A 71,025-nucleotide genomic window follows, 5' to 3' on the forward strand; every position below is an offset into this window, starting at 1 on the left:
AAAGCATCTGCCAAGCCCCATATTCCATTCTCATCATCGCCATCAATAATCATCACCATTCATAATCATCACCATCACCCCCATCATCATCACCCCCCCACCATCATCATCACCACCATCATCATCATGAAGAGGAAGAGGGAGGGAGATAGAGTGAGTTCTTGGCTTTTTTTTTCCTAAACTATGGCTCTCTGTGCAAATATGTCTAAACTGAAATGGGTCTTTATCACTGAAGTATGAAGTATTTCTTAACACGACATCACGGTTACAAACTTGGTTATGATGTCTCGGATGTTAAAAGGAGATTCCTCTGACTAGCTTGTAAAGGAGACAGGAGGAATTAACTGGTCAGAAATGATGTTCGGCCTGCCCAACAGGGAACTGCTGTTCCTATAAAGATTCCAGAGAGAACGAATTTCTTTGGAAAGCCATGTGAGACTCATTACCAGCCTTGCTATCTGAAATAAACTCTTACCCTCAGGAGAGGCTCTGACAAGTGGCCTAGAGTGCTCTATCTCAGTACTGCTCCTGCCTTTATTGGAAGTGCAGCCGAGGTTCTGTTTGAGGCCCAGGACCTCTAAATGTCAGCCTAATAGAAGGGTGTCCCAGATACCACCACCACCCCTGATGACATCAGTGATAGACCCCTGGACACCATCCCATGAACAGCTATCAGACCCCATAGCAGGTAAAGGTGTTTGCTGCCAAGGCTGACCACCTGAGTTCCATCTTGGAACCCATGCGCTGGATGGAGAGCGCCAACTCCTATGTGCTGTGGTACCTGTGCACATTTGTGAGCATGTGCACCATCTCTCCAAATACATACATGTAAAAGAGAAGAAAAGAAGGTAGGGATCTCTTAGCACATGATACAGACCTCAAAGAAAAGAATGGATTTAGGCAGATTAACTGATGGTGGTAAAATGTGGAGAAAATTTCTTGGGTTTAGGGCCATAACCCAGAACAGAGGAACAAATAATTCAGGCTTCAGAAGCCGTGTGATATATCCTGAAGACTGATGAGCAGAAACCCATTGTTTTGACCTTAAATCTTAAGTCATGGAAAGCTCTAGATTTATGGGAGAAACGTGAGGCTTGCAAGTGGTGAGCCAGACCAACCCAAGCCTTTCTCAGAGGCCCCAACGAAAGGACAAGGGGAACCTTAGTTCTGTGTCCTTGTCCAGAAGTGGACTTGGCAAGGCTGGTGTAGAGCTGGTCTCAGAGGAGTCAAGGTTGAGGTTTCTGAGGATCTGACTTTTCCCTCTGAGCTGTGGTTATCAGCACTAGGGCAGCTGTATCTGAGGTAGTCCGTGTTCTCTTGGCTAACATTCTCTGACTTAACTCTGTACTGACCTTGGCTATTTTCATCCCTAAAAATAGTATATATGATGCTGTACTTAATAAACCTGCTTGGCATAAGTCATTGGTTCGTGTAACTTATTCCTGCTGGTTTGGGTCATTCATATAGTTAAATCACTGTGTGAATGTAGACAGTCAGGCCGAGAGGGTCAGTGAGATGGCTCAGCAAACAAGGGCATTTATTGCCAAGCCTGAGAGTCTGAGTTCAATCCTCAGAACCTACACGATGGGAGGAGAGATTCCCATGTGTTATCCTGAGCTCCACACATTCCCCATATGTGCTCACCCACAGGAACGTAACAAAACCAGCCTCGTGATGAAGAATGTTTACAAAGGAGGAACGTTCTTTCAATGCTCAGAAGGGAAGAGGCCACCCAGAGGCACGCACAGTGAGATCTCTGGGCCAGTCGCCTTTGTCCTTGAATGAGAAACTCTGTGGACATGCTAAGCAGCCTCTAACTCGATGCTGATGTACGTACAATAGTCTGACAGCCCTCAATCTAGGGGAGCTGCTTTGCTGAGTTCAGTTTATTACCAAGTAATAAGGTGCCAGACCTAATGACTTCTCGCTGGTTATCTGGTTGATTTCTGTAAGTGGAAGGGTTGTGGTAAATTGTGGGAAGTGCTAAGAACCTTGTGCTCACAGACAAGAACTAGGGGCACCTGGAATGTTAAGTGCACAGGGTTGTTTCCTCAGAGGAAGGGATGCATAACAAGTTACCCACCCAGAAGGGTGGGAAGAGATGTGGTTAATTTTGCACTGGTAACATTTTGCATTACCTATCTTCTTTTCCAGACCTGTATGTGAGCTTGTCCATTTTACTTACAGAAGGTGTTACACGTAGCCTGTCTATAGAACCCATCTTTATGGAAGATGTTGCATGTACTTTACAAAGAGTTTGAAGTCACTTCTTAAGCTTTATTGTGCACATGGATTGAATTATCACCAGGAAAGTTTTCAACAGATTGTGCTGTGCTTAGATATGCCTAAAATAAACTACTTGGGATCAGGTTCTCAAAGTTTGAACCAGCACTGGCTACTTAGTCCTGCTAAACTGAAGTACCTTCTTGCCTCTTGAGAATTGCTGCTCTGCTGATCAAGGTGACTGCAGAGATGCCCTGCAGTGTGTGGCCCCACCGGATGCAGAGACCCCACCCCACCCTGCAGTGTGTGGGTCCGTCAGACAAAACCCGTTTGCACTAACTCAGTAATTTCACCTAATATTACCTATAACATAGCTTTTAAAAATTCTATGTGTATGAGTATTTATCTGCATGCCTGTATGGGCACCACATGCAAGCAGAAGAGATCGCTAGATCCCCTAACACTGGAGTTACAGGTTAGTGAGCTGCCATGTAGGTGCTCTGCGAAGGCAGCCAGTGCTCAACCACGGAGGCGTCTTCCCTGCTTCCTTTAGATATTTCTTCTATTACCCAGATGGAGCTTATATGATGTACAGCTGATATCATAGCCATTCTTCAGATGGATTTACCTCAACCAAGTCTCACGGTCCCTCAAGTCACTTTCCAGTCCATGGTTCCCTCTTCTGGATTTTAGTAAAAGGCAAGTTAATGGCATTCCTCTAGTAGGGGTAAAAAGCATCTCACTTCTCTTTTATGACTTCCCTTCTCAAACATACTTGTAAGAGAAAAATATTCTAGATGTACTTCTAGAGATGACATCAATAAATCTTTGTTGATCTAGTTGCAGAACAGAAACGTTAAACTGAAAATCCTGAAGACATCTGTGACAAGCATATAATCAAAGAGCTAGAATGCAGACAGACAGAAAGGTACTTTATTTAAACATGATTTTGTAAACCATCACACTGAGTACTCTTTAATTCAACAAGAACATTACTTTCCCCACAGACTTACAGTGAGTCCTGTGAAAGTCAAAGTTAATACAGGAGTGGAGAGAAACAAGATGGAGTTTTCTTAAAGTGTCGTTGTGATACTTGATACAAAACACTCAACCACCTGTACCATAAAAGGTTACGTGCCAGAAAACATTAATTAATAATCTTAATATATAGTAAGACACATTTATTTAAAAAATCAGGATTAATTTTATTATAAACAAGTGAATTATCCAGAGGAATATGTATTAAAACTCACTAAAAACCAGCAAATATTGCAACTGAGATAAAAATTTACACTCAAACAGAACTATAAAAATTTACACGTAAACAGAACTATCACTGAGGACCCAGGGTGAGAAGGGCGGGCAGCCTTTTCTGAGGAGTCGTCACTCCTTGATGTTCTGAAGCAGCTTCAGCAGGTGTGACTCAATGACCTGTTGAACTACAAGGACAGGTCACCAAGGTCACATCAGAGACACAAAACCAAGCAAACAAAAACCAGTCCATAAATCCAACTGAGCCTGAGGTTTTGTACAGTGAAGTTACTGCCATTAGGACCGATTGTCATCTGAGGACAAGGTGCAGCAGTCATTCTTAAAATTAAGGCTGATCCTAGTTCGGCAACTGCCCAGCCTTCTGAGTTTTCTGCCCCGAGGTTTTATTACAGAGTACAATGCTGTTACATAATTTTTTTTATGAAAACATTTTTGAAATAAATCTTGCAAATACTGCCACTTGTCTTCTAGTAACCATGTGCGTTTATGAGAAAGTACAATGAGTGAAGTCACTCCTTAGCTTTACGGGATCTCTCTACTTGGCCCTTCATTAAAGCATATGTCTGGAGTTAGAATGACAGTGTTTATGCATGGAAGGGAAGAAGGTTTGGAGCACTGGCATTGCAATATATGAAGCTTTTCTAAAATGGCCCGAGAGTTCTAAGACACTTACCACTTCTGTAGCCCAGAGCTACAGCCAAGTCCATAGAATTATAGCCAGAGTCTGTTTCAATTGTTGGGTCAGCTCCATTTTCTGTAACAAAATAGCAAAACCTATATAAATAAAATGAAAATGTGAATGTCTGCCTGTCTATCCTTGGCTCATATGTGAATGACTGAACAGGGCTTCAGCCAACATGATCCTACAAAGTACTGTGTACATGGGATCCAGAGTTCATGTTCACAGGCTGAAGGGGAGGTACCCAACATCCCCAGAGTAGCTGACCAGACACAACTCACGCATGAAGACACTGTGTACAAAGAACACAAGAGTGGGGTCAAAGGTGACCCCAGAAGTGAGCGGGAAGGGCAAACGCTTGTGGTAACGGAAACCACAGGCAAACGCCAGCAGAGTGATGCAACCTACAATATGTATGCTCCCCCTAACAGGGGCAACTTAAAACGCTCACAGCACTTCTTCCAAACAACGTTCATCTGCTTACCCAACAGCATCTTCACGCACTTCCCGTGGTTCCCGTGGACAGCATAAAGCAAAGGGGTACCTCCGTTCTGCAGAGGAGAGTCAGCAGTTGCCAGCATTTTCAGAGAGTAGTCATTCAAATGCCATGGAAAACTAGTTTAAAACAGTATTAATATTTTGTGGGAAACTTTTTGAATCACAAGAGATAACTGGATTATGACACTAACTTGCTCAGTCTAAGTAAGTGCATTTTCTTCCGACACCTAATAAAGCTCATATTTCCCTGACATCAATTAAATCCTTAAAGTGACAATAATCGTATTTATTTATGTACTTAATTTTTTTTTTGAGGCAGAGTTTTAAGTAGTCCTGTGGCCTTGAAATAGCCAAGAAGCCCAAGATGAGCTTAAATTCAATCCCCTGTGTCCACCTCATGAGACTGTTACACACCATGTGATATATGACACTGTGGATTGAGCACAGAGCCTACGTATGCCAGCACCTTACACCTGCGGTTTAGCCCATTACAGAAGTTTCCATTCAGTGTGTGAACTCACCCAGTCGTACTCATTTACGTCAACTCCACAGTCTAGCAGCATTTTGACAATATCTGTGTAGCCCTTACTGCAGGCCAACGACAGGGCACTTTCTCGACCTTTTCCTAAGAGCTGGGGATCTGCACCCTGTCACGGAAGTGAAAAGAAAGGACTTTCAATTGATTGAGACAGAACGCTGTCTCTGTGAATACAATCACAGTCTAACATTGAGGTCAGGCCATGTTCCAGAATTAATAATAACACAAGCATGACGAATGTGCTTGTTACCAAAGCCTGACTTCCTCCCTCCAGCTGCCTCAGTCCTAATCCTCCTTCACTCTGGAAAAGTCCCAGCTCCTCCAAGAAGCCTTCTCACCAGGACCTGTGACAATACTGCTGCCCCGCTCCACTCAGAGAGGGGTTGGACATAACTGCTTCCCGATGTTCCGTGTGGATTACATTGTTTCCCAGCTAGACCCAGGTTCCACGGGAACAGCAGACAGCCGTCTCTCTTGTGCCCTCCATCACGTCTAGTGGGCTGTAGATGTAAATCTGCACTAAAGACGCCAGTGAATGTAAGACACTATACATGTACGTTTTCTGAGCATTTTCCTTACGTTCTGAAGGAGGAATTCTACCACAGCTATTTGCCCGTGTGCCGCAGCCCACATCAGGGGAGTAAATCCTTCTTCATCCGTGTGATTGATAACATTTTCTATTTAAAAGAAAAGCAATTTTTGTGATCTAAGTTACCGACCACGTATTAACATCACTCTGAATACACTTGTTCTAAAACCTTATGACTCAATGCAGTTCAAGGCTGAGCTTTGTTTGCTGAGGTCTGCAGGTACTGCTGTGACTTTCAGTCTGTGCATGTTAAAATGGGTCTCGCTACTCGCTGGGTTCATGGAGCACACTCCTCAAAGCATAAATAGCACACACAGTGATGTGTTAGGTCAACAGCGGTCTCAGGGACAGAAGCCCTGAGAATCCTGGCTCTCTCATTTTCTAGTGGCTTGGTGCTGGGCACGTGACTTGACTTCTGCTACACACAGATTAGTGCAATGTCATGTCAACACACAGATGGGAAGATCACAGCGACACAAGCTACGATGGCCCTTGGCATCACCTGAATATACTTAACAACTTCTGCATCACCTTCACAAGGCCACCCTCCGCCCCAGCTAGCACTGCTGCCGTGAGTCTCCATCACTCACGCAGTTCTGAGTATAATGTGAAGACTGGATAATCTGAAAGTGTCACACATCCTGCCTCATTTTATTCCCTAAATGCAGCCTAACAGTTACAAACTGTACAGCTTCCCTTCCACACGGACTTGGTAGGTTGAACATAAAGTTTCTACTTTTTAAAACATTATTTATACTTTGTAAATTATGTATCTGTTGGGGGGTATGAGTGAACATGAGTGCAGGGGCTGTCGAAACACGAGGCATCAGATACCCCTGGAGTTATGCCTGGGTGTAAGCCACCTAATGTGGATACTGGACATTGACCCAGGTCCTCTGCAAGAGCAGCCTCAGATCTTAGGTTCTGAATCATCTCTCTGCCCCCAATCTTTACATATACAGACAGAACTACACTAAGTCTCACAATAGCAAGACTCTGGATCACGCTCCCTGTGATCAACAAACACGGTGCCACCTAACTTTAGATAAGAGTAACAGCCTTCTCACTTTTATTATACTAAAAATATATCACATGCATCAAAGACTATAAAGAAGAAAATCATGTAAGTCTAGAATAAGAATGGGTGATTTCTCAATAATCCTAGAGTGGAGAATCTTTTCTAAGCAGGATGTAAAACTCCCAAGTCACAAAGAACAAAAAGTCATGATTAAAAATCTGAAGAGGTCATACAAAAAGAAAAAGTGTGGTAAACTACATGTGTGAAACAACAGAGGTCAGCTTCCTTCATTCTGGAGTTCATATGACATAAATATACTGTAGGTATACTGTAGGTAGTTCAGACAAAAGGAAACGGAAAGGGATCAGAACCTAAACATATCAACAAAATCACTCTGAGGTACCATTTTAACCCACAGATTAGTAAGAATTTAAGTCTCATTGTGTCTACTGGGGAGGCCAGTCATCTGGTTAAAATGTAATAACAAGCCAGTTGCACAGGCGTAGCTCTGTGTATTGGCCTGGCTAGCATAGGTGAAGAGCTGATTAGAGCCTCCTTCAGCACGACAAAGTCATCTAGTTTGTGACCTGGATATCTACTGGTGCAAATTTACTCAATGGATATGTTTATAAAGGATGCTAAGATGATCAGCAAACATTTGTAATCAGCGAGATGCATAGTTAAAAAAACAAATAGAAATCATAGTACATAGTATGCGTTATAGTGGAAAGGTATAAACTAGCTGGGTTGTAGAGATATACACTTGTAATCCCAGAACTTAGAAGGTTAAGACAGGACAACTGCAGGTTTGAGGCCAACTTGGATAACACAGTGAGACAGGCAGAACATGCATACATATAAAAGTTGTATGGGTGTTGTACCTGTGTGTATGTATGCATACTACATATGTACTTGGTACCCTGGGAGGCTAGAAAGAGGGTATCAGATCTCCTAGATGTGGAGTTACAGTCTTGTGCTGTCATGTGGGTGCTGGGAACTAGACTTGGGTCCTTTGGAGGACTAGCCAGTGTTCCTAATCTCAGAGCCATCTTAAAGCCCCACATTTTATACTTTATACTACTTAAAAATTCCCTTTTCTGCTATGCATTGGGTTATGAATTTGGTGAGACTATATAACCTCTTTTGCCCTTATAGTTCCCTGTACAATATTCTAATATTCGAATGAATATTCAAAATATAATACTTAAAGCTAGGGTATTACCTTGTTCAATACGAGTAGCCAGGTAGAGCATCTCTCCCTGAGCTGCCAGCTGGTGAACAGACAGAGCTGAAACAATACGGTAAAGTTCTTCAAGTGCATCTTGTGGGTGACACAGACATCATCTCATGGTGAAGCCAGTTTTTTCCAAAACAAACTCCACCATCTTATCATTTAAGCCTAACAAAGTATCCTAATATCACAAGTCCTATTCTCTGAGAGCTGACTCATGATAATATGACTCCTGCAAATTATTATTTTGGGGCAAAATTTATCCTAAAGAGTGATTTAGTTACACTTTTTAAAAAGCTATCTCCGATTCCAGACTTATGAAGAAGGTCCAGAACGACAAAGCAGCATTGCTTTTGCCTTCTCAGTGGCTCCTCTGAAGAAGGTCTCACCGTGATGCCAGCCCGAGGTTTAACAGGGAGGTTCCAGCAGTCCTCCTTCCTCAACTTTCTTCTGAGTAGCTGAAGCTACAGGGACACACCATCGTTCCCAGCCTTTTCAACTTTAAAATATTTTTTAAAATTTATGCCAAGTGAGTATTTTGCCTGCAGTGCCCACAGAGGCCAAAAGAGGGGTGGTGGTGTCATTGACAGCCACCATGTAAGTGCTGAGAATTCAACCCTTGTCTTCCAGAAAAGCAGCCAGAGCTCTTAACCACTGAGTTATTTCTCCAGTCCCCTAGATATTTTTATTTTGAGGTTGGAGGGGGGCGCAAACATTATGAATGAGTTCATAAACAGAAAACTGGCCTTGCCAGATCCTTTTTGAGGGGTGAGTCTCATTATGTAGGCTGGACAGGCTCAAGCTCCTTATCGCTTGCCTCGGTGTCCTGGGTGTGGCTACCTGGGCTGGTGAGAGTAAATGCATGACTAGGTCAGCTGAGGCCAGTGAGCATGTGAACGCTGGCTGGCTAAGCGTATTTATTTGTACCATGGGGAACAGTCTCTAGCTTTGTATTTTGTTTTCAGCAGAGAAGTTCTAGGTTGGAATATCATAGAATAATCTCTGTGAGCTGCACTGTTAACTAACACTGCCTTCAGTGTTATGCTGGGTTATAACACTTCATTTAAACTAGAAATGGCCTGTAGGTAGAATCAGAATGCTTTCTGGCTCCACTGCTACTGTATGCAATCTGAGATCTGGAGGGATTTAAGATCTCCAAAGTAGAGACTGAGATTTCACCAGGCTTTAGAAGACAGAGGCACTCACATTACAGTTTCAAACGCAGTTACTGTCATCTAACTGTTAGTTGGTTAGCTTCCATTCAATACTCATGCTTCACTGAATAGCTGTTAGCTTAGGCAGAGGAACCTTATATCCTATACAATGACTTTACAGTCAAAGTTCTTTAAAGGGTGGTTTCGTGCTTATATGTTTCAGTAGGAATTACTTATTTTTTATTACTAAATCATTTCTTGATCTTGAACTAATATGTAAGTCGATATTTACAATTATGTTCCTATATAAGTAAAACATTAAACCTTAAGAACACAAAAGCACTGATACCTTAGTTTGTAAAAAAAAAAAATCACAGTAACTCATTCTTTTGGTAAAACTATAAATGTTTTAATAATATTTTAAACTGTATTCTCATAGAGATTTAACAAGAACCTTTCAAACATAGAAAAACACATGAAAAAGTTTCAACTTATTAAAACGATTATCACTTAAGCTTTCAAAGCTAGAATATTTATTTACTGAAACTAATATTTCAAGTATAAACTCCTAATCTGAAATAGCGTTAGTTATTTGCACAAGTGTTCCGAAGCATTCTAAGTGTGTACTTACAATTTGCTAACAGAGGTGTGGTGGAGACCTCGTTTCCCCTGTGCTTGTTGGTTAAAGTAGTTGACTGTTTTATGGGTGAGAAATGTTTAGTTGTAGAGGGTGTGTAGACGTGCCTTACTTGAATTCCAGGAGAAGGAGAGGTATGGATATTGCATTCAGCTAAATAAAACAAATTAAAATAGTATTTTAATGACAGAGCAGTATAATAAATGTATTAAAGTTCACATGAAAAATGTATGATGTTAGCTTCAGTTCACAAGTGTTTATCAGGTGATATTAACTTATTAATTATAGTAGTGTAAGCACTACAAAGAAAATTATTTATCTTGATCTACTATTAGTTTTAACATTCAATAGATCATTACAAAGTAACTACAGCATGCTGACAGATCATTGAATTACAGTATTAGAAGCTGATGTAAATTAGTCATGAAACAGAAAATATTTGACCAATTTTGAAAAAGAAAAGGAATACTTTTCTACCATTTAAAAAGATGCAACTAAGAAAAACCCAATTAGGGAAGTTGTACATAGGATCAAATGAGGGTCTCGCTGAGTAGCTCAGGCTGGCCTGGAACTCACCGTCTTTGCCACGGTACTAACTAAAGGCATGCACCACTACACCTGGCTTAGACAAGGACTATTTTAAGACACCAACAGATACTTAATGTGGTTTTCTGTGAGATTCTAGAGAACCCCTTTAAAAGATGATGTTCAAGCTTTCCCTCAACTCTGAATCTCATGATTCAAAGAGAACAGAATGGAATCAGGCAGATGAGAGCGAATGGAAGGAGTTATACCATAACTTTCAACCTTTAAATAAGACAGACGCCACCTCCAGGTCAGAGTTAACTTGATCTTGAATATTTTTACTATCCTCTTCGTTTAAGGACTTCACAAACCGAGAGCACACGTTCATATCAAATCGGTTTGGCAGTATGAACTTCATCCCCATGGCGACTCCCTGAGCTGACCCTTCATCTGAGTTTGGGTCTGGCTGGTGCTCTATTTTGATGTCTGGCATCCCAGAGAGGCCATAGCTGCTGGGACACTCTTCCACGACCAGTTGGGCCCCAATGTCCAGATTTGCAGATGTAGCCATGGTTTTAATAATTAAAACATTTCTTCATGATTTCTTTTTCTTTTTTTTCCAAGGGTGTTATCCAGTATTTTACTGGAATTGAGATAGTAAAGTATCTGAAAGGAAAAAAATTAGAAAATTTAAGGTAGTATATTAATTTATGTAAATGTATATACACAAACATTTTAACTACACATCTAAACAGTGCTCCTGTAAGCCTCCTTACACAATAGAAAGCCCATGATATCAGAGGTAGGAATCTGCCTATAAACCAAGGCTTTGCCGTTTATTAGCTGTGTGATGAGTACTGAGAAAGTCTCACTTGTAAAACAGATGTTCATGGATGGGGCCCTGGGAAGGGATGAACACTGTCCCCACAAGTCTCACTTAGCTTCCCCCTTCTATGGCTGATGAGTGCCAAATGTTTAAAGATCAGGCTACCAAAGAAAACTAACTTTTATGTTAAGGCAGTAAGTCATTATTTGAGATTCCTTTTTTAAAGTGCCATTTCTGTAAGAGTTCTTAATTTGAGCTGAGATATAACCAACTTGTAGCCAGGTTGACTAGCACTGTTTTCTATAGTACCCATGATTGGGACAGTTAGGTACTTACAGACTTTATTTTAAAATTAGTTATTACACTTATTTGTTTGCACATGTGTGGGACCACATGGGCCACAGCATGTACATAGAAGTCAAGAGGACAAATTTCAGGAAGTGGGTTTTCTCATCAATTATGTGTGTCTCAGGAACTGAACTCAAGTCATCAGGCTTGGCAGCAAGTGACTTTACTGAGCCACCTCCCTGGCCCTACAAAGTTTACTTTTTAAGAATTAAAAGTATATTCATCAGCTTTTGTTCAGAGTAAGCATAAGCAACTTGATGTAAGTTTTAATGAGAAATATGTAGATTATGGATTGGTATCATATGTGATAATACCAAACACACAGTCACTTGAAACAGGAAGAACTGAAGACCTAGTTAATCTTTGCCATTTGACAGCAGATTGCTCCCTGGACATTCTAAAAGGGACCTGAGTGTGTGATGATCACAGTTACCTGGAATTAAGAGGGAAATGAATCGGCACCACATGACCACTGTTCGGCATTTTAAAACCATTTCAACAGACTGATCCTGCTAAGTGTGGTGGCGCACTAGAGAGCAGGAGAAATAGTCTTACCCGGAAAGGAGCACACCAACTGGTTACGCATTACTAAGCAGTAACGTCCTGAAAACATTCACATGAGAGTGACATTATACAAGCCAGGTGTGGTGTCACACACCTTTAATCTGAGGTCAGCCTGGTCAACACAGTAAGGGCTAGGACAATTAGAGCTACTTATCTCAAAAACTTCCTTAAAAAAAAAAAAAAAAAAAAAAGACTGATCCTTATCTCGATCTTCTGAGTAGCATGGATGGGTAATATTCATCTCAATGGAAAAAGAAAGCTCCTGAATCCCAAGAAACCTGGGTTGCTCTACCAACTCCATCACTGAGGTCAGTAAACAAGCAGCAACACAAAATTCTCAGGGGAGAGGCGAAGACAGTACAGTCCCACAAAGAATCGCATAACAAAGTCGTTACATTTTGTCAGAAGGCAACAGGAATACAAAGTTCACTGCTCAATGGGAACTGTTTCCAAGGAAGGAACAATTTCTTCCAGGAATCTCTGGATTGAGCACAACTCCATTCCATCCCTCCCCCGGCACATGTGGTGTGTCTCTTTTAACACTGTTATTTTTCCTTTCAAGCTCCCATTAAGGGAAAAAATTGCCAGATGGTGAACTTTTTTTCTCTCAAGACAAGGTCTCACTTTGTAGCCTCGCATTTGCCTCCCGAGTGCTCGGTTTAAAAGTGTGTCCCACCTCCCTCACCAGGTTTTAAGATCACTCTCAGGAACCATCGCAAACAAAACCTACCTAGTGCCCCAGAGGTATTTTCTGATCTTAATTTGAACAATTTTTTACATTTTCTTCCTATTTTCTAATTGGGTTTGGTAATTTAGTCTTAACACCAAATATTAGATGTGCTAGACACGCAAATCATGAGTTTCCCAAGGCTCAATCATTTGTAAAATGGGGTTAAAACAGTCACCTCTAATGTTCTTTGCGGCCCCTGTAGAACAATAGGTTTCAATAGACAGAATTACCAGTCTTTGATGGGAGAACAGGAAATGAAGAGGGTATCTAGACTAGATTAGAGAGAAGCAAAGACTGTTGATACGCCCAAACTTGAAGCACAGGGGAGGGGAAAAAAATGACAGAGATGATGAGAGTTAAGAAAGGGTGGGTAGCCTTGCCAGCCAGACTCCCAGGAAAAGTGTATGTATAATGCAAGCAGTGGGCACAGTCCCCAATGGAAGCTAATCGCAGGGGCTCCTGGTTCTTCCTAATTCTTGAAATTGTCCTACGAGGGGGAAAAGGTGCTATAAAAAACGAAAGGCGTCTCACAAGCGACAGGTGTCCCGGCGGGCGTTCCCGCTCTATGGCCGCGGGGTGACACCCGCTCCCGCACGGTGAACGGTTCCGGGGACAGGGGCCGGTCCGGCGGGTGATATGACTACCCAGAGCGCAGCGGGAGAGCGGCTCGGGCCTGGCCAGGGCCAGCAGTGGATTGGTCCCGAGCTCGGTCGGCTTCGGGCCCAGACGTCACTTCCTATTTTTTATCTCTTCTGGAAAAAAACTAGAGCGTTCAGTGAAGGCGAGACGACTACAAGTGATCTCTTCTGGTTTCCCTAGCGCTCCGCAGCCCATCCTCTCGCAGAACTAAAGGTCGCCTCAGTTCCGGGTCACTAGAGAACGGCCGGGGCTCCGCCCCACGGCTCCGCCTACCAGGACCCTTTCTTGTAGTTCTTGGGTCCGTACGGCTCCTGCGCGTGCGCCGTTGCGTCATCTTCCCGCGACGCGCTTCTGCGCCTCTGCGTTTCCGGCTCTTGGAGTGTCCGCGTGATTTTGAGCGAGTGCTTCTGAGTGGTCTGCTGTAGGGAGCTGGCGAAGTCTGGGGAGTCGTCCTGGGGATCGGGGTGCCTCGGCGGACCCTCGGTGCCCCGCGGAGGTAGGCGATGACAGCTCCGGATGGCGGCTCAGGCTCTGCTCAGGCCTCACTGTGATCTCTGACATGCTGGACATTCTGCTCTGGGGCTTCCCAGGCTTCTTAGGAGATCACTGAACTTACCTGCCTCCGTGATTTAATTCTGACCCAGGTTTTGCTCCTCTGTAAGTCGCTCACTTACCCACCGCTGTCAGTCCCTGGAGCAATCTGCTCTTCTCCAAGGCCAAGGACAGAATTCTGTTTTAGTGATTTGAGAATGGCCGGGTATTCGTCTCTCTCCGCACTATACGCTCTACTCCTTTTGTGCCCATCGTGTCACGTTATGCTTAAGAGAGCCCGCTGAAGTGACATTATTTCCAGGTAGAATTAAACATCTTCCACTTCCATGTTCTTAGTACTCTAATTACAAGGTTTATTTGATCACACCTTGTGTTGTTGTAATGCAGGTTATTCAGTGAATCCCAGTTTCTTAGGGTCTGACTTGGTCCAATGATTTTCCTTCCATTTGTTTTCATAGCATCTCGCTGTTTGCATTGTGTTCCCTCGCATGTCCCCGCCAAGGCTGTTCTTCATTTGTGTAACCTATTAAGCCACCGCTACCTCGCACTTCTTTCCTCGAAAACTATTCTTGAAAAATACACTTAAGAGGTACTCTTCATGTATCAGATCTGTTTTGGTGTCTGCTTTTCTTATTTAGTGAGCTAAGAATGGTTTTTGCAGATAAACATACTGTCTTATGTACAGTGATTTGGCTTGGAATTAAATGAAATAGCCCTGGACCTCAAAGATTTCTATTTTCTTTCAATAACAACAACAAATGTGTTTGTGATTATTGGGGAACCCTCGTGTCAAAACTGAAATTTTTTTTTCTTGCTCTGTCATTAACTATAGAATATCTTCTGTTTTGTCCGTTAGTTGGCCAAATCTAAAGTATTTACTATCTGGCTCTTGATGGGAAGTGTTTGGGAACACTTGTTGGAAGGTAGAAAGGGATTTCTGAGGAATTTCCTGTGGTGACCTTAAGTAGGAAATACATAGAGAAAGAGCATTCCAGATATTTTGAAGCAAAAATGAGTGTGAAGTGTTCAGTGAACTGTAAAACAAGCAGTTGGTAATAGCAAGAGGTGAAGCTTAAAGGGCCAGAGCAAAAGGAACCTTATGTGCTCTGGTAGTGTTGGGTTTTGAGCAACACTGGTAACTATTTGGAAGATGGATGAGGGAGTCTAGGAGACTTTCAAAAAAAAAAAAAAGACACACAAGTGCAATTGAACTAGGGTTAAGTGGACTTAAAGTTTAGAAATATTTGAGAGATTAAGGGATGGGGAGATGTCTTAGTGGATAAGTGGGGAGGGGTAATCCCCAGCACCCAGATAAAAAGGAGAGCTTGGGCAAGTGTGCCTATAATCCAGTGCTAGGAGGCAGAGACTGGAGGACCCCCCAGGGTTGCTAGTCAGCCCGACTAGCTAAGCAGTATTGTCAGTTGGTGAGTTTCTGAGAGACTTTATCCTGACTCAGAAAATGAGATGCAGCACCATAGAGAAAGACTCTCTGGCTCCTACATTCAAACACACACTTGCCCACAAAGGAATATTTGAGAGATGAAATCTTGATACTTTTTCGAGCCTTAGGGATGAGGAGGAAAGCTGAGTAGATTCCTAGTAGACACAATCACTTTGAGCATTTGAAGGTGTAGATTATATCTGTATATTGCCTTTGTATTCCCACCAGTGCTTTGAATACTGTCTTGTACATTGTAGGTGGAAGTGAATAGCAAGGCTTCCCCCCTGAAGTCTGCTTTGCTTCATCAAAATAGCAATCAGAGTAAGTCATTCTGATTGCCTTGGTGCTGCTGATGTCGTCTTTGCAGACTTCAGAACAGATGGAGAGTGTCATCCTTGGAATCGTCCATCTGATGGTCTTGACTCTCCTCAGTTGAATGCTTCCCATGTTAAGAACTTAGATTCTTTCTTTTACCTCATTCTGTCACTTTTGAGTTTCCTCTATTTCGGTTTTCTTTCCTACAGTTTGAACCTTTCAAATCTTTGAGTGTTTAATTTCATGTCTTGTGCCAGCACATTCTCTAATTTCATCTTAAGCTTCTAGACCAAAACATTAATCTTTTTGCCATCTTTTGTTTTTTAGGAAGTCAAGTCTGTAGAGATAATGTTGTATTTCTAGTTCTGTATTATTTCCTCTGACAAGAAAGTGAATGTTCTAGGCCTGCATGCTTTTCCAGTTCACTTACTGGAAGGTCGAGTCATGTTTATTCTCAAGCATTACAGTCTGGTCTGGGAGGTTTAAGGATATACACATACAGCCTATATGTATGGATGGTGCAATATGGACCCCAGATCTCTGTGCTTCAAGTGTCTTCCATGGTTTCAGTGAAATGGTTTATTGGTCATTAGTCTATAAAGTTCCACACAGCCTTGGGAAAGGAAGTGGAACAAAAATCCTCCTTGCATAGGAGAGTTTGTAAACAGTATGTGCTTTAAGATTTGTTCTGTGTTTCAGACCCAGAGCAGAATCACTGCAGTTCTTTAGCTCCAGACTACTGACTCCCGTCCAAAAGTGCACTTGCATGAAACCATGGCCGGTTATAAACCTGTAGTGATTCAGACATATCCTGTACTTGGTGAGAAAATCACCCAAGACACTCTGTACTGGAACAACTATAAGGTAAAGTTTGAGAGGAAATGAGGGAGGGGATTTGGACCATTCTTATCCATTTATGTCAGTGTCTCCAGCCCGTGCTGGCAGAACTGTTAACTGAAACGAATAGTTTGGTGGGTAATTTGTTATCTACTTTTTCTTAGAGTTTCACGTCAAAGTCCGTACCACTTAATTATTTTGACCACGCAGATGCTTAACACAGTAAATGGCAAATAAAACTGTAAAACTCAAATCTGAAGTGCAAGGGACTTTCTTGCCTTTCTTACTCTGAACTTAGCAGCTCTGTGCCTGCTAACAATGCTTACAATGACTAAATTGGGATTAGAAAGTTTGTGGAAATGATATTTAATCAGACAATAAAAATATAAGAAGAGACTGAGTTTACTTACCAATTAAAACAGACGCAGCTCAATTGGTAGAGTGCATGAGGCCTGGAGTTCAGTTTCTGGCCCTGCACAAACCTGTCTGGTGGTCTGTGCCTGTAACACCCCACACTTGGGAGGTAGAGGCAGGGTGTTCAGGGTTCAGGGTCATCCTTGGTTACTCGGGAGTTTGAGTTTAGGGTACTTTCAACCACATCAAATTAAGATACTTGATGCTCTGCAGAGGACCTGGGTTCAGTTTGCCGCACCCACATTGGGCAGCTTCCAGTTGCCTTTTACTTCAGTTCCACAGGATCCGGTACCTTTTTGGCCTTAGCAGGCAGCTCACACCTGTGCATGTTTAGACAAACGTGTAGCATAAAACAAAATAAGGGTTACAGTGGCATAAATGAGAGAAATTGAGGGAGGGAAATGACAGTAGCTGTCAACGGTTTTTTAAAGCATGTTGCTTTTGGCTTTGTACTCACAGCTTGAAACGAAACATACTTTCAGGGATTTGCTAAGACATACAAGTGTTTATTGAAGTATTCAATGTAATATTGGAATTCTTAAAAAAAATATGTCCATTAGGTGTGAATTGGCTCAATTAAGTTATAATGCATCTTTATAAAAATGGATGGTAAATCTATTGCTTATATGCAGCGATAAAGTGGGTTGGTTGCTGTAAGCATGGTGTAGACCTGGTTACATGGTCTGACCATCTCTTACTAACAGAGTCATAGCTGGATGATGCTGGTGTAGGCTCAGCTCACTCTTGTTGGGATTCAGAGTAAAGTCAGCCGCTGAAGAGTCATTGGCTTTCCAGCTGCTGACTCCCTGGATTGTCACAGGGGTCGTCTAGGGAGTGAGCGTGCTTCACTCTTTTCTTCCCCTCACATTTCTGTGTAATTACAACCTACGAACCATTCCCAAGGACTAAAGGAACTGCTCTGTAGGAAATGGCATAATACTTAAGTACGACTTGCCCTTTAACTCTGTCAATACTCTCTTGTTTTTCATGAAGACCCCTGTTCAGATTAAGGAATTTGGTGCAGTGTCCAAAGTAGACTTTTCTCCTCAGCCTCCATATAACTATGCCGTCACAGCTTCTTCAAGGGTAAGTACAGAGGTTAGCATCTTTGGTCTTGTTACAAGATTTTCTGCTGAGCCATCTTGTGAGCTACTGGTTTTTGTCTTACAGATCCACATTTATGGCCGGTACTCTCAAGAGCCTGTAAAAACCTTTTCCCGCTTTAAGGACACAGCATACTGTGCTACTTTTCGCCAGGATGGTCAGTTGCTTGTCGCTGGCAGTGAAGATGGCGTGGTTCAACTTTTTGATATAAGTGGGAGGGCTCCCCTCAGGCAATTTGAAGGCCACACAAAGTAAGCACCAGTGTGATTGTTTTTGTTGTCATCTGTTGTTTTTCTGCTGCGAGCCTTGTCTGCATGCTTTTTATAAACACACATTAGTTGTGTGAAGATTCTGTCTGTATGTTCTTTTTTTTTTTTTTTTTTTTCTTTTTTTCGGGGCTGGGGATTGAACCCAGGACCTTGCGCTTCCTAGACAAGTGCTCTACCACTGAGCCAAATCCCCAACCCCCTGTATGTTCTTTAATTGTTTTGTTGTTCTCAAAGAACTTGACCCGAGTTCTGCCATCCAGTTCCCAGTGCCTGTGCCGTCTCTAAAATTGTGTGTTTTGATTTGTGGTCTGTCCCCCCGGATGAATTCAGCTAACTTTAGTTTCAGGGCTACTAAAGTCATTGCTGAGACTGCTACTGACTTGAAGTATCGAAGTGGTTTGTTTTATTTATTTTGTTTTATACTTTTATTGCAAAGTGTCAGCATGTTTGTACATCATTGAAACCCTCAGAACAGAAACTCTCTTAATGAGGTTCCACTCTATGGCAAGTCTTTCGAAAGAGCTCTTTGTTTATGTTTTGTAAAAAGTACCTTTGCAGAGCTGGAGAGATGGCTCAGTGATTACGTGCAAAAGGTGCAGTTCCCAGCACTCACGGGATGTTCACAGCCATCTGTAAGCCCAGGCGTGAGGGCACCAGGCATGCACGTGTACCCAGACACACATGCACATCAAACACCATACCCATAAGATAAGTGAATAAAAACTGGAAAATTACCTTTGTTATAGCACTCAGAACTTAATTTCATCAATTACTAGCATTCTAGAAAATATAATGTAAGGCTGTTACTTAATATTCTTGCTAACCTAATAGTAACATAGTATTACATTTCAGAGTTTGCCTTAAGGACAGACGTCTATTTTAAAGATTTTTCCATTTCTCTTACTTTCTCTTGCATAGACACTTTCTGTTTTCTGAAGTTGAATATTTATTTACTTCTCATATGTGTGTATTTGGGTGTGTACATGCTGTGGCATGCATGTGGAGATGAGAGGACCACATTCTGGAGTTGGTTCTTTCCTTTCACCACTGAGGTCCCAGAGATGAAACTCACTTTACCCAGTGAGTCATCTCGCTGGCCCGAACCTCAGAGATCTTTTCAAACCATCTGTGAAGGAACATTTTTCGTTAGAAGATGTCAACAGTAGTTTGCCCCTTGGTTTGTAATCTGTCGACTTTTGCTCTTTCAGAGCGGTTCATACAGTAGATTTTACAGCTGACAAATATCACGTGGTCTCTGGAGCCGATGACTATACTGTTAAATTATGGGATATTCCGAACTCCAAAGAAATTCTGACATTCAAAGAACATTCTGACTATGTGAGGTGTGGCTGTGCTAGCAAACTGAACCCAGACCTTTTTGTAACAGGTTGGTGATCTGTTTCTCCTTCACTGCTCTGGCTTCTCTTGGGGCGGAGGGGTTTAAATGGGTGTGCATCAGCCTAGCGTGTATAGGAACCAGCTCTAGCCTAGAACGTATGCATTCTTAGCCTCATAAATAATACAACAATAAGGTTTTGAATAAGTCTGCTATTTTTTATTTTCTTTTCCTTCACTTGAGAGTGGGTTGTGTGGGAATAGCTTCAGGGTGTCTTTAAAGCATCGTAGATGACATGTTGCAGTGGGCTCATGGTACCCTGCTTATCAGAGGCAGCTGTAGCAGCCACAGCACTGAGCTGTGTGGTAGGCACAGCTCAGTCTGTGTCGGTGCCTGTCAAGATTCTCAGGCGGTGCCATGGTGACAGGAGCCTGAAGGTCAGAGATGTTCTACGTAGTATTATACAGTGCTGCAGAAACAGTCGTAGCCGACAGCTTGGAAGTACTAACATTGTGTCATGTGTGTGTTTTCAAAAAATCTCATGGAATGTGTTTCTCCTTTTAGTCTTAATGTGTGGATAGACAAACTTTTTATTGTTTTAAAGAACAAAATTTACATAATACAAACATTGGCATTTCAGGATCCTATGATCATACCGTGAAGATGTTTGATGCCCGGACAAATAAAAATGTTCTCTGTGTCGAGCATGGGCAGCCTGTGGAGAGTGTCCTCCTTTTCCCCTCTGGAGGGCTTCTGGTGTCTGCAGGTATTGCTTTTCAAAATAGCTTTCACCACTATTGTTGGTTTCAAATAGTTTAGATTTTCTTTATCAGTTGCCATTTGGTGTTCAACTGAGCTACATACGTGAGGCCACTTCGTTGGTAGGTGGGTTGGGCCAGTAGTTGTCACTTACTGTGTGTGGCTCACACGGACACTATGCTATTGCTCACATGTCATCTCCATGCTCTAGACAGTCCTCCAGCGGTTAGCATTCTGTTTTACACTTAGTGTATAAATGTCCAAGGCAACACTGAGTGGCAGGCCTGAAGGCCTGGAATGTGAGAACCTGACAGATTAGATATGTGTGCCATCTGGCCCAGAAGTCCACTTCTGTTTCTGTAGCTTTGGTAGCCTTCCCCCAGTGTGCTCCTCCATGCTGGTCTCCTTTCCTGTGTCTCTTGACAAGTTCCTGTCCAGTAAGCAGCACATTGCTGGAGAACATGTGATGTAGAACTAACCAGGCCTCAGGACACGTCCATGAAGCTGCAGTCAGGATGGCTTGGCTGTGTTTACCAACATGAACCTTATAGTTTTGATTTTTCATTTGTCACTAACCAAAACTGTTGGATGTGTTCACCTGGCACTATATAGCTTTACATTTCTCCTTTTTAAAAAGAAATCTTTTGGGGTTGGGGATTTAGCTCAGTGGTAGAGCGCTTGCCTAGCAAGTGCAAGGCCCTAGGTTCGGTCCCCAGCTCCGAAAAAAAAAGAAAAGGAAAAGAAAAAAAAAAAAAAGAAATCTTTTATACATTTTCTGGTACCTGTTTATCTTAAAAAAAAATTATGTCATTGTCAGACATAACTCTTTTTCTTGTGGAAAAGAAGTGGAAATGAAAGTCGAATGGGGAAGACTGAGGTCTGTATGCTGCCCTCCTCTGTCACCAGCTATTTATGTGACCTTGGGCAGCCCCTTAACACCTGTGTCCTGAGGAGGAGGAATTGTATTAGACCAGCAGCTGCAAATTGATCCTTCTCATAAGCGCCACATTCGAACAGGATGGTGGACATTGTGAGCTGAGTGTCAGCCCACAGGGCCTCAGACTTGGCAGATGAGAGCCCCTTCTCCCCACGCATGCCTTTTCTGTCTTTCCTATTCTGCATCCACTTGGTGTTTTCTTGAAAATGTTTACAATGTATTATAGGCGGTCTGCCTGCTTGTATGTCTGTGTGCCGCATCATTCAGTGCCCTCGTAGGTCAGAAGAGGGTGTCAGACTCCCTGGAACTGGATTGTGGGTGGCTATGAGTTACCATACAAATGCTGGGAACAAAACCCAGGTCCTGTGCAAGATCAGCCAGTGCTCTTAACTGCTGAGCCATCTCTCCAGCTCCTAAGAATGTGTTCTTTGAATCATAGGATTAAATTACCTAGTAAGGATCTTTCTGATTCTAAGAGTAAAATTACTGGGAAGTCTTCCCTTTGTGGAGGTTCATAATGTGTTTAGGAACATGATTTCCACAGCTGTACAGTATTCCTTAAGTTTGTTTTTGTTAATCTTTTTTTTTTTTTTTTAATGTGTACATGGATGGAGTTCAAAGGGTAACTTTCAGGAGTCAGTTGTCTCCTACCATGTGGATCTCAGGGATCAAACTCAGGTCCGCAGGCTTGGTGGGAAACGCCTTGACCTGTAAGATGGTATTCCTGCAGGCTCAGCAAACTTGTTATACTCGTCCTTAAAAACATTTTCAGTTTCCCATTTGTTTTGCCATGCTTAACAGCACTGGTAGCATTTCTGTGAGTTGGGGCTCCTAAGCCCCCGCACACAGTGCTGGCTGCTTGGTGCCCACCCCAGGGAGCCCCAGAGAGAAGTGCTTCCTCGAGCCTCATCGTTCTGAGCAGATAGGCAAAATAGCAACCTACTGGCTATTTCTCTCCACAGGAGGCCGCTACGTTAAAGTCTGGGACATGTTAAAAGGCGGGCAGCTGCTTGTTTCTTTGAAAAATCATCACAAGACGGTGACGTGTTTGTGTCTGAGCAGCTCTGGACAGAGGTTACTCTCCGGCTCACTGGACAGGTAGCATGTTAGACCTTGTATCAAGAACAAAAACTAAACATAGTACCAGCTCATTTGAATATTTCCTGCATTAAGTGTGCAAGTACTGTGAGTTTAAGATTAGAGCACTGAGGCCGTAGCTCAGTGGCCAGAGCGCCCACCTGCGTGTTCAAGGCCCTGAGCACCATCCTCAGCAGGAAATAGTCAGGTTCAGGAGTCTGCTTTTGATGTTCTAGAACTGTGTCGTCGACTCAGCCCATGGCACAGGCTTCATGAGTGATTTTAAATGCTTTAGCAGCCACAGTAAAAGAGTAAAAACCCAAAAACTGCTTTCAGTAATGTATTTCATGTTCTCCATTATCTAACATAAGAGTAAAATTGTTATTTTGGATTCAGGATTATTTTGAATAACCGTGGATTGTTATTTCAACATGTAATCCGACTATTTAATAAGATACCAGAAGTGAATACTGTTTCTAAAATGTATGCCGTAATATAATATTTTATAGAGGTTTCTATAGTTTTATGTACCCCGTTTTCTTTAGCTCAATAGCTACATGTAGCTAGTATCTACAGGGTTGGCTGTAGGACTTACTTCATTAGTGGTAAATCGTCTCCAAGCTGCCATTTTTTCCCTGCCTTTAAGAAAAGACTTGCAGTTCTATTCCGTGCAGAGCATGGAGGCCAGGGGTGCTGCCTCTGTACCCAAGTGGGGGCTGTGCTGGGGACCCTGCTCTGGGCTCACTGTGTCTGCTCCCTGAGCCTCTGTCTGATCTTCAGAGGACAACGGGGTCAGTGTCGTTTAGGTTTATAAATGTGTAGTCAGTCTTAGTGCTCAAAACCAGTTTTCAGGGAACTTGGTGATGAAGTACTTTGTAATTAATATCATGTCAGTGTTTTTAATCTACATTATAAAATATAATATTCACATAGTTTGCTAACATCAGAGACTCTGTATTTTATGTGCATTTCTGAGGTGACTTCCGGGCTTTCTTTCTCACAGGAAAGTCAAAATCTACAGCACCACTTCCTACAAAGTCGTCCACAGCTTTGACTATGCAGCCTCAATCTTGAGTCTGGCGCTTTCTGTAAGTGATTTTCAAGTTGTTACAAGCCTTGCCTATGCAGTGAGAGTAAAACGAATTTAAGGAAAGCAGTTAGCGTGTTTGCCTCAAGACAGATGCTGGGGCGTGCTGTTTCTTGGTAACTGAGATGGTCGTACAGCTTGGTAGCACCTTGGCTGGGCTAGGAAGCTGTAGTCCTTCTTCAGCAAATGCAGGGCACTGCAGCACCTGAGAGGCAGGCTGGCTTCAGGGGGAGCTGCAGAGCAAGCACTGTGCTTCCTGGAGTCTTCACTGGTGGGCTTCACAGGAGGCACATTTGGGTACCAGGATATTTGAATGTGTTATAAGGAAAAGTAAAGAGAAGACGTGGGAGCCAGCTTACGAAAGTGCCATCGTAGGGTCCTTTCCAGAGAAAATAGAAAATCCCTTCGAACCTTGTCAAGATGCCATTAGCATCTTCTTAGCATGGGCAGCCATCATCACAGTTCTCATCACACACCGCGCTGGCTTTGCCGTGAGGATGAGGAGGTCTCTCCGTAAAGTGGTGCCTGGAAGAAAGAGTAGTTTTGCTCTAACAGTTTGGATAGCTCATTGTTAGGAGTGCGTTCGCAGTGAGTGGAGCTGTGGGTATAGGCACGCAGCAGGCCGGATGTAGATACTGTTTGGAGTTGAAGGTAATAGAAGATGTTGGTTAAAGTAGATTGATTTTTCTGATCACCATCAGCATCAAGATGAGACGGTTGTTGTAGGAATGACCAACGGAATACTGAGCGTTAAACACCGGAAGTCTGAAGCAAAGAAGGAGTCTCTTCCCAGGAGAAGGAGGCCTGCATATCGAACCTTTATTAAAGGAAAAATTTACACGAAGCAACGGGTGATTATGTGTTTTTTAAAAATCATTTTTAAATGTGACATTTCTTAGAAGGGTCAATTCCACCTGTTCCTGGAATTTACTGTAAAGTCTGATTCACCTGATACCTACGTTCACTTTCCTTCTTGCCCCTCAAAGTTGGTTCCAGGTGGCTGGACATTATTGAAGAATAACGGGGAGCAGGGACTTAGTACTTAATACCTTGAATCATGCAATAATAAAGTGCTTTCTCACCTTCAATATCGTACCTCTCACCACTGTGTGCTTTGGTCTTCTGAGTGGCATGAAGCTGTGATGTCTCCCTGGTGTCACGGGAGGCCGAGCCGTAAAGTTTCACTGACCCAGGAGTTCAGTAGGTGTGAAGATGAGATCTTGCTCTCTCCAGCTTGTTTTTACTTCTCTCTATATGCAGTCATACTGCCTGCCTTATTTATCTGTCTGTCTGTCCTACTTATTTCTTTTAGTAATTTTGCCCAGAATAGAGCCCCTTGGATATATGTAAGCTAAAACTCATAAGTATAGCCATATGAACATGGCAAAGCGTATCACTTAGCTTGTGGTGCAGTGTAAGAGTGTCCTGACTTTACGTATATCACTTTATTATGTAAACATTTATTTCTAGTGGAGCTGTGTAGACACTAACTTTTCTTCCTCTATAAATCTTGCTTTCCTTCAGGATGACATTGTGATCAATAGGCCAGCAAAGAAGCACCTAGAGTGGTACGACAGGGATCTGAAAAGTTTTCGGATCTCAAAGGCCCTTGACAGAGTCCTCGAGGTGAGTGAGAAGTGGTTGTCACTTAAGTTTTAAATCGTGTTTTCAGCGCGCATGAATTCTTCGTTTGCTTTCTGTTGATGCGCGAAGATCACGACTAGAGCGACTTGGGGACAAAAGGCGTCTCAGCTTACAGCTTAGACAGTTTTCTATGTATTTATTGTTATATATTCTTAGTTATATAATTATATATAATTTATACCTAGTTGTATATATTATACATAAATATATAATACTTATATTGTAAGTATTATACTTTATATATTATAATTTTTAATCCATCATGAAATTGGAAGTCAGGGCAGGAGCTCAAGGCAGAAAACTGGAAGCAGGAACTGAATGAAGTAGAAAGAAACGAACGCTGTTTACTGGCTTCCTACCACTGGCTTGCTCAGCTTGCTTTCGTGTACAACCCAGAGCTACCTGCCAGGGGTGGCACCACCCATGTGGACTGGGTCCCTACATCAAGGAATACCCCATAGACTTGTCCACAGGCCCACGGTAAAATGGGGTAGTTTTCAACTGAAGTTCCCTCTTTGTAAATGAACCCTGCTATGATAAAAAATATTCACAATAGGGGTCTGTTACTGAACTGGGAGCTCACCAGGTAGCTGGATTGGCTGGCCGTGAGCTTGACTTGGGATTGTGAAGAAGAGCTTGACAGTTTACTGCAGAGAGCGGTCTTTTTCTGTCTGTCCTTTCGGATGTACTGACTCTGAACATTTTTCTAGCCTAACTGTGTGATAAAGACCCCTGAGGTTACAGTTTCCATCATAAAGGAACTGAATCGGAGAGGCGTCCTTGCCAACGCTCTGGCAGGTCGGGATGAGAAGGAGATTACCCGGGTCCTTAACTTTTTGATAAGGTATGTTGCCTAGTGAGAGACACTTGTCTTTAGTTTGCTCTTCTGGTGGAAAGTGTTTGTTTTAGGGACTTTTTTCCTTTTTTTGAGGCTTACAAGATTGATTAAAAAGAAGTTTTGCTTTGCAGGAATCTGTCTCAGCCGAGATTTGCCCCCGTTTTGATTAACGCTGCTGAAATAATCATTGGTGAGTAGCTGTGAGCCGCAGACATTCACATGCGTGTAAAGGTTGGGGAGTCAGAGCTGCAGAGCTCAGGGGTGAGCATTTGTCCAGCGTGTCTAGGTCCCTGAGTTTGAGCTTCAGTACCTTAAAAAGAGAAGCGGGGGACCTGAAACCCAAAACCTAGAGGTGTAGGTGCAATTCAAATGTTGTAAAAGGATATGGTGGCAGACTTGAATTGACGGGATTAGGACAATTATACTTTAATCAGGAAAGTTTTCCCATGCACATCTCTAGGAGTGGATATGTCTGCTGAGTTTGTATAGAGGCCTTTGCTTGAAGTCTGTGCCTGCTGCCCACAGGATAGAAAGCAGCCTCCAGAAAGACTGAAAGCCCAACTGATGTTTACATAAAGCAAAAAAAAAAAACAAAACACCAAAAACAAACCCAACCCCACCTGAAAAACCACGCCCCCAGAAAAACTAGGAGGGTAAGGATGGAGGGTGGGCATAGGGTAAGCTAGGAATTTAAATGAGTAAAGGTAAGAAATAGTAAGTAAGGGAAGGGGGTTAGCTCAGTGGTAGAGCGCTTGCCTAGCAAGCTCAAGGCCCTGGGTTCGGTCCTCAGCTCCGGGGGAAAAAAAAGTAAGGGAAGCTATCGAGGGAAGAGGAACAAGCAGAGAGAAAGAGAGAGAGAGAGAGAGAGAGAGAGAGAGAGAGAGAGAGAGAGAGAGAGAGAGAGAGTGTGTGCTTAGGATGAAAGCTGGAAATAGGAGGAACAGAGTATGGTACAGCCAGGGCCACCTTGTCACCCGCTGGCATGGGGTGCTGTTGCCCGTGCACTTTTGTATGCAGTGTCTATCCTCAGGCTGCATGGTGAGCCAGAGGACCACCGTGCTGGACGGCACTTTACACGAGAGGTACTCTGCCAGTTCCAGTGTGGGTGTGGGAAACACCAAGTGGTTGGATTTCTGTCAAAAGTCTCTGGGGCTCTGAGAGTGTAGAGGGAGGTCAGTCAGGCCAAATGGACGTGTACTGCATCTGCACTGCCGGGGCGTCCCGGTGCTCTGGCCAGGTGGGCCTGCCGCAGCCCCTCACCATCAGATTCCCGTGCACTTGGTCTCTTACTTTCCCACTGAGGTAAAGGGGAGCCCACAGGGCTCCTCTGACCCAGTAGAGTGCAGAGGCCTCTGGGGCTTGGAAGTAAGACGCAGGCGCTCCGGCCTCCCTGACTGGAAGAGATCAGTAACACAAGGCGGTTCCTCCCCAGAACAAGCTAAGACATGCAGGGCCCAGTCTCCACCCTCTGCTTGCTGGTGAATCTCGGCTTTCCTTTTTTTTTCTAGAGTGCCCTGTTATGTAACTGCAGCTCACTGAGGCCATCCTTTTTTTCTCTTCCTTAAAGCCACAAGGAAGGGAATCGCCCAGTCTGCTTCTGAGGATGTGGGATAGGGTCCGACATTTCACTTATAATCTGAAGTTCAGTGTTTGGGTCGCGCTTGGTCCTGCCTGCAGTTTGCTGTCGTGTCCGTGGGGCGTCCTTCCTGCAGCCAGCACTGGATACTTTGTTTCCGGCTTGCTGGAGGTGGACCTCGGCGTCTGCCCTAATCTCTTTCCGTCTGTGTTCTGTAGACCCGCAGTTCTCTCCTTACCTGAAGGTCACCATTGAGCTCAGCTAGTGGTCTTGGGGCTGGGGTGCAGTTGTCTGCCAGGTCTCAGTGTATTTTTCTTTTATTTTACGGGTGCTGGGAATCAAGTTCAGATGTCACTGCTTGCAAAGCAAGCACTTTACCCACAGTCATCTCCTCAGCCCTCAGTTACCTAATTTTTAGCATGAAAATAAGACTCCCTGCCATTTATTTTGTATAATTATGTCTTTTCTTTTTTTAAATATTTGGAGACATTTGTTCTTTTAGTATTTAGAAAGTATACTGTTAGATACATGTACATATGATTTCTTATTTATTTTTATAGGATAGTTTAGGTATTTACATTTCAAATGTTATCCCCTTTCCCAGTTGCCCCCTCTCTCATACCCCCTCCCCCTTGTACTATGAGGATGCTCCCCCTCCTACCCACTCATTCCCACCTCAACACTCTGGCATCCCCTATACTGGGAAAACGAGCCTTCACAGGACCTAGGGCTTCTCCTATTGATGTCAGACAGTGCCATCCTCTGTTACATATTCAACTGGAGTCATGGGTCCCTCTATGTGCACTCATTGGTTGATGGTTTAGTCCCTGGGAACTCTGGGGGTATCTGGTTGGTTGACAGTGTTCTTCCTATGGGGTTGCAAGCCCCTTCAGCTCCTTCAATCCTTTCTCTAACTCCTCCATTGGGGTCCCATGCTCAGTCTGATGGTTAGCTGCAAGCATCCTCATCTGTATCAGTAGGGCTCTGGCAGAGCCTCTCAGGGGACATCCATATCAGGCTCCTGTCAGCAAACACTTCTTGGCATCAGCAATAGTGACTGGGTTTGGTGCTGCATATGGGATGGATCCCCAGGTGGGGCAGTCTCTGGATTTCCTCCAGTCTCTGCTCCACTCCTTGTCCCTGTATTTCCTCCTGTGAGTATTTTGTTTCCCCTTCTAAGAAGGACTGAAGCATCCACATTTCAAATGCATTTGATCAGGTGTATTGTTATGTTCCCCGTAAGTCACAAATTAATTATTAAAAGTACTGGTATTCAGTGTCTTAATATACTTTCTCTAAATACTGATTTCACTTGCAGAAAATGTTTCTAGTTAATATATTTCCTGTCCCCCTTTAGATATATATTTACCTGTGATTGGCCAGTCATCAGTAGTCGATAAAAAGTTTATAGTACTTCAAGGACTCGTAGAAAAAGAAATCGATTACCAAAGAGAACTCCTAGAAACCTTGGGGATGATGGACATGCTGTTTGCTACCATGACACGGAATGGCAGCGCCCCTGTGTCGGAGCACGTGCCTGCTGAACTCCCAGAGGAGAAGACAGAGTCGCCGAGGCAGCCCAGTGACACAGACAAGAACTCCTAACGGAAATTGTGTGACTGTGAATTACCAGGAAGAGGGCGGCTTCAGTACATTCAAAAGGATGATTGACAGAAGTTTGATGGAAGAGACTGGATTAACTAAAATTGGGGCATAAGTATCTGTTTCAAGATGTGGTTTTCCATGTATTGATTTCTTTTATTTTGTGTCGAAGACCTTAATTGTCTCGGTCACAGTGTCTGTTGACCTTGGATGAGTTGATACTGACCTTAATGGAGCCAAAACCTCAGCTGCTGTGGGGCCTTGTGGCCCTCTGGAGAGGGTTCCAAGCGGAGTCCTGCCAAGAGAACAACCTTGGTTTTGTGCTTTCTGCTTTTAGCCCGGGAAATATCAAGAACAGCAACAAGGAAACATCCTTCTCTGCCCTCCCTGCCCCAGGGAGCCTCCCCCTACCCCCTTGCTGGTGTCTTCGAAGTCTTGAGTCAAGTGCTTTCATCAGCTGCTTGTGGGACTGTCTTGTAAGTGTGGCACAACACTGGATATTGCCCCTGGAAGTGTGTTTAGGGTGTGATGAGTCTGTTTTGTCACCCCCAAATTGTGCCCACCACCAGTGTTTTCTTTAGCCTGGCCTATCCAGAGAGAACTGACTGAACCAGTTCCCGCCCCTCAGCCTGCTGCCTCCCTTCCGTCTTCACGGTGCTTCAACTGTCCTCTCCTCTATTGTGAAGGCCTTTTAGCCTGCACCTGTGTCTTAGAGTGTATCTGTATGTGTAACCCTTTGTAACGATTCTCTTTCTCTGCTTAACACTTCTCTCTTCTTCATTTTGTAGGTCAGATCAAACAGCAGCGAGTTTGTTTTGAAAATTTGTTTTTGAAAGTTCATTGTAAATTATATTTTTTTATAAAGACATTCTGCTCTTCTTGACTTTCTGGGGTGTATCAATTCCTGGTGGACAGTCAGTGGCGTTGACCAGTATCCTGACTGCATAGCCATCCCTTCCCTGCCTTCCTTCAGTGCCCCACTTAGGTTAATAATGTATCTGGTCATGGCATCTTGAGCTGAAGCAATCCTTAGGGGAAGATTTGTAATAATTCTGCTGCATAATCTCAGTTTTGTAATTTTAGGGTCCCTGCCCCCCGTTTGTTTTTTAGAATTTCTCTTTATAGGTTTGGCTGTCTTGGAAGTCGCTCTGTGACCAAGTTGGCTTTGAACTCAGAGATCCGTCTGCCTTTACCTCCCAAGCACAGGAATTAAAGGTGTGTGCCACCACCCGACTGAATTTAGGCTTTCTTAAAGCAAAAAGGGGATACATTTAAAATGTTCTGGTGTGGACACATGCTCAACAATAAGGGGTACAATGTCCTTTAGTGGGCTGAAGCGATTCCGAGATACGGTGGCTTGTGAGGAACCTGAGTTTGCTTCTTTGAGCAGTTCCAACATTAGTCAAAAACGAGAGGCTGTGCTTTTAGTTGAGAAGGCTGATTTACTTAAGTGAATCCTTTTAAATAACTCATCCGGTGTGCGGAGAGTTTGCACGAGCAGTTGTGAGTCTCCTGTGGGCCTGTGCAGCAGTTCTTGGTCCTCAGATCGTTTCATTCTGGCCACAGCTATCCAAGGGTTGAATCGTTCTCTCAGAACATTGAATTTAGTCATTCCATCCCCAAGCTACTGCCCTGGGCGGTTCCTGTGAGAGCCCTAACTACTCATTCCCTTTGTCAGACTTGAGAGTGCTGTGCTCCTGTAAAATTTATAGCAATTACAAGTCCTTATGTAACCCTGGCTGTCCTGGAACTCACTATGTAGACCAGTCTGGCTTCGAACTAACAGAGATCCACCTGCCTCCGAGCCTTCCAGGTGCTGGGAGTTAAAGGTGTGTACCACCACAGCTCAGGGCTTGTTTTTATATTCATTGAAACTTACTTGCTGTGTGAAGTGTTTTAACATAATGACATATTTCACTATGTAACGTTGGCCTTAAGAGTCAAATGCCTAATCAATTTTTAGACCTGTGGTTTTAACTTGGGAAGTATTTTCTATTTTACTATTGATGCAGAAATAATGAATTGTTGCTGAGAACTTAGTCATTTATGTTTAATTTATTATGTTAATTCAGATTTCAACATATGGAAAGGGTTGCTTGTTTCCAGTCAGATTTCCTACATGTCTGTGCTATTAACTTGCTGAAACAACTGATGTCAAATGGGGCCATTAGAAACTCTGTTGATTGAACGGAAATGAATTCTGTCAAATGCTAATTAAAGTCTCCCTTGAACATGATTATTAAAATGAAGTAGTTTCTCAGTGGGATACTTCCAAGGTAAATTTTTTTTTTAAAGTTTGAATATATCTTTAACAAATGACCATGAATAGTTTTTACCTTTGAGCAAAGCACCTCTGAGAAGCAGAAAAATATTTGCCAGCAGGTGGTGTCAAATGAATTTCTGTTCCTGTGGCCACAGTCGTCTGGGCCAGGGGTGGTCTACCTGACTCAGGCTATGTGTAGAAATCTGAATCTACAGTGAAACTCCTCATCGAGGACAGCAACTCTGGGTCTTAACCCCTCTAGCAAACCTCTGTCTCCAAAAACATTTACGTTACAGTTCATAACGTTAGCAAAATTGCAGTTATAAAGCAGCGATGAGAATAATTTTATGGTCGGGTCACCACGACATGAGCTGTGTTCATGGATAGAGCATTGGAAAGGGTGAGCACCTCTGCTCTAGGGAGGCTGGGATGCAAGGTTGGGGTTTTCAGCAGAGAAAGCTGCTGGTTTCCAGAATGCATCTTGGTATACAGAAAAAAATAAAGCCAGTGATGGTCATGCCTCACCAAATGGAAAATGGACTTAGATCCTGCCGATTCTCGACACCATCTTGTCTGTACTCCTCATTCATTTTACACACACACACACACACACACACACACACACACACACGTATGCACATGTATATGTGCATATATACACATATAAAGCCTATTATCTATATCCATCCATCCATCCATCTATCTATCTATCTATCTATCTATCTATCTATCTATCTATCTATCTATCTATCTATCTATCTATCTATCTATCTATCTTAGGTGGATGTGAATGGATTTTAAAACCAAATGACCGAAGACTTCCTGATCTTGAGACATGCAAATTCAGAGGTTATAGAAACGAACAAAATGGCCAACGGTCTTTACTCTTCCAGCTAACCTTGTGATTGAGGGAACACTGGAGTAAAGTATAAAGCGGGTCAGATGGCGCTGAATGATGTGGAGGACAGTCACGTGGAGCGGACTGAAATGTTTTTAACTAGTGTCATGGTTAGCTTCCCTTGTCAACTGGACACCTAGAGAAAGAACCTCAGTTGAGGAAATGTCTCCATTGGGTTGGCCCTTGGGCATGTCTACAGGGCATTTTCCTGATTATTAATTGATGTCGGAGGGCCCAGCCCACTGTGGGACCATCACTGAACAGGTGGGCCTACCTAGGGTGTGTGTGTGTGTGTGTGTGTGTGTGTGTGTGTGTGTGTGTGTGTGTGTGCGCGCATGTGTGTGTGTGTGCGCGCGTGTGTATGAAATGTAGCTTTGAGCTAGGGGGCAAGCCAGTAAGCTGTGTCCCTCCACCTCTGCTTTAGTTCTTGGTTTCCCTTGATGCACTGTAACCGGTGAGCCGAATAAACCCTTTCCTCCCTAAATTGGTTTGGTCAATATTTTCTCACAGCATGGGAAACAAACCAGAGCAGCTGGCATTGAAGGCTTCCAGGTGGTCCAAAGTCATTACAGAAAGCATGGTGAGATTCATCCAAAGGCGTGACTGATGGCACACTGGCCTCTGCCTAAGTGAATTGAGGTCAGTTGAATTTTGGTTTACATACTAGAGATTGTGCTAGAAACATTGAAGGTGTTGGGAATTTTTTTTTTTTTTTAAGGAGATTGGCATATACAATTATGGAAGCTAAGTCTAACACAGGCTTGCCTAACAAACCAGATAATAAGGAAGTTTGGTAGTGGGGCTCAGTCTGAGTCAAAAATTATTTAGAAGCAAGCCCAAAGTCAGCACTAAAATTTTCAGTCTGATATCCAAAGACAAGAGAAGGGTCAGCTAATGAGGTGGGGACTCTTGTTTTTGTCCTTCTGTTCTTCCCTGACCTTGAGCCAATTGGAGGACACCTGTCCCCACGGATGAGTTCTTACAGGGATTCAAATTCTAGTTTCTTCTGGAATTGACCTGCCTGGTGCCTCCGCGTGCAGCTTGTGTACACACTTTAGCATTCTGTTTATTTATCTCAATCCCTGAGACCCTGGGGTTAGGACAACATTGGTTATCACCTTCAGCATTGGAACACTGGGCAGTCTCTGTTCACTGGAGGTTTCTTATGCCGAACACAGTCTAAGAGGTCTCACCTATGTTGGGAACAAGCAAAAGAAACGTTTTCTAAGCAATACCATTTCATTTTCAGACTCTATTTAATCACAGGAGAAACTAAATTCCCCAGGCCTCAGGGGAGCTGGGACTTCCCTATGGCTGAACAGCTTCTGATGTAAACAGTTGAACAGTTATCTGGGTCCAGCCATCTCAGGGAGAACGTCTCCATCTTGCTGGCAGGGTCAAACAAGTTCATGTTCTCAGGACCAGGAATGACCACCCGCCCCCCGTCTCCAAATGCTTTCTTAATCGTCGGTTAACGGGTAAGGAACATAGAAATTGCTGATATCTAGAGCAAGGTGCATAAGTTATAAAAATGTATAACCAGTCACCTGTTCTGCTCTAATTAATTAATTACATGTGGCTGGCCTGCTTCTTTGTCCCTTATCACTCAGCTCTGCACTGACATCTAGGAGAATGAATTAAGGACCTTGAAGCCAGGTGCCCTGGGTACAGCCCAGTCTCCAACAGGTACTTCCTTGCTTAACCCAGTGTCAAAATACAATTGGACATCACTGCACATCTCCCCACCTCCCCTTGCTTGTCTTCCCACCCTTAAAAAATGTCGCCCAGTCTTGCCTCAGGGACTCAGTTCAGATCCCGAACTGGCCGACTCCGAGTGCTCAGAAAATAAAGTTTTCATTTTTAAGTTTCCATCTCTGAAGTGAGTTTCCTTGGCTTCCACCCCAATCCTTGGCCAAAGTTAATTAATCTTTTTCAAACTTACTAGAGTTTTCTTTTTTAATTAACAAGGTAATTTTGAACAGGCAATTCATGTATAAGACACAAGGTCCTAAGGTTCATGGTGGCCAGTGATGACCCTGTCATCCCTTCCCCTAGCTATCTGGAGGCATTTACAAACAAGTGCTTAAGATTGTATTTATTTTATGTGAGCACACTGTAGCAGTCTTCAGACACACCAGAAGAGGGTATCGGATCCCATCACAGATGGTTGTGAGCTACCATGGTTGCTGAGAATTGAACTCAGGACCTCTGGAAGAGCGGTCAGTGTTCTTAACCCCTGAGCCATCTCTCCAGCCCCCATAAACAGGTATTTACGTGTGTATGTTTCTGCAAGGCCGGAGATGTTTAGTCCATACATAGATTCTCTACTATGGAGTTTCCCCAATGTGCCCGAGAAGGACAACATATAATGACGTCTTTGTTGTTTAAAAGTGTAATGACACAGCTGTGGTTCTAGATCAGTCCTCACAGAGCTGCCTTTATGAAATATACTCAATAATTTCCCAATAATATAAATGGGGACATACCGAAAAGGAAAACCTGTCTTCCAGATAGAGACTTGTTTTGTGCTTCCAAAGAGACATAACTCATAGTTCAATATTGTATGAGACTAGGGAGCCTCAGAAATAACCAGAAAGGTTGGTGTGGACTCCAGACTGAATCTGGAAAAGGGTATGTGGTAGAGGGGACTCCAAATCTGGGGCTGAAGAACCAGGAGTTTAATGCCCAGGGAGAAGAATGAGAAATTGCCTTGCCTGTGTCTTTTCTAGGTCATCTGATTGAAATGCTAATGTCCTCAGAGAACCCTGCGGACACACCTGCGCTAATGTAATTTGGGTTTCTTTTAGTTGGGCTGACATCTCCTGTTAACCACAACAGAGCAGTACCTGTTTCCTGTGTGTCTAAGTGTCATGGAGCTGGGAAGCTAATGCGGGTAAGGATTGATTTAATATAGGGGACTAGGTCATCCTGAACTCATCAAAGGGTTGGAATGGAGCCACGGCTGGCTCAAGAGCACAGCTCCAGAAAGCAAAAGGCTGTGACTTCCGCAAGCTAGAGAATAGACCCTGGGTGGCTTAGTCACTGTCACCTCTCAGTTTCCGTCTCTTATCTTGTGGACAACAACAGGCAGAAAGCTGGCTTTCCTCACCCCTGCCCTCCTAGGCAGGTGTCAGCACACGGTACTAAGTTTCTCACAGCAAATTACCTAACAAAGGCAACTTAAGGAAGGATTTATTTTAGCCAGTGGTGTAAGGGAACAGTCTGTCAGGGTAAGGGAAACATGATGCAGGAGTGTCTCCAGAGTGTGAGGAAGCTGCTCACATAGGCCCACAGTCACAGAGATGCATACTGGTGCTCAAATGCCCCACCTTCATCAGAGGAAATATCACTTTTCCTGAAACCTACACACACACACACACACACACACACACACAGAGTGTTTAATATTTCACAGAGCACTGGGTAATCTAGATAGAGCAGGTAATACTGGTATCTAGTTCTGTACACGATGACACTTGGGTGACAGTTTAGGTGATGTGTCCAAAGTCATACAATTTGTTAGTGGCAAATTTGGATTTGAGCTCAAGTGTCCAGCTTTAAAGGTGCACCTTTCCAAGCAGTGAAGGAATACCGTCTTATATTCTGTAAACATGTTCACTTCCGTATTCTTTTTTTTTTTTTTCCGGAGCTGAGGACTGAACCCAGGGCCTTGCGCTTGCTACCCCAACCCCTCACTTCCGTATTCTTAACGTTTTCCTAATACATCTCTGGTGCTTTATAACCACGGGCTGAGTGAATGGTTACTTGGTGCTGCTTTGCAAAGAAACATTGTATTTAGAGCTTATAATGTAACATTGATAGAGCTTTCATTTCTCTATGAGATCCAACTCAAACAGAAATCCTTTCTGGACGTTGTTCTCACAGCCTGTTAATCAGAAGACATTGAAATGGTGTCGCAACTCACCATTAGTCCACAAGAGGGCGGTGTTACTTAGAAAAGCGTGAGAAACCAGCCCCTGCCTTCTCTCAAGTTCTCAGAAAGAACACAAGGCTTTTTGCGTTTGCTTACTGCTATGCTGACCAAGTAGATTTAAAGAATAGATGTAGTTATTAGGAGATTATAACAAGAAATATAGAAACAAATCTAACCAAGGATCTATTTAAAAAGATTAAACTCATCAACCACATAGAATAATGGGAGGAACGTGAGCTAACCTTGGGAAATTTCCTATGGGCTCCGTTTCCACATCTGCCAGATGGGGCAAACGTGGCCTCCCCTGAAGCCTTGCTGGGAAAAAGGGTGTGGTGACACAGAAAACATCACTGTTTTTGTTTTCTTTTCGTTTGTTTGCTTTTTGTTTGAGCTTCTTCTTAGCTTATCTAATTACTAACATTATTTGGTAAGAATTAAATTATTAAATTCAAGTGTTTTATATATGTATATATATTATCTAGTATGTGACAGTATTTATACATATATAAACTCTGTGTGTGTGTGTGAGAGAGAGAGAGAGAGAGAGAGAGAGAGAGAGAGAGAGAGAGAGAGGCATATACCAGGCAAGGACTCTAGCATTGAGCTATTTATCTAGCTCTTATGGATATTTCCTGAATAAGTGAGGCATATGAAGTGGCAAAATAGCTGTATAACTGATCTGAGATCAACTGAAGTAACAAGAAAGTACCCGGTATACATATACAAATGAGAAGAAAGCAAGAGGGTGGCTTTCCCTAGGTCACTGGTGTTATGGTAGGAAATTTGATGACACTTGTCTCCGTCAATTTTCTCAACACTCTGACCTGGGTGAAGGAGTGTACGGGGGTGGGGGGTGGGGAGGCAGGAAGAATTTATTTTGGCCCATGAGTTCAGAGCGTACACTCTTGCCGTGGCACGGAAGATGCAGGGCCGCAGACAGATCTGCCAGGATAGCTGCGGAGTGTGCTGCTGGGAGTCCTCACAACACGACCAGCCAGGACACAGAGACCATGAACCAGCAACTGGAGCCATAGCCCTCAAGACACCCCCCCCGACCCCCAATGAACCACTTCCACCAGCTAGGGCCCTCATACCAAAAGTTCCATAGCTTCATTGTTGGCTTCCCGACTAGTCTGCTAGACTCCTCCTAGCAACAGTTACGTCATCACCTGCCGCCATTACTACTCTCTCATGCTGCTGCTGGTCGCGGGTGGCCTGGCAGTGTATAACAGGACTGCTCGCTGTCCCCTCTCCTCCCTTCCTGTCCTCTCCCATCCCCTCAGTTCTCACTCTTTCTCTCTCTGTGCTCCCCATGTGTTCCGGCCAGCCTCTCTTTCTTTCTGTCCTTCTCTGTCCCGCTTTCTCTGCCTTCATGCTCTCCCAGCTTCTACCCCTTCTCTAGGTCCCCACTCCCCTTCCTTCCCCAACAATAAACCAACAATGGGCCTATCGCGTACCTACCCCCTTACCCCCCACCTCACCATCGCCACATTATATTTCATAATACTCATAAAGCCGTGCCAGTATCTGTGGCGCAGGTGTCAAAACACATGAGCCTCTGGGGAATGTTTTCGATTCAAACTTTACTGATATTGCCTTCATCTTCAAACATTTATTAATTCAAATTTCCCCTATTCAAATTAATCGCATTAGCTTGGTAGATACAATAGCTTTATTGTTCCAAGAGTTAAACGCATAAGCTATGCTAATGTAGTGAGCTTGGCAAACTCCTATAAACATGGCTGTAAGGCATTGCCTTTTCTAAACCATCACCACCCATTGAAAGCAAATTATTAAATTCAAGTGTTTTATATATGTATATATATTATATAGTATGTGACAGTATTTATACATATATAAACTCTGTGTGTGTATGTGTGTGTGTGTGTGTGTGTGAGAGAGAGAGAGAGAGAGAGAGAGAGAGAGAGAGAGAGAGAGGCATATACCGTCCCCTGTCTTAGTATGGAATTATAGGCGGGCTGCCATAACCATCTGGCATCCGTGGGGGTTATGGGAATTGGAACTTCAGTTTTCTTGCCTGTGTGGCAAGTATTTTAATATATATCTTAATATATTTATATTATTTAATATATATTAAGATATATTTTATAACATATTATATATATTTAATATACATGACTCCACATATATGTATGTAATCTGAGAGTACAGTATAAGTAGGAGTCGTCTAGGAGACACATTATTCACTGTTCATGTGCATATATATTTGATCTACTAGATTCAAACAAATAGGAAATTGGAACAGACCATTGACTGGGCAGATTTCTGGAAGGTGACATGAGAAACTATGGAAACTATGGATATAAGTGGTTTTTTTTTTCTGGTAAAGGAGTCATTAAGTTTTTTAAAATTAAAATACAATTACATATTTTACCCCTTCCCTGTCTTCTAACCTTTTCCCTGTCTTCTTCTACCAAACCCTCCTTCTCAGATTCATGGCCTCTTTTTCTTTAATTATTACTGTTCCATACACATGTATAAATATATAAACATGACATGATCATATACTCGTATATGGGCGTGATTTCAGGGCTAACCATTTGGTATTGGATAAGCAGTCAGGGAGCTCATTCCTGGGAAAAACGAATCCTCCTCCTCTCAGACGTAGTTAGTTGCATGTAGGGGTTTGTTGTTGTTGTTGTTGTTTGTTTGCTTGTTTTTTTTCTAAAGCTGGGTCCTGCGAGATTCCCCTCTCCCACATCCACATGTCTATTGGTGTGGTCTTGGTTAGCAGCAATGTTGTTAAGGTATCATAGGTACTGGGGTTTGAATGGGAATGGCTCTCATAGACTCACATGTCTGAATGCTTGATCCCTAGTGGGTGCGTCTGTTCTGCAAGGATTAGGAGGTGTGGCCTTGTTGGAGGAGGTGTGTCACTGGAGGTGGGCTTGAGGTTTCCATTCCCAGTTAGTGCTCTCCGCCTGCTTGCTTGTAACCCGTTAGAGATGCTCACTCTCAGGAGTTCCTGCTGCCCTGCCTTTGCTACGGCTCCACCACATCAACTCTAACCCTCTGGAACTGTAAGCCCGTTAGACGACTTCTTTTTGCAAGTTGTCTCGATCAGGCATTTTATTACAGCAATAGAAAAGTAACTAGGACAATGAATGGGCGAAGCTTTTCTGTCATTTCCAGGAGACACCATCTCACAACTTTCTCTCTCTCTCTCTCTCTCTCTCTCTCTCTCTCTCTCGTTTTTTGTTTGTTTGCTGTTTTCCTGAGACAGTGTTTCTCTGTGTAGCCCTTCTGTCCTGGAATTCACTTTGTAGGCCAGGCTGGCCTCAAACTCACAGATCCGCCTGCCTCTGCCTCCTGAGCACTGGGATTAAGGGCGTGCTCTATCACTGCCCAGCATTTTTTTTAAAATAGGGAATCAGGCCAATATGCTTCACAGGTATCTTGCAGAGTAGGTGGTCACCTTAAGGGACAACCTTTATCTGCTCAAAAATTCTCACATTAGCAGTGAGGACTCTGCCATCACCTGGAATTGTTACTTCCCTTATATGTTTAAGGTATTGGCTTTCTCGTCCCCTAGCTCTTACAGTCTTCTTGTCTCCTCCTCCTTGATGCTCCCGGAGCCTTAGGTCCAGGAACTGTGTTGCTATATGCCCAGTCCTAGTGGATACATTTTCAACAATGTAACTTGTCTTAGATTTAAAATTTTAAAAATAATTATATTCATTTCTTTAAAGTACATTATGTCTGTGCATGCAAACACATGCACACACACGCATGCACACACAGAAGCACACACACCAGTGCTACAGCATGTGTGTGGAGGTCAGTGTGTCCTTTTCTGGGAGTTGGCTCATTCCTTCTACCATGTGGATTCTCAGGATTCAGCTCAGGTTGTTTTGTCAGGTTGTCGTGCCAGTCCTGCCTGTCCTAGACTTGAGAATTTGTGCTAGTGAATTATTTAACCCTTTCAAGCCTTTCATGCCATTTGGACAGCTCTAGAACTTAAAGGAGAAAATGTCTGTCACCCGTTCCTTAAGTCGGCCAAATAAAGACAAGCCTGGCAAACATTTTTGTTCACAGGTCGCACTTTTTCCCTACACATTTGCAAACCCTGCTGGTATATTTATTCCAGACCTCCATCTTACTGGATCTGAATTGGCGTTAGACCTTGGGTGTCTCCCTTCTGGTAGGATCACGTGTCTCCACTGGGCTGAGGTCAGGAGGAGGTATGAAATTTGGCTTATTCCGTAGAATCAAGGCAGAAATGACACCATGCAACTTATAAGCAGATTTTTAATATCAAGTTCTTGGAGCTGGAGGGATGGTTCAGAGGCTAAGAGCACTTGTTGCTCTTTCCGATGATCCAGTTTGATTCTCAGCGCCAACATGGTGGTTCCCAGCCTTTCATAACTGCAGTTCCATGGCATCCAAGTCCCCTCATGGCCTCCTCCAGCGCTAGGCATGTTCATGGTACACAGACATATATGTGGGCAGGCCGCCCATACCAAAAGGAAAAAGCATTAAATTAAGTTATTAGGTCTCTGCTGTGAGCAAAGCCATTTGCTAATCTGCTTTTTGTTTTTTTTTTTTTTAAATCACCTTATCTTAGAGGGGAGATGTCGAGGAACAGGGAGAGACATCAGATCCACGAACACATAATGCAAGCGAGAGTTAAAACTTTGGTGCTTTAAGTTATTAAAATGTTGAGAATTTGTGCTGGTAAGCTTCCTAGGACTACATCAAATTCCCAGGATAAGTCAATTTATAACGAGGAGAGATTAATGCAGAATTAATCTCTCATGATTTCAGATGTTTCAGTCCACGGTTGCTTGGTCTGGGTACATGGTGTAGCAAAGTTGCTCCCTGTACTGGCTGGTTTTGTGTGTCAACTCGACACAAGCTGGAGTTATCACAGAGAAAGGAGCTTCAGTGGAGGAAACTCCTCCATGAGATCCAGCTGTAAGGCATTTTCTCAATTAGTGATCAAGATGGGAGGACCCAGCCCATTGCAAGTGATGCCATCCCTGAGCTTGGGTTCTATAAGAAAGCAAGCTGAGCAAGCCAGGGGAAGCACACCGTAAATCACATCCCTCCATGGCCTCTGCATCAGCTCCTGCTTCCTGACCTGCTTGAGTTCCGGTCCTGACTTCCTTTGGTGATGAACAGCAACGTGGAAGTGTAAGCTGAATAAACCCTTTCCTCCCCAACCTGCTTCTTGGTCATGATGTTTGTGCAGGAATAGGAACCCTGACTAAGACACTCCCCTTGTGGTGGCTGGGAAGCTGATCTAAAAATACTCAAAGCAAAATTAGAGCAACACTTGGAAATCCAGAAAACATAAAGCATATCAAATGTATTTTAAACCATAAATGTGACTTGAAAGCCATTTAGACTGGTAGTGTCCCTGAAACTTGGAGGTGATGACCCAGGTAACAGTAGACTCAGCAGTATGTGGGGGCTGCTTCCTTCCAGACAGCAAGTGCATTTAATAAAGCTTTCTCCATGTCTCTTGAGAGCTTTCTAGGACCCCTCCCCCGCTTTAGACTAATATTTCATTGTGTGAACGCTCCCGAGTCTATCCACTCACCACTTGAAGGACGTTCTGCTGGCTTGCACGTTTTAGCAATTATAAACACTTATGTGCAGGTTTCAGCCGAGAGAACGGGGGAAGAAGTCAGGTCACTGCATTCCTACAACAGTAACTTGTAACAGTAACAGTAACTTGGAGGGTTTTTTTTATAGTTGCTTTTTTCTTTCTTTCTTATTTTATGTGTATGGGTGTTTTGCCTGTGCACATGTTTGTCTGTGCACCACACGAGTGTAAAATGGTGCAGAGGCTAGAAGAGGGCATCGGATCCCTTAGAGCTGGAGTTACAGATGGTTGCGAGCTGCCACGTGGCTGCTGGGAAGCCAGCCCAGGTCCTCTGGAAAAGCAGCTGGTTCTCTTGAGCATGGGGCCTTTTCTCCAGCCCCATAGTCGAATTCCTAAGGGTTCTTTGTTTGTCTTGGGTGCCAGTTCCTTCATTGGGTATGCGTTTTGGAAGGGTGTTCTTCATGTCTGTGGCTTTTCTTTTTAGTTACTTAACATCGTCTTTCACAGAATACAGATTTTTAAATTCAATGAGGTCCTACCCCACATCAATAATTCTTTCGTGGTTCATTTTTGATGCTACGTCGAAGCCGTGATCGCCAAGCTCACGGTCACCTAGAACTCCTCCCACGGCTTTCTAGTTTTGATTTATAACGTCGGGTCTACGGCTCATCTTTAAAAATGTTCTGAACAGTATCAAGGCTGTGTCTCCATTTTAAAATGCTCGAATGCACATTCTATTCACCTCAGCCTGCCATCTGCTGAAAGAACATTGTCATTAGTTTGTTCTGTTGACATTGCCTTTGCCTCTCAGCCAAGGCTGAGATTCTTCTGTCTTTTTGGGGTTTATTCCTGGGTTTTCTGTCGCTGTCTTCAGATACACCAGGAGAGGGCATCAGATCTCATCACAGATGGTTGTGAGCCACCATGTGGTTGCTGGGATTTGAACTCAGGACCTCTGGAAGAGCAGCCAGCGCTCTTAACCGCTGAGCCATCTCTCCAGCTATTCCTGGGTTTTCTATTCTGCCCATCACCGTGAATTCTGAAGTTGGGCTGTGACGGGTTCTTTGGTTTTTCTCTTCCTCAACATCGTGTTGGTTTTTCTGGGTCCTTTGCTCTCTCACAGATGAGGTTTGGAATAATCTTATCAATACGCACAAGATGGTATTTTTTAAAAGGATTTCCTTCTTTTTTTTAAATTGTATGCATACGTGTATGATTTTGTTTGTGAGTATGTGCACGTGTGAGTGTCAGTGCTGGTGGAGTCCAGAAGAGGGAGTTGGGTCCTCCTGAGCTAGGGCGACAAGCAGTTGCGAGCTGCCATCCTGTGGGCGCTGGGAGTTGAATTTGGGTCCTCTGTCTGAGCAGAGCTCGCTCTTACCCACTGAGCAATCTTTCCAGTCCTCATAACATGGCATTTTAACTGGTGTTCATGGAGTGTGTAGCTGTAGCTGGGACAAACGGACACCTTGACAACGCTGAGTTTGCCTACGTACCTGGAACAGCCTCATTTATTTATTTGGTTTCTTTCATCAAGTTTTGTAACTTTCTTCATAGAGATCTTAAAGATATTAGGTACATTTATGCCTAATCATTTTATTTGTGTGATAATGTAAAAGGCAATGTGTTAATTTAAAATCCCAGTTGCTCTTTGCTGAGCTAAGCGTGTACACAGAGACCTTGCTTTAATTAGGAGATGGTGTGTGTGTGTGTGTGTGTGTGTGTGTGTGTGTTTCTCTAGGATTTCTCACTCAGACTCTGAAAGCACAGGTCTTTTTATTGCTTCCTTCCCAATTTTTATGCTTTTTATTTTCTTTTTCTTACTGCATTATAAAGAGCTTTTAATAAGTGTGAATGAGAGCAGTGAGAGTAGCAATTTTGTCTTCCTCCAGACCTTTTCATCTCTATCATCTATCTATCATCTATCTATCCATCCACCCATCCATCCATCCATCCATCCCTTCATCCATCACCTATTATCTATCGTCTATCTATCCATCCATTGATCTATCCATCATCTATCTATCTATCTATCTATCTATCTATCTATCTATCTATCTATCATATATCTATCTACCTACCCATCCATCCATCATCTGCTATCTATCATCCATCTATCCATCCATCATCTATTATCTATCTTCTATCTATCATTTATCGTCTATTTACCATCCCTTTATCTATCATCTATCTATATCTATCATCTGCCCATCATTTATCTATCTATTTATCTATCTGTCTGTCATGTATGTATGTATGTATGTATGTATATCTATCTATCTATCATATATCTGTCTACCTACCCATCCATCCATCATCTATTATCTATTATCCATCTATCCATCATCTATTATCTATCTTCTATCTATCATTTATCGTCTATTTACCATCCCTTTATCTATCATCTATCTATATCTATCATCTGCCCATCATTTATCTATCTATTATCTATCTGTCATGTATGTATGTATGTATGTATGTATGTATGTATGTATCTATCTATCTATCTATCTATCTATCTATCTATCTATCTATCTATCTTGTGTTTGTGCACTCAAGTGAATTCCTGTGTGTGTGTCATCATGTGTGTATGGTCAGACAGAGGGCAGCTTATAGGAGTCAGTACCCTTCTATCAAGTGGATTTCAGGGGTTGAACTCAGGTCACCAGATTTGGCACCAAGCATCTTTACTACCTGGACTGTCTTACTGATCCCTTTCCTACTGGTCCTATCTGGAAAAGGATAGCTACTATTACAAAATGGGATTTATCCCAGGAATATATGCTTTCTAGTATAGGGAAATGTAACTGAGTTTTTTTTTTTTTTTTAATTCTCTTTTTCGGAGCTGGGGACCGAACCCAGGGCCTTGCGCTTGCTAGGCAAGTGCTCTACCACTGAGCTAAATCCCCAACCCCGTAACTGAGTTTTATATTGCGTTTATAACCTGTAATTCTGTTAAATTTGCTTGCTGATTCTAATAGTTTTTTAGTTGAGTACTTAGGATTTTCTATGCACAAAAGCATGTTGTTGCAATTAGAGGGCTTTTCTTTCTCCTTTATAATACAGACACATTTGATTTTCTTTCTTGGCCTGACACTGGCCAGAACCATGCAGGATTAAATAGAAACGGAAAAACGGACAGTTCATTTTGTTCCTGACATCAAGGAAAGAAGACTTTGTTCTTTTATCATTAAATGTGATGCTGGCTTTGAGGTTTTCACAGATGGGAGTGTCCCCTTCTCCTTCTAGTGAGTATAAAGGATGTCAGCTTCTGTCAGATACTTTTCCTCCTTCAGCTGAGACAACTGTGTAACATTTCTCCCTCAGTCTAGTAATGTAGGGTCCGTCGGCATTTCACAGCAGTCTACCGCTGCATTCCCAGGAGAAGCCCTTCTTGGCCACAGTAGATCACGCCTTGTGTGTGATGCTGGCTTTTTTGCTGGAATTTACCTGAGGATTTTTGTATCTAGAGTCATAAGTAAGATGGAATGAAATTCTTGTGATGCCTCTTGTGGCCTTTGATGTGTGGATCACGCTGAGGTGACCGGATGTGCTGGAACGCGTATCTTCTGTGGATCCGTTATTTGTCATTTCTTCAATGTCACCAGACTTCATTGTGCTATGCAGAAATTAGTTTCATTTAGGGCGTGAGGTTCTCTTAGTAGGATCATCTCTCTCTGGTCAGTTTCAGGAGGGGAGATGGCATTTCTGAAACTTCCTGGTCTTATTATGGGTGCTTAGCAACATTTTCTTAAGGCTAAGAGTAGAAGGAAGTCATCCCACGTCACAAGGAATCCGGTCTGCGCAGTTCCTTAATCTTTGATCCTTCTCAACTGTTTTATTCATTTCCACATGGATTTTTATGAAAGGTTCAATTCTGTTAAACAGGCCATCAGAATTCCCACCCAAGACCCAAGTGAGCACAGTGACTTCATGTGTCACTTACCCCACTGTAAGTTGTTCTGTCCCTCTCCAAAGGTGAATATTAGTTGTGAATTATGTAACATCGATCTTTCCTTCAATCAACTGTGTCAGTGTGTAAAAACAGAACTAAAGCTCAGCAGGTTCAGGCAGGACAATCACAAATTCAAGAGTAGCCTGGGCTATATAGAGAGAAAAATCTCAAAATGAAACGAAAACTCACCTAAGCAAAATGAGCTAAGGGTTTAATGGCTTTCTGCTATTGACCATGTCCACATATGGAAGAACAGGTCTTAGTGCCTCTCTGGTAAACGGAAGTTACAATGTTCGATGGTATTATCGCATTTCCTACAAAAGCAAAAGAAATGGGTATGGCTTTCTCCTTTTTAATTGTTTTTCAAGGAGCGATCCTCAGTTGGACTTCTCATGGTTGTGGCTAGAACCTTAGAGAGACACTTTAAAGGGGAAAAAGTTTAACATGGCTCATGGCTTCAGAGGTTTCAGCGCATGGTCATTGGGTTCCATGGCTTCAGGGTCTGTGAATGGAGGGACAGAACATCATTGGTAGAAAGCGTGTGTCAGGGCAAAGTAGCTCACTTCATGGTGGACAAGGGGGAAAGAAAAACAGCAGAGCCGGGCCACAGGACAAAATATCCTCCCAAGATACAGCCAATCCATTGACTTGCTGCAAGTAGGCCCCGCCCCACATCCAGAAGTTTCTAACAATTTTCGGTAATGTCGTTGGATTATGACTCCATCCACGGGCCACTGAATTGGTCATGTCAGTACTCTCATGGTGTGATCACCGGATGCACCAGCTGGGGATGACTCACTCAGTCTACGCCGCCGCCTTCAGGGGGCATTTCTTATCTAAAACACAACAGGTAGGGATCAACTGCTTAGCAGGGAAATTCTGGTTTACACTTCAATCACCAAGCTCACTCACATGCAGTTCTACTTCATAACGTCTTCTTGTTTTGTTAAAACACTCTGTGTTAATGACAATCCTTTATTGTTTGTGTGTGTTTAGTGTATGCATATGTGTGTGTATGTGTGTGTTTGTGTGTGTATGTGTGTGTGTACTATGTGTGCTTGAAGTCATGACATCAATGTTGGTGGCTTTCTGTTGCTTTCCACCTTATATTTTGAGGCAGAGTTTCTCACGGAACCTGGGAGCTCACTTGGTTGGCTGGAATTGTTGGCCACAAAACTCTCTCTATCCTCCTGTCTTCACCTCCCAGCGCTGGGATTGTAGGCATGAACCATAACTCATGGCGTTTTACAGGAGCGCTGGAAATCTGAGCCCAGTTCGTCAGGGTTGCACAGAGAACGTTTTTCCCACTGAGCTGTCACCATGGTTCACTCCTTCCCCCTTTAAATCATGCCGATGGACGATTTCCACGTTGTCTCACGTGCATCTAAACTCGTCCACAGAATCCCAGATGGGGCAGTGCTCATAGCCGAAAATGCTGGTCCTGCCGCTGTTACGAGGAGGCCACATTCTCGTTTCAAATTTCTCTTAGCAAGCAGGACCTGAAGGCCACTTGATAGAGAGACGATAATTTAATGTTCAGCGTCACCAGTATTCATTTTATAATAGCAACATGGAGTACTTATCTTTGTACTTCTTTATGAATACTGCAGGATATAAGGGTGAAAGCATGTGGTATTTGTCCTGAGTTTGGCTTATTTTGGTTAACCTGATGGCCACCTCCCTACCACCCTCGTTCTGCCCCCTTTCCTGAGAATGTCACGATTTTATTTTTCTTTATGTCTTTATTCCATATTTCCTTTCTCCATTTGTCTATGACTTGTGATTGGTGTCATATCCTGAAGGGCAGGCACTTGAGTGGAAGGACCAGCTCTCATGCCTGTTCCAGTTACACAGGAGCTGTGTGGGACAGTAAACTATGCCAGGAAGCTTGGTAAGGTAGGGCGGGCCTGAGACCCTAGAAACTCGGTGGGCACACACTTGTTCCCTGCCAAATTCCTGGCCTGGAAAACATGCCACGCTTCCCACATAAGGATCTGTGAGCTGTGGTCATGTAGTCCCAGAACAGAATTCTCCGTGCTAATGAGGTACCTAGAGGCCCTGAGGGTTTACCCAATAATGTCCTTCTGGATCTATCCAGGAGGAGTCGGGTTAAGGGCAAAGGGAGCTGGGACTTATTTAGTTAACCAATAGTGGACATGGGCTGCATGCGTATACGTATTCTGTGTGTGCCCGATGCCCACGGAGGCCAGGAGAGAGTGTTTGATCCCCTAGGACTGGAGCTATGGACAGTTATGAGCGGTCCTGTGGGTGCTGAGACTCAGACTTGGGTCCTCTGTAAGAGCTGCAGGTGCTCTTGACCTCTGAGGTGTCTCTCCAGCTCAATTCAGGCAATCCTAAGACTCTCACGTGGCTTCGTGTGGCTTTGTGACTGCCCTGACTTTCCTTCATTGAATGCTCAATATACATAATTTCCTTTCTATTACCTCAAACATGAGATGCTGCGCTTGGCAGTATTTACACAGGAGGACAGAAAAAAGAAAGGAAGACAAACAAGACAAAACAAAACCAAAAATCCCCAAACAACCTCCCTAACCCCGCAAAAAATAAAATAAAATAAAATAAAATAAACCCCAATCCTTCATTTTAGAGAAATGGGCCCACACAATGGGTAAATGCTCTCCTTTTCCTGCTGCCAGAGGTCAGATTTGGAGGAACAATGGCACTTCAACGCCAATAGGAAAGCAAGGCTGGAGAGGTGGCTCAGTGGTTAAGAGCACCGACTGCTCTTCCAGAGGTCCTGAGTTCAAATCCCAGCAACCACAGGGTGGCTCACAACCATCTGTAATGAGATCCAGTGGTGCATCGGAAGAGAGCGACAGTGTACTTATATATAATAAACGAGTAAATAAATCTTTAAAAAGAAAGAAAAGCAAATATGTGTCTGGTGTGAGTGATGTTGTTTTCCAAAACACTTGGCGCTTTCACCTTACAATGAGCATGGCTAATAAGAATTATCTGTGTGCTTTGTCATGCAGTCAGCAACAAAGCCTTGTGAAGCCGAAGGTTTTATATAACGCCTGCCCCTTCTTCTCAAACATGCTCCCCTCAGCTGCTTGTGCACCTTATGCTGGAGGCAGTTTCGCTGGTCCTTAAGGATGATGAAAACGTTGAGCCTGAACGGGAACACATCTTTTCCGTTTTAAGTAAGACTACTGAGTCCCGGACTCCACAGCTGGAGAAAAAGAATACAAAGTCTCTCAGGAAGGCAGCAAACGGTCCAAAGAGCGAGTCTGCAGTCTTTCGAGACATTGGGCCCCTTACAAGATGTTCCTTCTTTTCCCTGATTCCACAGACAAAGCTTAAGCCTCTGCTCTTAGGGAAGGGGTAGGGAAGGAATCGCGGCAGAGGCAGAAGCAGATAACTAGGGATGCTCCCAGGAAGCCTGAAGGTCGAGGAAGGCACAGAGTACAGGGCAGTGTGGAGAATGGTAGCTACCCCAGATTGGCCTGGATGGTCAGGTTAAGGAGCCTCTGCTGGGAGGAGGCTGAGAGGCCTGGTTTTCAGAACCCTCATTGGCTGAGCTGTGGGAGAGGTGGAGCCAGTGCTGAAGCCAGATGGGTCAGGGTAGCAATGGTCTGCGTGGGAGCTTGGGCAGGGTAGACCTTCAGAAAAGCGGGACTCTAGGGGTTTTTCTAAAATTCCCCATCAAGGGTTTAGGTAAGGAGGATGGACTGGATGTAGCTTTGGGCTTTGTTACTCATTAGTTGCTTCCTTGACTTAAGACACTATTAGCATCTCCTGGAGTTGTACTGGTTAAGTGAGGTAAGGATTTAGAATTGTGCCAGGTATCCATAATGCCTGAATATGAAATGCCATTATTCTGGGTCTAAAGCTGGGGTTCATAGTACAGTTCTCCATAGGACTAGGTGACTGGGAACAGTGATCAGGGACATAGTGACTTTCTAGATGTTGCTGGCAAAACACGATATTCAGAAGGGAGGACCATTCACACTAGTGTTTCTCAAGGACGGAGTTGGAGAGGCACTTAATAGGACACCTTACGAGGAATTTCCCAGAGTGCACCAGAACTGCTCAATCCATCTCGGAGTGATGATGTGTCTGTCAGGGCCGCACAGCACTGGTTCTGCCTAACAACAGGTAACAGCTGGATAGCGATTCAGTGTTGCAGTAGGCATGTGCCATGGGGTAGAGAGAGGCACATGAGGACAGGCTAGCGGGGAACAGCGGAGAGGCGCTGTCAAATGCTTAGGGTTATACCCCGATGGCTAGAGATGTGGTTTGTGCAAGGTGAGCAATGGTCGGAGGAGATTTCGTAGCAGCCATGCATTACTGTGCACAGGTAGACCTCTGTAAGGACAGGACTCATGATAGCCCTAGCCGGGCCAAATGCATCTCCACATCTGTTACTAAAGAAACCATCTCACAGGAGTTTGTCGGGAAACCCCTCCCACAAGCCCTCTGGACAGAGTGCACCTTAAGGAATCTTTGCTAGTATGAGCCATGCACATTAAGCTCTAACATATGAACCCAGAAAAGAACAGCAGTGGTGTCTCTAGCTCGAGAGTGCCCACAGGGAGAATCCTGTCACCTAGCCCTGGGAACAACATAATTTCTACAGCTTCCCACCTGAGTCATAGACAGTGATGGGGTGGCATTCACTGGCTTGCATGCCAGTCTCTTGAAGAATTCCTAAGAGATTGCCAGGTGGCCTTCAAGTTTCCAAAATGGACATCACTGGGGATGGGGGTGGGGGACTACAAAGACAAGGAAGCCATAACTTGTCCTTAACTACCTGTAGCAGGGACAACAGCAACAAAAAAGCAATGAAGGCTGCCATGCCTAGCATTCCTGCTGAGTACCAGGCTCCAGTCTTCTCCACAGTTCTGAAAGATGCTACATCTCCTGTGAGGGTCTTCATGTTAAGGGTGAGGGCAGTCCAACTTAGTGAGTTATAGTCACTTGTCTTTAAAGGAACAAGGAAACAGAATATCAACTCTGCCCCATAACGGAGTCCGTGCTACCCTTTGTCAACCACTTTGACTGTGCATCTGCAAAGGAGTGAACGACTGTCTTAGTCAGGGTTTCACTGCTGTGAGCAGACACCGTGACCAAGGCAAGTCTTGTAAGGACAACACTTAATTGGGGCTGGCTTACAGGTTCAGAGGTTCAGTCCATTATCATCAAGGCAGGAGCATGGCAGCATCCAGGCAGGCATGGTGCAGGAGGAGCTGAGAGTTCTACATCTTCATCTGAAGGCTGCTAGCATACTGACTCCCAGGCAGCTAGGACAAGTGTATCAAAGTCCACACCCACAAGGCCACACCTACTCCAACTGTACTGCTCCCTGGGCCACAACAAACTGTCACAACAACCAACCAGAACATAGTGCCGTTGTTATAGAACGTCTTCAAGGCCATAAGCACATGGATGGAAAGTCTATGCTGTATTGTGGATAAAGGTGGCAGAGCGAAGTGATAAACCTCTCTAGAGGACTGTTGAAGGGGTCATGGCAAGATGGTTCAGCAGGAAAAGGCACTGTGCTGCCAAGTCTGATGACCTGAGTTCGATTCCCAGGACATGGTAGAAGGAGAGAATCAAATCTCCCAAGTTGTTCTCTGACCTCCACATATTCATGTGGCACTTCCCAAATAAGTAAGTGAAAAAGTAAATAACTGAAAAAGTTTAAAAAAGAACTGAGAAGGTTGACAGTGGATAAATAGAACAGGACCAATCATCAGCTTCATTCATTCATTCACTTATTATTTCTTTCATTATGTATATTGCTGAGCTATATCCCCACGCCCCAACTAGCTTCTTCTGAAAATAAGCAACTATTAGAGATTTTCTCATTTTAAAAGTTCATTTCTTTTGTATTCATACAGCTTTATTCAGTTCTCCACCGATCTCTTTCCGGATGATACTTTCTGGATGATAGCCAATTTGTTAGCCTTTTTCAAACTTAAAAATTTTTGCCTTGCTCTCAAAAAAACCTTACCCTGATCTAAATATTTGGCAGAGATAGTGAACAATCCTCCCTTTCATGCTTAAAGCCCTGGATGTATAGGAACGGCAGCAAAGCCGTTGATAAATGTCTCTAGCTTGTGATGGGTGGGCTAGCCTGTGAGACAAGAGTGTATGTTGGCGAGGCTTCCAGGGAACTCGATCAAGGAGGCTAACTAGGCTAGGAAGTATGTCCTTTCCTTCGGCTCGGTAGAACACAGGTACGATGCTCACCGCTGTAACTACCATCTCGCAATTAGGCTAGCCTGAAGAGAGAAACCGGAAGTAAAGATGACGACACAGGAAGAGGAGGCAGGGTGGTGGTGAAGCTGTCGATGTGGCCCGGGACTGCTTGTGTCTGGACTCCTTTGAGAAGATGGAAAGTTGACTCTATCCTTGTTGCTATTTGGGTTGTGTTGTTGCTGTTTGAGACAGTCAAGTTCTAATCCCGTGCGATGTAGATAGACCGACCATTCTGGCACCTTTGTCAGTGCTGCACGATTTTTAGAATCAAGGTCCACTCCCCGATGGTCTGACTGGTTCTCCTTGCTGCCTCTGGGAAATCTTGTGTCTTTTCCGTTCCAGCCACTCTTTGCCTCATTGGTCTTCCCAGACCTTCATTCACACACCGGAGGCCTTTGAGTTGTGCCAGCCTGTCCTACCGAATGCTCTTGGGCAGGCATAGTCCCTTGATGCCCACGCTCTTATCCAGGGCTCAAAGTCTTTCTGTACCCAGGATTTTTATCTTCTTTTTGTCCGCACTCAGGACAACTTGCTGCTTTTTCTTGGAAATAGAATAAAGAGGGGGAAACTTACTCCTTCTTTCTGTAATATTGTCAATATTGTTTTTTATTGCCCAAGATCTTAAAAACATACAGAAGCATATGAAGATTTTGAACCTGATACTGTAATTCTGGTTGAAAAAAGGCCACATTTGGGGAGGTCATAAGCCCTAGGGAGTGGGTAGCTTAATTGACCTGGCACCAAATTGCTTCATAAATATTTCCTTTTATACCCACCAACAAATGCTTCTCATTACAATAAATGGTGGTAAATTCAGAGAGTCTTGGCTGCTCAAAGTGCTGGGTATTAAGTTGAGTGCTGTTCCCTAAAGCAGACATTTGTATAGCCCCTCTGTGACTCTGGATATCTTTGCAGGATGGGTGGAAGGAATGAGACAAGGAGCCAGGAGACAAGGAGAAGGGCTGTGAAATGCCATCTTTTGCTCATGCCACAGCCATTTTTGCAATCAGGAATTCAACAGCAGCTACAGTGGCTTGCACTGGGGCTGTGTAAGACTGGATGGATCAATTACCAGTCATGGGTGGAGGAGGGACTCGTAGGGATCTACATCTCCCACGTGAACTATTGACCACCGAAGGATTCTGGGTAACAGGAAGAACACACTAGAATGCTCATCAGGCTTCAGAGGAGAGTTCCGCACTCATGGTCGTACAGACGGCCTCAGCTAAAGCCACAAACTCACAAAGCAAAACAAGAAGACATGAAAATGGAAAGGGAGATGGGGGGAATGGGGCAGTGTTGACAGGGAGGAGAGAGAGGTAAGAGAGGGTGGAGAGGAGAGAGTACCCCTTAATGCATTTTGTAACGTATGAAGTTGTTTAAGAACGAATCTGAATCTGCTGGGGTTGGGGATTTAGCTCAGTGGTAGAGCGCTTGCCTAGCAAGCATAAGGCCCTGGGTTCTGGTCCCCAGCTCAAAAAAAAAAAAAAAAAAAAAAAAAAAAAAAAACGAATCTGCTTCTGTTTTAAAAGCACTTTAGAGGATGTTCACTAACGCCGACTCTCACTTCCCGCCTGAGGTCATTGTGTTGATAGCTTCTCCGTGGCACTCTAGGCTAGCTACAGCACACACACACACACACACACACACACACACACACACACACACTGCTCTGGTCTCATTTTCCTTTCAGTCTGCGATTTTGGGGATTTGACCACAGGTCTGGGCCGCTAGTCCCTTGATATTTATTTCTTGTGTGTTTAAAACAGGTTTTTTTTTTAAAAAAAATTGTATGTATATGTGTGCATTTATGTGTGAGTATGTTCATATGAGTACAGGTGCTCACAGGGGCTTCTCTACAGTAGCTCCATGTCACCTATAAGCCATATTTTCTTTATCTGTTCAACTACTGGTGGCCTAGTGTCCTTCTAGCTACTGTACATAATGAAGGCATAAACATGGGTGTACAGACATTTCGGTAGTACAGTAGTGAGACTTAGACTCCACTGCATCTATTCCCAAGAGTAATTCTAATTTGCAAGAGGAGCACTCTTGCATTGTTGGTGGGATTGCAAGCTGGCACAACCACTCTGGAAATCAGTCTGGAGGTTCCTCAGAAAATTGGACATTGCACTACCTGAGGACCCAGCTATACCTCTCCTGGGCACATAACCAAATGCCCAGCACCCAGCATACAACAAAGACACATGCTCCACTATGTTCATAGCAGCCTTACTTATAATAGCCAGAATCTGGAAAGAACCCAAATGTCTCTCAACAGAGGAATGGATACAGAAAATGTGGTACATCTACACAATGGAATATTACTCAGCTATCAAAAACAATGACTTTATGAAATCCATAGGCAAATGGAAGGAACTAGAAAATATCATCCTGAGTGAGGAAACGCAATCACAAAAAACCACACATGGTATTTACTCACTGATAAGTGGATATTAGCCCAAAGATACAATTCAGAGACCACATGAAGCTCAAGAAGGACAACCAAAGTGCAAATGCTTCAGTCCTTCTTAGAAGGGGGAACAAAAATATTCTTAGGAGGAAATACGGAGACAAAGTTTGGAGCAGAGACTGAAGGAAAGGCCATTCAGAGCCTGCCCCACCTGGGTATACAACATATATATACACACATACCACCACCAAAACTAGATAATACTGAGGAAGCCAAGAAGTCTATGCTTACAGGAGCCTGATATAGCTGTCTCCTGAGAGGCTGTACCAGAGCCTGACAAATACAGAGGCAAATGCTCACAGCCAACCATAGAACTGAGAATAGGATCCCCATTGGAGGAGTTAGAGAAAGGATTGAAGGAGCTGAAGGTGCTTGCAACCCCATAAGAACAACAATACCAACCAACCAGAACTCCCAGGGACTAAACCACATCCAAAGAGTACACATGGACAGACCCATGGCTCCAGCTACATATGTAGCAAGAGGATGGCCTTGTTGGGCACCAGTGGGAGGGGAAGCCCTTGGTCCTGCCAAGGCTCGATGCCCCAGTATAGGGCAATGTCAAGGCAGCAGGGAGGTGGAAGGGGTGGGTGGATGGGTGAGGGAACACCCTTATAGAAGCAGGGGGAAGAGGGATGGGATAGGGGCTTTATGGACAAGAAACTTGGAAAGGGGATAACATTTGAAATGCAAATTTTAAAAGTCCAATATTCTAATTTGTATCTTTCTGATGTTTAAGGAGATCAGACACTTTAAAAATATTTATTGGCCTCTTGCCTTTTTCTTTTGAGAACCGTCTATTTAATTCATGAATTTACTTGCTGACTAGAAGAAAATTTTATTTCTCATTGCCATGTGGGTTTTTATTTCTTGTTGTCATTTGTTCTCTCCTTCTCCCTCTCCCTCTCCCATGTGAGCACTTACACAAGTCCTCTGCACACTACATATAATCCATAAGTTGGTTCAGCTGGGTTGAAGTATGAACGTGAATGTCTCTGTAAGCTCATCTGCACTGCCTGCCTCCTTCGAGTGTTAGGGATGAATCATGCCAAGCTTTTAGGGGCAGATATGTCAGAATAAATGGTAGCCAGTAACAACACAGCCTTTGTGCATTGCCTCTAACTGCTTCTAGGCCTTTTAAGTTAGCCTGAGAAGTTGCAGAGTAGTTAAGGAAGGTTGGTCAAAAGTCCTGAGATCCCAGAACTGGTTTAATCTTAGACTCTGTGTTGGAAGGTATCAAATGTAAATAAGTTTGCGGAACTCAGTGAAAATGCCTTATATAACTCTTTATGGGGGGGAGGGAGTTGGGCCCATTTCCATTTGTCTGTGGTCCATCTCTTCCTCTGCCCACCCTTTATAAATAGGCAAACAAGACCGGGATCGTCTCTAATGAGAATAAACTGCTCAGAGCCATACCTGCTTCTAACAGAGTTCAGATGAGCACCAGGGCCCCGATCTCACATCTGTCATGTCACCAGCCTCCAGAAGCCGCTGGTGTAATTACAGCCCATGTGACAGTTGCACACCCGTCCTTTCCCACAGGTATAATCAGTGACTAGTTGTGCCACCCTAATTAAAATGGTGTCAGTGTCCCAGGGATCAACTCCTTCTATAGGGCTTTTATTAGATAACCACGAAAGGTTGCTTTAGGCTGGGACTTAACATGTTCATATCCATGTTGGACGGCTGTGAGGGAATTAGAAAAACTCTGGGTACATGTAGTTCTCTGTTACGCCCACACTGGAGCCCTCTGGAACACCTGATGACTGATGGGAGATACACAGACGTGGTGTACGTTTGGGAAGACCTATTTGTGCTGTCTCGTGGAGTTATGCCCTGGAGATGAACAAGGGGGTTTTGGTTTAATATTTAAGAAGTAGGCTATAACTAGAAATCACCTTTAGCCATTTTGGCAGGAACACCACACACACACACACACACACACACACACACACACACACGTGTAGTCAACAATCAGATTCTGAGTGCTCTGTAATAAACTTCTTGGTAAACCTCAGTGGTTCCTCAGCAGTGGATCAAGGCTAAGATTTGCTGGCTTTTCACAGTCAAAAAGATCTGGACCTCTTGAAGCGTGAGAGCCGCAATCAAAGTTGGTGTTTTGAGGCTTGCACACTGTGGCACGCGATTGTAATCCCAGCACTGGTGAGCCAGGAGAATTACCAAGTCCAGCTTGGTCTACCCAGTAGCTTCCAGGTAGTAGTCCCTTTGGGAACCCGAGAAAAGGGCAGAGTGTCTCATATGTGGAAACGGACTTATGGAAAGGAACGAGTGAGCCTGCGCTGGAGTCTGAACCACCCGAGGGCAACGGAAGGTGTCCCATAGCAACCCGTCGAGCCACACACTGATGGATAGTGCGATGTGGGGCTGGAACATCTGCCTCATTATCTTAAAAATTTACATTTAGGAGCTGGAGAGATGGCTCAGCAGTACGACCACTGGCTGCTCTTCCAGGGGTCCTGAGTTCAATTCCCAGCAACCACATGGTGGCTCACAACATTCTGTAGTAGCATCCAATGCCCTCTTCTGGTGTCTGCAGAGAGCAACAGTGCACTCACATACATAAAATAAAATACATCTTTTTTAAAAAAAGAGAGAAAAAAATTTACCATTTAAATCATCACACATGGTTTGTGGTTATGGCACTGGTAGGGGAAACAATTTTTGCTTAGGTTACCATATTGATTAACAGTCATAAAAGCAATGCTCTACCTATCAGTGGCCAAGTCTCAGTTTCGAGGAACTGATTATAATTATTTAGAAGATTTCTTGTAAAATGAAGTATTATAACTGCAATCTCTTCCCTTCTCTCTCTCTCTCTCTCTCTCTCTCTCTCTCTCTCTCTTTCTCCCTTCCTTCCTTCCTTCCTTCCTTCCTTCCATCCTTCCTTCCAGAATTCTTTGAGAATTTTCCACCATGTTCTGGATCTGGAGAATGAAATAATTTGGTCTAAAAGAACGTCGAGGTTGAGGCAGGTAAGCGTGGGGGTGACTTAGCTACCCAGGACTCCATGGGGCGTAGGCTGCACACACATCCCTCTTCTGCAATGCACCTTGCAGCCTGGCACTGTAAGCGGCAGGCACTACATGCACACATCCTACCTAACAATGCAAAATGGGATGCACACACGTCCCACGTACAACGGTGGAAGGTTTCTCCTTCCTCACAGTTACCAAGGATGCTTCTTTTGCAGACAGTTTTTGTTCAAATACACTGACAAATCTGATTAGGGGAGATAGGGGGAGACCCCCATCTAGACTGGATTTGGGTACATACACAGTAAGGCGAACAGTATCCAATGAGTGAACTTTCAGGAAACAAAACCCCTGTTTGCCATCTTATGCCTATTCCCGATGGCATACACATGTGGTTATGGTCAGAGGCATTGTGGGAAAGGAACTCAGTGAAAAACAGTCTTGCGTAATCAAATCTGTTGGCCAAAATGGATAACCGGACTCCCACGCCCCTAACATTCAAGCCCATCTTTCTCCTAGAGCCCACAAAACGAAGCCCCAAGCAATGACCAGACTTCCAGAATGGTTTCACTCATTTGGCCTCTGTTCTTGAAGCCTGTACTTGAGCCATACGTACATTGCTTTGCGTCTGAGTAAAGTTTCCTTTCCCCTTTTAATCTGTGTGCATCTTTATTTTAATTTGTAGCCTAGGACAACAACACTGGGTCCAGACAGGACCACCAGTCACAAGCTTACAAAGGATAAACCTCTTTTCAGTGTTCTCACTAAAGACCAATGCTGGAGGAAGTGGGGAAAGGAATGGGAAACAAACCAAAGTACACACACACACACACACACACACACACACACACACACACACACACCATAATGAAACCCATTACTTGATATACTTACATAAAAAGTTAATTTTTTTCATTTAAAAAGTTTATTTTTAATTTTAAAATAATTTTTTTATCTTTATTAACTTGAGTATTTCTTATTTACATTTCGATTGTTATTCCCCTTCCCGGTTTTCGGGCCAACATCCCCCTAACCCCACCCCTCCCCTTCCTTATGGGTGTTCCCCTCCCCACCCTCCCCCCATTGCTGCCCTCCCCCCAACAGTCTAGTTCACTGGGGGCTCAGTCTTAGCAGGACCCAGGGCTTCCCCTTCCACTGGTGCTCTTACTAGGATATTCATTGCTACCTATGAGGTTGGAGCCCAGGGTCAGTCCATGTATAGTCTTTGGGTAGTGGCTTAAAAAAAGTTAATTTTTAAATTGCTTTAAAAATGGCCTTAGAGATGGAACCAGTATGTAATGTTAGCGGTTTAGGCCCCGAGGAATTAGCTGAAAGCCAACAATATTTTGTTCATGGGCTGTGTTCCACAAATCACATGCATGGGAACTGTCAAACTTTGTATATTTAGAGGACTGGTTCCACTGCGTAGGTGTATTTATAATTTCCCTAATACCTCCCTGCCATTCGGGTAGACAGCTGTGTGCAAATATCAACCACAATCGGAAGGCTGCCAGGCTTTCCCAAGTACCTGGGACGAATGCGGACTTTGAGAATGCCTCGCATTGAGATTTCTGTGGGATCTATGCACTTCAGCTCTCTAGGACTTTTCCTCTGGAAAAATTAAAATAAAAAAAATTAAAACCACACTTTACTACTACAGATAAAGATATTAATATTCTATGCTTCATGTCTTAATTTTAAGTCCAAGAGAAACTAAAACTTTTGGGGTGCCTTGAGAAGTATCTTTGGTATAAAACCTGTTTTGTCTAATAGAAGTTTGCCCTGTCAGAAAGATTTTGTACTTAAAACTGGCTAAATATGGTTTATTCTTTTATTCACAGATTATAACAGATGCAGTGAATAGTTAGAAGTTACTATTACTTGAATGAAAAAAAAAAACTAGAGTAGTGACTTCTTTTGTACAAATATTGACAATTACTCTGCCTGCTTCTTATGTCTACTTAGAGCTTTGGTTTTTGGACTGTTGTTTTTCAAGACAGGATTGGGCGATGGAGACCTGGTTGGTCTTGAACTCTTGGTTCACACATCCCTCTTCTCCAATGCACTCGGCAGCCTACCACTCTGGCCTGTGTGCACACGTCCTCTCCTAGCAATGCACCTTGAAGGCTAGGACCCTCACCTGCAGTGAGCTGCACACGCATCCCACGTAGAACAATGGGATGTCCTCTTCCTCCAACGGCCACCAAGAACTCTCCTTTGGTGGAGTTTCTATTCAAACACATTCCGGAATAAATCTGGGGATGGAAAGGGTGTCTCCATCTTTCAAGTGTGGCGGTTACAGGTGTTTATCATGGATTTTTTTTTTTTTGGGTGTTTTGGTTTTTGTTTTGTTTTTCAAGACAGGATTTCTCTGTGTAACAGCCTTGGCAGTCCTGGAACTTGATCTGTAGACCAGGCTGGCCTTGAACCCACAGAGATCTGCCTGCCCCTGCCTCCCAAGTGCTGGGATTAAAGCCATACACCACCACTGCCTGGTGTGGATTTTTTTTTTTTTTAAGACAGGGTCTCTTTCTAAAGTCTAGGCTGGCCTGGGACTCACTATGTATCCTAGGCTGCCTGGGACTCAAGGCAGCCCTCTTGCCTCAGCCTCCCAAGTGCTGGGATTATAGACATGACCTACTATACCGGGCTTGAATCCCTATTGTATTGGAGCTGCGGACTGGTGGGCACCCTTTGAAGCTTGTCGGAAAAGCAGTACTGTAGCCCTCAGCTGATACTAAACAAGGATGTGCCTTTCAACACATCACAGCAGGGCTCATGAGCGCATGCTGCTGTTCTGACCAGATTCAACACTGGGAGGCATGGAAGGGCTGGGTGACCCTTGCGTCATTGGAGGTTGGTTCTATTCCTTCCATTCTGTGACAAACTCAGTTCCTTTCTCCTCATTGATTTCAACTTGGTGTAGACTTTGGAATCCCCTGGGGAATTTACAAATCTGGGCCCCACTCCTGGAGATTCTAGTCTAGTGTGGGTCCTGGGGTCAAGGGTTTTTTTTTTTTTTCTTCCACTTCCATGAGGTGATAATACTAAGAGGGAGGAGAGAACTACAGTGAACATAAACACACACACATACACACACCCCGTAATGAGACCCATTGCATGGTATACTTACCTAAAAACTTCATTTTAAAAATGTTATTTTAAAAAGTGGCAACAGAGGTGCAACAGATTTTTTTAATGTCAGAGTTCTAGGACCCTAGAGGTTAGCTGAAGGTGACAATATTTTGTGCAGACAGTGTTCCACCGGTTTTGAGCATGTTGGTCTCCACGATTGTTAGTTTTGCTTCTTGTTTTCTACTTGACACAAGCTAGAGTCATCTGGGAAAAGGAGACCTCAACTGAGAAAATGCTTCCATCAAATTGGCCTGTAGGCAAATTTATGGGGCCATTTTTCTGGATTATAGTAGTCTCTGTGGAAAGGTCCAGCCTACTGTGGGCAGTACTACTCCTGGGCAGGTGGTCTTGATTTGTACGAGAAAGCAGGCTGAGCAAGCCAGTAAGCTGTGCCCCACTGTGACCTCCATTTCAGGTCCTGCCTCCAAGGTCTTGCCTTGATTTGACTTGATGGACCGTGGGCAGGAAATGCAAGCAGAAAACCATGTTTCTTTACTGCCTTTTTGGTTATGGCGTTGGTCGCAGCAAAAGAAACAAGCTAGAATGACTTCTCTTCTGTCAAATTTTATGTCGACTTGACACTAGCTAGTCACAAGAGAGGAGAGAGACTCAATTGAGAAAATGCCTTTTTAAGAGGGGGCTGCAGGCGAGGCTGTGAAGCATTTTCTTATTTAGTGTTTGATGGAGGTTGGGCCCTTTCTGTTGTGAATGGCGCCCTCTCTGGGCTGATGATTGTGGGTTCCATCAGAAAGCAGGCTGGGCAAAAGGTGAGGAGCAAGCCAGTGAGCAGCGCTCCTCCGTGGCCTCTGCATCAGTTCAAGCCTGCGGGTTCCTGCCCTGCTCGAGTTCCTTTCCTCCCCATGCTTTGGACATGGTGTCTCATCGCAGCGACAATACTTCTAACTAGGACAGCCTCTTTTCTCTGTGTTCCCTAACTTTAGACAGAGGAAACACGTGTACAACCCAGAGCTAGTTTTTCATTTGGAGTCTGACATTGGAGTGGGGACCGGAGAGATGACTGCGGTTAAGAGCGAGTACTGCTCTTGCAGACAAGCAGAGTTCGGTTTCCAGAATCCACACCAGTTGGCTCACAACCACCCGTCACTGCAGCCCCAGGGGATATGCTGCCCTCTTGTGGCCTCTGCAGGTACTGCATCCACAAGTGTACAGAGCCCCCATGTTTCAAGAAGTGTTCTAATATTCTGTACTCTGAAATATTGCTAACCCCTACTTCACGAGTCCTTGCCATTTTATTCTGCATTCACTGTCAGGCCCTTCTTTTTCACTGTGATTGTAGACACGAGTCACATTTTACAGGCAAAAGAATGCAGTCTTAGAAAGGCCATCCTATTCCTAATACTGGGCTTCGCTCCATTCCCTGACAAACTGGCCACCTTCCCATAACGAACTTTCATTTAAGACAATGAAACTTGCTAAGAACGGTGTACTGGTTGGTCATTTAAGCTCGTGGTCTATTCCCAGACTTATTCACGTTCTCAGAATTATTAGCAAAGGAAATGAAGTATAGGAAAATATTAGGTGGAAACAGAACTGAACTAATTCCAACCCACTAATGTTTGCAGATCGCGATGAACCTTCTCCACACTGCACCACTGATTTCAAAAAATAACTAACATTCAATATCTCCCAGGTGCCCTGGGCCCGGACTGGAGATCACCAGGGAAGCAACGGTCTTTGTCCTCGAAAGGGCAAATTGAAGACAGAGTAAGAATTTTAATAGTCCTGCGTATGACAGCAGGTATAGGCAGGTGCTGTGCTGTGTGATAAGACAAAGGTCAGAGGGTGGTAGAAAGCAGAGGAGCAGAGAAGGGACTTATGGAAGAGACTGTGTAGAATATAAGGTTAAGGATGAATGCAGGTTGGATCGCCAGACGAACTGGGATACCGCGAAGGACTCATGGGAAAGCTGGGCTCGTGACGTCAGCGGAGTTACCCACCTGCGTGTTTCTGGCAGATTGTTTCTTGTCTGCGGCCCGCGAATAGAAGAGCTTGAATTCTAAGCACACGCAGTTCCAGCTCAGCTCAGTCCTAGTGTGTCCTGAGCGACCTCTATCTGCAGGGTGGAAACCAAAGGGATGCAAACGGTTATTTACACAAGGGATAGCTTTCTGCCTCGGGCGGTTACCGGCTTCTCTCAAGGTTGCCAGAGCATGCCGCTTAGAGCTTGAACCCAGAGAGTTTGAAAGCCAAGTACTTATTTAAATATTGATCACCTCAGTGCCTGAGAGAGAGAGAGAGAGAGAGAGAGAGAGAGAGAGAGAGAGAGAGAGAGAGAGAGAGAGAGAGCAAGAAAACAGCAGCCGGTGGGTGGGATTACGTGTCCTCTAGAATCCTGCTGAGAACATTAGCAACCGTCCCCGTCCCCGCCCCCGCCCCCGCCCCCCTCCGTTTGCTTCTTTTTCGTGTGGAAGAGCTAATGTCTTAATACTTTTCCTTTCCCCACAATTCCTTGCCCTTTCCAAGCTACCTATGAAGAATCAACGAAGAAGAAGAAGAAGAAGAAGAAGAAGAAGAAGAAGAAGAAGAAGGAGGAGGAGGAGGAGGAGGAGGAGGAGGAGGAGGAGGAGGAGGAGGAGGAGGAGGAGGAGGAAATAACAGGCAATAGCAACAGAAGGATCGAGACAAAGGCTTCTTTTACGAACTTTTCTGCCAACCAGCTTGGAAACTGCTTTTGTGTGGTGTGTTGATTCAGCCAATCTCCAGTTGACTTTTTCACATTGAAAAAGATTGATGTTCGAAAAGAATGTTATTGCTTTTATTTTATTTTACTTTGTTTTATTTTATTATCTTCGGGACCTCGTGGTTCTTCAGTGGAGAAGGCTCTTCTTTGGGGCCTAAGGCCCTGTGGTGTGAGTCCAAGTGTCAGTAGTACAAGGCCAATGCCAGGTCCTTTATAAAGAAGGAAGGGCAGCAGTTGCTCCAAGACAAGGCTAATGACCTCAGACCCTGAGGTCTCTTTGGCCATCCTGTCATTCTTCCGGTTCTGGTTAAACAGGTGTGTTAGGAGGATGGCCCAGGGCATCTGGTAGTGATGGTTAGGGAAGGGTCACCACATCTCTCCTGTTCAGGTAGCCGGTCCGTCTTCTTGAGAAAGATAAAGCTAATATTAAAGGTAATTTAGAAAAGTAGATACTTCATTTTATCTTTAAAGCGGCAATGATCATCTTAAACTTATTTGATAGTGGGCTGTACAATGGTGAGACTTTTCACCCGGGGTCGACTCAGTGCTAAGTGTCCGGGTGTTGCAGCATCAAGGGGGTCCCTTCACATTGTTAGGCATTGTAAAAGTGGCTGTGGCTTTCTCAAAAACAAACAATTTTTTTATGCCGTTTAGGCACCTGTTCGCATAAACGCGTAGGGAATTCGAGCCTGCAGGGTTGGGGCTGAGGAACCTCCATCGTCCTTATGAATTAAGAGGGAGTCTGCTGCTTTTAAAATAGTACTTCCTATTGTAACCGACCCGGGCACTATTATGTCCCGGGTGTGGTGGCTTTGAGCTGAGGACAACCCGAGCCTCCTTCGGGCCTGGCACCGCTCCTCTTAGGAGCCGACAGGCCAGCTCCTTCCTCCGGCGCCACTAGGGCGTGGAGGCCCCCGGGGCGAGCGGGCGCCGCCGCCGCTAGGGTGCAACCCTGCCCTGGCCCAGCAGGTCCCGCTCCATGCCCGCCGCGGGAGGAAAGCCGAGGCGACCGGCCGCCGCCCCGCGAAGGGAGGGGGCGGCGGAGCCGCAGCAGCTTCAGGTTTCCTTCTAGAGCTGGTGGCGGGCGCGGCCATGTGATGAGGCGGCGACGAGCCCGGCTGGCCGGAGGTGGGCAGGCGGGGACCCGGGGCGCGAGGGTGGCCCCAGCTGTGGGCGCGGCGGGCGAGCGGGGGTGGGGTGGGGTGGGGTGGGGGAGCAGCGGCTCCGCCCCTCGGCGGGGCCAGCGGGGTGGAGGGGCGTGGGCAGCTGGGGACCAGCTTCCCCGCTTCGGGCGACGCTGGCCGGCGGGTCGCCCTCCGCAGGCCGCGGGGACAGCGCCTGGCCAGGGCTCCGGGCGCTTCCGAGCCACAGCTCCAGGTAAAGGCTGATTGCGGGAGCCATCCCTCTTGTCTCCCTGCAGCCCCGGGCGAAGTTTGCCCACCTGAGTTCCCAGGGGACAAAGTTTCTCTACGGTCCCCGAGGACACAGGGGTCTGCAGAGGTGGGGAAAGGTTGCACTCTGCCGGCTGCCCAGCCGGAGGAATGGGCGCCGCCTCCTGGTACCTAGGAGATGGCAACAAGTGCACGGCGCTGCTGGGTCGGAGGCGGCGGCTGTGAAGCGCACAAGGGAGGCAGCGGCCACCCCTCACCCTCTCGGGCACGCGGGGTGGGAGAGGGCGGAGGGTGAGGAGCTCAACCAAAGCTAGTTGCTAGCGGTGGAAATCAAAGGCATGCGGCCGGGGAAGGGTGAACCTCGGGAGCCCGAGTCCCCTCTTTCCATCTGTGCTGGCTTCACCTAGGTGCTTGGCGCGGGGGTGGTGGTGGTGGTGGTGCGGGGGGGGGGTGTGTACCCCAAACTGTTGGTCAATCTCAAGTTTAGGACATTTATTTCTTGTGGAAACGTTTGCTGAGTTTACAAAAGCATCTGTGGTTATCTTGTTTGGGAGGGGCTTTTAGGACTGGGTGGGAATCCATGCACGAGTTTTCTCTGGAATACTTGGTTGTGGGTGGTAGGGGTCACAGGTGGAGAAGGCATTCTCGCTTGCTGTGAGCTCTGTGAACACTGGGTGTTCAGACCACCCAGGAAACCCAGACACCAGTTAGGTTTCTAAGGGAGACTACTTTAGGAGCCCACGGAGCCTGCCTATTGGTTGCAGCTGGGTGGGCCCAGGGGAAGGGTAACATCTGTGTTTGCCAGCATCTGACTCCATGACCCCTGCTCCAGTGCCAGTCTCTATACACTCCAAGCTGTGGGGATTGAGGAGCACTTGATTCTGCACCAAGTAGTCTAGAAATACAGTTATAACGAACGGACCCACTGCGTTCTGTACTTTGCCCTCTTGTATTCTAGGCCCTGTAGCTGTCTCAGTAAATGGAACCCTATTCTCATAGCACAAACAAAATCAAAGGCTTGCCTTAGTTAGGCTCTGTGGAAGCCACTTTTGACATGATAATTCAAGCTCTGATAACCTTTCCTGGGAAGGTTTCCATACCTCTGTCTTGTTTTTTTTTTTTTAATTTTTTATGCGAATGTTAAAACATATAGGTGTTTGTCTAATCTTGATGGAGAGTAGCGCTAACTCCTTTGGAGTGTTTGAAGGCAGACAACATCGCAGAAGCCTTTTTGCAGAGGTTGTAGTGTGGCAGCACTTCAATGTAATATTCTGATGCAGACTTTATAGTGATTATGGGTAATTATTTTTGATTATAGAACTCAGATAGTATCATAATTGATAGTGGTTAGGGAAACTGAGGCACAGAACTAGGTCTTAGGTATGGAACTCTGGAGTGTGTCCCAGCTAATTCGACATGAGACTGGAGAACAGAGAATCAGTGTTTGCCCTGCTTTTGACTGTTTTCTCCCTTATCAAGGCTGCACAGGCAGGCCAATGGCGAGCAGTTTCTCTCAACAGGTGTGTTTGAGGGACTTTCCTCTGAAGTACCGCCTGCCTCTAAGTCGTTAAGAAACGCTTAAAGGTACACAGAAGGAAATCAGAGTGAGTGGCACAGTTCTCTGAATTTTCATTAGCCCTGATATGGTTTCACTGTGTGTACGTATGTGTGTGTGTATACACACACACACACACACACACACACACACACACACATATATATGTATATATATATTTAAATGGGATACTATGGAAAATTCCGAAATATTTTCTTATTGTGTTCTCATAAGAAAACATTGTGACTAAGACTTCTGCTGGACAAGAATTTCATATGTGCTTTGATACATGTGACTCTCTTTCCATTGTATACCATGTGAGAAAACCAAAAACCTAAGTGGGTATTAAGCGGCGGACTATACTATTACTTTAAGATTAAGTGTTTTATATAAAATCGGTACTTAGGCTCTTAACTAAGTTCTGCCAGAGTTTGTGATCAAGTCTTGACTCCTAAGAAAAAAAGATTCATAATTTCCAATGTCAGAAACCCCTTCTTTGCCAGTAAATGGTTAGAAGAGAGCCAAATAGAGCCTACATTGCTCTCACAGTACAATATTTTATTATCTGTTAATGTACCGGGCAGATAGGACAGCTCTGGTCTTACCAGGGTTGGTTTCATGGAAGTTGTACTTGTGTTACTTTCAGTGGGAAAAGTAGCTCTGGACTTGTTCCCCTCATGACTTTAGGTAAGATTTGTTATCAGGAGTTGTGTCATGCTGGGCTAAATTAAAAACAGCAGTGTATTTTAAACACAGGGAATGCTGTCATGTTACAATTGTATTGGGACCATTACGCCACCCCCAAAGACTTGGGTCTGAATCTCCTGCTTGGGTAAAGCTGAGCTTAGCAATAGTTTTCCTGCAGATTATACTATGTTATTTCCTCCAGTCCTGGTTCCGCTGTACTCGGACATTTTGAAAACTTCCACAGCATGCCTCTCATTGTGTGAAAACTTTCTTCAGTTTTCATTCATTTAACCATCTGAAGGGATTGCTGTGCGCTTGGGGCTGCTCTTTTGCCTTAATCCCCTGGGTGATGGACTTCGGGCACAGAGCGACACACTTCTATGGCTTTTGTGGTTGGAGGACTGGTCCTGCTTACAGAATGGATTTTTGCCTGCACACAATCGAGGCATCTGGCTGGGGAAATGAGCTTGTGCCCGGCAATACATCTTAATGCACTCCCATTTTCCCCAGAAATTTGATCTTAGATACAGTTTTAATTCGCTTATTTGAGCCGTTATTGCTCCTGGGTTTCTTCTCCCGGGTAAACAAGATAATGAGATTTGACATCATTTCTTTAATAAAAGGGAAAGTGAAAAAAATATAATCAAATGTTGGTTATTTATTTCAGTGATGTTGGTTTTGAATATGTTTATCAAAATACATTTTGTTGGTCTTTAGAGATCCCGTCTCTTGTGTCAGTTATTTACAATTTGAGATTTGATTTTGGTAGAAAGTTAACATGAAAGTGACGTTCCCTGAAGAGCCGAGGTGTTTGTGGGTGTGTTGAGGTGGGGGCGAGGGCAGGGCCGCCAAAGCAGGCAGCAGGCAGTAACTGAAACTTGCTCAGAAGTGAGCCTTCCAAGCCCTCAGGTGAGTCACATCTTACTTCTGTCAAGGAGTCCGCTTCCTAGGACTACTGGGCATGAGGAAAATACGCACCTGAAATGCAGGTAACATGCTTTCTGTAGTTCCGCCACCCGTGTATCCAGACACTTCCTTAATGAGTGGCTAATCAAGGGCTAGCAAGGTGGCTCAGAGGGTTAAAGGTGCTTGCTCCTGAGCCAGAAAATTTGAGTTTGATCCTCAGAATCCATAGGGTGGAAAGAGAACCGATTCCTGAAAGTTGTCCTCTGAACTCCACACCTGAGCCAAAGCATAGAAATGCCCAAAACAAACAAACACGAAATAAAAATTTAAAACCCAAATATACGGTTGAGAGAGTTTTAAAATTTTCATCTTATTTTATTATTATTATTATTATTATTATTATTATTATTATTATTATTATTATTTTGGCATGTGTCCACGTGGAGGTCAGTGGGCAGCTTTGGGTAGTCAGGTCGTTTCTTCTAGCATGTGAGTTCTTAGAATTGAATTTAGGTCGTTGGGTTTGGCACCAAGCCCCCTTGTCCACTGAGCCATCTAGTCAGCCCATGAGATAAATTGAATTCTTTAAAAACAGTTAGCTTTTAAATTCACTGTACAACATTGGTAATCACAGCCTTTGGTATGTATGCTTGCTCTTTGTTGGGGTTTAAATCTTGGCCCACTCCCAGACGAGGCACACCAAGCCAACATGGTTCCATTGTGGAGACGTTAATGAGAGAAGAAGAGTAGAAGAGAGGAAAGGAGACCGGCCATGGGCACGTGGAGGGAAGGTGGGAGGGATGGGGAGAGAAGGGACAGGGATAAAGAGGGCACAAAGCAGAGAAGAAGAAGAAGAAGAGCAAAGAGAGGAGTAAGAGTGAGAGGAAGGGGTAAGCAGTGCCTTATAGGGTCAGGCACAGCTGGCTGTTGCCAGGCAACTGTAGGGCGGAGAATACCTGGTTGTTGCCAGGTAGCTGTGGGGGTGGAGCTTAGACAGAATACCAACACTCTTTCCCCTTATTTTCTAATTTAAAGAATTCATATTCCATTAACTCTAATAAGATGCTTTCAAGTATGGGTTTTGAAGCTACAGTGAGTTGGACAGACATGGCTTTGTCCTGACTATGTGAATCTTTCTCTAGTTGAGCTTTTTCATCTTTGAAATGGAAATGTGCGGGCAGGACATAATCCGCAGTGGTAGAGCACTTGGTCCAGCACGCACAAGACCCTGTGTTCAATACCAGTCCTGGTTAAAAGTAAACTGAGGATAGCAGTAACCAGCCACATTGGCTGATGGTGAAATTGGCTACGGAATAGCTGTCAGAAATTGATGGTTATTATGGAGATAACAGACGACAATGAAGCCTTTAAAAAGGGGCAGGACCGGTTACAGGTGGAGCTTAGTGGCAGATCAAACACATATTGAGCGTGTGACCTTGGGTTTGGTCCCCAGCATCATCCTGCATGCCTGGCTTTAGCAGGCTTTCTAGCTGGACAGGTGGTAAGATGTCAGTATGACCCAGGGCAAACTGCCCTTGGCTGGGAATCTATGGCAGACACCAGCCTCTTCCCATCTGTGTGACCTTGGGCAAGTATCAACCGTTTCTGGTCTTCATCCAGCAAAACAGAAAGAATGAGACTTAAGGTCCCTTAGACCTTCTCAGTCTGAACACTCTGTGCCATCTTGGGATTCAAAAGGGGCCAGAGTCTCGGTCCCTTCACCTTTCCCGGCCTCAGTCCACCAGCCCAGGCATGTGTGGTCGCCAGGCTAGGCTGTGGCTACAGCAGCAGTAAGCACTTACAGCCATTGGACTGAAAGAGTAAGGTTATCTTTCTGGACTTGGTCCCGAGAGATTGCAGACAAGGAAGTCTAGATCCCACTCTCGTGGGTCAGCTGGTCCCTTCCGGCTCCCGCTGTGGGATAGTGTACCACTGAAAAGGGACGATAAGCAAACCGATTGTTTCTTTGATTTCATGGTACAAAAAAAATTCTGGGACAGAGGTTGTCTTGTCTCATTAAGGACCCCTTTTAAAATGAATTAATTAATTAACGTCTCGAACGCTGCCCCTGTTCCCTGCCCCCCTCACAGAGTCCCTCCCCCTTCCCTTCCCTTTCTCCTCTGAGAGGGTGGGCCCCCCTGGGTATCCCTTCACCTTTGCTCATCAAGTCTCGGCAAGATTAGGCGCATCTTCTGCCTCTGAGGCCAGACCAGGCAGTTCTGTTGGAGAATGGATACCACAGTTAGGCTACAGTTTTAGGAGAGAGCCTCCGCTCCAGTTTGGGGGCCCACACGGAGATTGAGGTGCCCGTCTGCTATATACCATTAAGGGTGTCTAAGGCATTTCACTGGGCTGCATGGTTTGGGCAGTAATTCTAGGTTGCAGCCTTTCCCAGTAAGCACACAGCCTGCTCATTGCTTCCTGGCTCTTTGTCAGCAGTTCCTGTTTTTCTTGCTCCGACTCCCTGGTTTGCTGTATGCCCAAATGTTAGTGTTTCAGAATGTCTAGAGTTCCCTCTGATCGATGAAACTGTAGGTTATTTATTTTGACTCCTCCCTCCCCCCCCACCCTAAATTTCTAACCTAGTGTATTCTATTTACGGGGACCATTCCAGATGGGCCGGACATCGTTTTCAAAGCGAGGTCACTCCAACATAAGCTGGATTTGCAGCCTTCCTCGCTGTTAGGTGTTTCCGGCATTCTCTGTGCTACAGCCTTCAGGGAAGGGGCAGTGCCGTCTACTTCCCATGCGTTCCTTCTATGTTGCCGGTGTCCCAGTCATTCTCTGTGGTCTGTTCTTGTGATCACGTCGCATCCACCAGCCATGCCTGGTGATTGCTGTACACTTGGCCATCTGTATACACAGGTTTGCTTCCTTGGGTTCAGTGAACTGCCAACTGGAAGTTAATCCTGCTTCTAACACGTCCAGGTTCTTTCTTGGCTGTTATCAGCTGCATAACACTGGGTAACAAGTGTGCACTTCGATCCGCTGTTGCACTGGAGAGTAGACGTGATCTAGAATGCAGGAAGTGGACACATCATACAGGGACACCAGTGAATCTGAGCTTTGAGCATCCTGGGATTT

The 71,025-nt window shown here is 44.3% G+C and overlaps 3 protein-coding genes across 4 annotated transcripts in view; 2 read left to right on the plus strand and 1 right to left on the minus strand.

The window, feature by feature from the left end:
• Positions 1–3,134: 3,134 nt before the first annotated feature.
• On the minus strand, positions 3,135–13,733 carry Ankra2 (ankyrin repeat family A member 2). Of its 2 annotated transcripts, XM_032898994.1 has the most exons (9): positions 13,364–13,733; positions 10,647–11,030; positions 9,834–9,992; positions 8,040–8,105; positions 5,790–5,887; positions 5,194–5,319; positions 4,659–4,725; positions 4,169–4,249; positions 3,135–3,662 (listed from the first exon to the last, which is right to left on the minus strand). In XM_032898994.1, exons 2-9 carry the CDS (start codon positions 10,933–10,935, stop codon positions 3,607–3,609), a joined length of 942 nt encoding a protein of 313 aa, XP_032754885.1. In that variant the 5' UTR covers positions 10,936–11,030; positions 13,364–13,733; the 3' UTR covers positions 3,135–3,606. The 2 variants fall into 2 exon arrangements, with proteins under 2 accessions (XP_032754885.1, XP_032754886.1); XM_032898995.1 differs by lacking the exon at positions 13,364–13,733 and having other exon boundaries at positions 10,634–10,944.
• On the plus strand, positions 13,709–32,058 carry Utp15 (UTP15 small subunit processome component). The gene is made up of 13 exons (XM_032898996.1): positions 13,709–14,324; positions 16,479–16,643; positions 18,024–18,116; positions 18,201–18,385; positions 19,612–19,790; positions 20,380–20,505; positions 22,398–22,533; positions 23,516–23,600; positions 24,301–24,450; positions 25,124–25,225; positions 25,954–26,087; positions 26,213–26,271; positions 29,015–32,058. Exons 2-13 carry the CDS (start codon positions 16,554–16,556, stop codon positions 29,260–29,262), a joined length of 1,587 nt encoding a protein of 528 aa, XP_032754887.1. The 5' UTR covers positions 13,709–14,324; positions 16,479–16,553; the 3' UTR covers positions 29,263–32,058.
• A 32,189-nt stretch (positions 32,059–64,247) lies between these two features.
• Arhgef28 (Rho guanine nucleotide exchange factor 28) overlaps positions 64,248–71,025 on the plus strand; it is a 295,945-nt gene continuing 289,167 nt past the window's right edge. The window contains exon 1 of the mRNA XM_032898997.1: positions 64,248–64,530. Within this exon, the coding sequence (XP_032754888.1) occupies positions 64,500–64,530 (31 nt within the window). The 5' untranslated portion in view covers positions 64,248–64,499. The remainder of the gene's footprint in view (positions 64,531–71,025) is intronic.

This window comes from Rattus rattus, chromosome 3, assembly GCF_011064425.1.
Source record: "Rattus rattus isolate New Zealand chromosome 3, Rrattus_CSIRO_v1, whole genome shotgun sequence".
Classification (NCBI taxonomy): Eukaryota; Metazoa; Chordata; class Mammalia; order Rodentia; family Muridae; genus Rattus; species Rattus rattus.

Excerpts from the sequence above, each read along its gene's own strand:
- Utp15 (XM_032898996.1), top strand. The coding sequence starts at position 16,554 with ATGGCCGGTTATAAACCTGTAGTGATTCAGACATATCCTGTACTTGGT. Across the intron at positions 20,506-22,397 it reads AGGGCTTCTGGTGTCTGCAG|GAGGCCGCTACGTTAAAGTC; the intron begins GTATTGCTTTTC and ends TTCTCTCCACAG. Across the intron at positions 25,226-25,953 it reads CCCTTGACAGAGTCCTCGAG|CCTAACTGTGTGATAAAGAC; the intron begins GTGAGTGAGAAG and ends ACATTTTTCTAG.
- Ankra2 (XM_032898994.1), bottom strand. The coding sequence starts at position 10,935 with ATGGCTACATCTGCAAATCTGGACATTGGGGCCCAACTGGTCGTGGAA. Across the intron at positions 5,888-8,039 it reads GGCTACTCGTATTGAACAAG|AAAATGTTATCAATCACACG; the intron begins GTAATACCCTAG and ends TCTTTTAAATAG. Across the intron at positions 5,320-5,789 it reads TAGAATTCCTCCTTCAGAAC|GGTGCAGATCCCCAGCTCTT; the intron begins GTAAGGAAAATG and ends CTTCCGTGACAG.